Source organism: Haliotis asinina, chromosome 8, assembly GCF_037392515.1.
Source record: "Haliotis asinina isolate JCU_RB_2024 chromosome 8, JCU_Hal_asi_v2, whole genome shotgun sequence".
In the NCBI taxonomy this organism is placed as follows: Eukaryota; Metazoa; Mollusca; class Gastropoda; order Lepetellida; family Haliotidae; genus Haliotis; species Haliotis asinina.
Window position 1 is genome coordinate 54868804 of NC_090287.1, and position 72089 is coordinate 54940892.

Consider the following 72089-nt stretch of genomic DNA (forward strand, 5'->3'; position numbering starts at 1 on the left):
CGATTCTCTTTCCTTGTCAATCCATGATCTGAAGTCTTTGATTTACCCAATGTCTTTCTTGTGGAAATGTTGCTACTATACTACTGGTGCATACCATTTTGTTGATTCCAGTTATTTGCCTGACATACTTGTGTAGATATGACATGTATGTATATACTATCACTATAATCATCCTACTTGTGGTGTTGTAGAATAGGTGTAACAGCTTTGTATGGACTAGACTTACACTAGTCCGTAGCATTCCGTACAGCCTTGGAACAAGGCTAGGTGTAGACCTGTATAGAAGTACTTCTTTGAAAGGTGTGTATAAGTTTGAGCTGTAAGAAAGGATACCAATATATGGATGAACAACTTCTATATTGCAATGAGAGTGACATTTCAGTATAAGCTCTAACAGTAGAGAGTGACATTTCAGTATTAGCTCTAACAGTAGAGAGTGACATTTCAGTATAAGCTCTAACAGTAGAGAGTGACATTTCAGTAGGTTCTAACAGTAGAGAGTGACATTTCGATAGGTTCTACCACTTATCAAGCAAGTGTTCAACAGCATGAGGACAGAGAAGCATATATACAAGTTAAAGATGTTTGTACAGTATGATAGAGGATTAGAAAGCCAGTAACAACACCTAGCTTCACCTGCACTGAAACTCGCTCTCACTATGGTAAAGGAGTTGTTCATCCATATATTATTATTCATCTCCACAGAAGTACTGTTCATATTGTAGGAAATATTTGTTAAGAAAACAAGCATATTTAATCCAGCTTTCTATGACTGCAATGACAGCGTTGGCCTTCAAACATACTGATGTGTATTTTTCAGAACATCAAAAGGGCTGTGCTCTCCTATGTGCTGCCTATGCCCAGTCTAGATCTAGATATAGCAAATATGTAAATGCATTTTATGTACATCTTTGACAATAGAAATGAGTCATAGAAATTGTATGAGGTCAAAGCCTGTTTTCAAGGGCTGGTAAAAGGCAATATTGGTCTCCTTATGGGTCAGTATTGTCTCTTTACAGGATATTTGAGCTTAACAGGTTTTGGCCTGATATTAAGTAGTAAAGATACAAAATCAGATTTGATATGTCAAACAATGTCACCAAAATTAATGGTAGTTTATAACAAAAGTAGATATTTGTTTTAGTTAGATTTGGTAAGATATGAGGCTCTATCTAAACAATGAAATTCTCCTGGAATGGAATTGATCATCACTCAGGAACATGCAGTGTGTTTCCTCTTCTGGGTAATTCCCAATTCTATTTTTAGTAACAAGTAAATGCTGTAAATTATCAGACATAACTTAACATCACAGTATAATCTATTGAGTGGAATACGATCACATTTAGACCATTGAATTTTTGGTGAATCTGCTTTTTAACGTAACGCTGTGGAATGAATTTAAGCATTGTCTAGAGAATAATACAGTCTGCCGCCATACAGGTGGAATATTGCTGAGTGCGAGATAATACTAAACTCCCTCACACTAGGGACTAGCACAAGCATATATTGTATTGGCAGATGCGTCAAGGATTTTAAGATATAGTTGCTTAATTTTCATGTAATGTAATGTCTGTAGATCGCAGAAGATAAGAAACAACAACATCAATTGTTCACATGAGCCATATTTCCTTAAAGTTTCCAAATGCTTCTTTATGACATACAGTGATCAAATTGAAGTACGGTTCAAAGAGGTGTTAAAACAAACTTACTCAATCAATCATCGTTCTGTGATTGGAAAAGGTGTAGGTGATTCTAGATGCTAGATTATTAGATTTGCTAATATGGACATGAATATTTGTGCTGAAACACACATTCCATCATACACGTAATGGCACTAAGCATGGTATGAATTTCGTTGTCATTATCACAGAGTGTATTTTTAAGAAACTCGTACTGATTATATTTTAAAGACAACATTGATAATGGGTGCCTTTTCAGAGAGCTAACTGGATCCAAATGTGTTCATGAACTGACCATGAGCTATTACATCCAATCACAGGTACAGTTGTTAAATTCAGATGGTGCCAGAGACACGTGATATCATTTATGTGGCATGATGGTCCTTATGTTATTGTCACCATTTTTCTGTTAATAGTTATGGTTGAAGTTAGATTTGTGATATTGATTGCAGCCAAAAGTCATCCTAATTTGTTGTTGTCCTGTTGAAGAATCTTGTTAATTGTCCATGTCTGTCATGATGTCCTTTGATACTTGCCCTTCTTTACAACTCATGACACGTAGCACAAGTATGATTTGAGTGTTGTCATGATTCAAATCTACAATTAGCAGGCGTACTGGTCCAATAGCTTATGTGTGTAAAGATAACACTTTGTTCTGAAATATCATGAGGCTGTTTAAATCTTCTGCCTGCACCTCGTCAGGGAGAGCTCTGTCTGGATTCCAAATGGATGGACGAGCCGTGTATAGTGATAGTTGTGCATGCCAATCTTTGTTATTTGAATCAAGTTTGCCCTGATTATGTGTCTATGTTGTTAAGCACTATGTCTTTGGTTTTCATCAAAGTGGTGATCATTTGGCTGATTACATATAGCGTTCCTCTTGCATTTACCCAACAATGCAGTACATCACTCGCTCACTCACTCACTCCGAAAACAGCATATATTGTCATGTCTTAATTTTCCCTCTTAAAGGACTGAATTACAAGGAAGCATTACCAAGTAGAAAATGCAAGGATTCTAAATCATAGTCACTTCATTATGTGATGAATAAGTAATGCATCTTTTCATTCCTTGAATACCAACACTGATGTATCCTTGTATTTAGTTGATACCACTTTGCTTACATAAATTATATGGGACTTGCATGCCTGTTGATAGCAGGCAAGCACCGCTATGTAATTTGCCATGTACAGGTAAGACCAAATCTTGTTTGTTTATAGTACTGACAACAAATACCCAGCCAGATATCCTGACAAAACCTTGTGCTTGGGAGATGCTGATTGGGCAACAACCCTACTCTGCTACACCACTGATTGGCTAAGTCTGCATGGTGTAATTCTATGGTCATTTCCATTCACTGGATGGAGAGAGTTTTATTGTAATCATCCCAGATGAAATACTGATGGTTTGACTATGTTATGTTTCTGTAGACCACTACAAAGCCAAATGATTTTTATGCACGTTGTTAAATGTTAAGTACCCATTCAGCTGAAAAATGACAATCAGACATTTTGCTGTCTAGATGTTGTTCTTCTGGTGTATATGTTTATGATGTACAGGTAGTAATCATAAATAAATCTATATTTTCAGAACCAATGGAGTATTATTAATTGTTACCATGGTTACGTCATGTTGATGTACTTGTTCCTCATACTGCTCAGGACAAGGAGTGGCATTGTGTGTTGTCTGATGCCAGTTTCATTGTACACTCATGGCTTTAACGGGATCAGCCATTGCCTGGTTTATCAATGTATCTCTGTAGGATAAAGATTGTAGAAACTTCTTGTCTTTTTGAAGTGTATATTACAAATTCCTGTTCTATTTTACTGTAAATGACTTTCATATGACTGGGAAATTGTTTTTCATTGATAGGTCTCCAAATACTGTTGTGTTTCATTGATACCAAGCATTTGGAATCAACTTCAGTCAGGTTTGTTGTTACATTTCAAGAGGAAAATTTTAGAAAAGTTATCTCAATCAAATGTTTCCCTGTTTAGTTTGTTTTGATTCCAGCTTATTTCTGTAAAACATGGAATGTAGTTGATGTGATCTAATCATAAAAATGATAAAGGTGTCATTTGGCTAATGTCCACAAACACAGAATCAAATAATGGTATTTTAAATTTTCATGGAATGTGTCAACAATAATAGTATAGGACAACTAGAATGTAGACCATGTTTTCTTAAAGAATGCATGACCATAGATGCTCACAAGCTTAGGGATAAATATTCTAGTGATTTGTCACTTTCCATATAATAAGCCTGAAAGTATATTTCAACGTTTCATTTTCTGCTGACCCCTACAATGATAATGGTAAAAGTGGCATAAAACTAAACACGCTCTTGCACCCTGTTTGAAGGCAACTAGCACACTGCACTGTTGCATCAGAGCCACGTACAAGGGCTCAGAATATGTTGTACCAGAAGGCCTTGGCACTGTTATTACACCATTTTTATCGTTTCTTTTTCTGGCCAGCAGGGTTGATAGCAGGTCAACTGTATTTTCAAATTTTGTTAGTCTTGATATATATTGTCCATGTTGTTATATTGGAGGTATATCCATTTAGGGATTGGAGCTTCCTACTATGGGAGATATATCAGTATATGTTGGTTGGCGCTTTGTGATACTAGTTACTGTGGCTGTCGTTCATTGTGATGTATTATCTGTGAACAACTGCTCACCAAACTGCCTGTCTCATTGGAACAATACTAGTCACTGTTTTGTTGTCTAAATATATTTATTATTTACATGCAGTTATGAATTATAAGCAGACGCAGACATTGGATGTAAAGTCTAGAGGCATAATGGTTAGTTTATTTGCTAACACCCTGCTTTGAGTGCAGTGGGATTTCTGACTGTGAATGTTGTCTATATATATTTATTACTTACATGCAGTTATGAATTATAAGCAGACGCAGACATTGGATGTAAAGTCTAGAGGCATAATGGTTTGTTTATTTGCTAACACCCTGCTTTGAGTGCAGTGGGATTTCTGACTGTGAATGTTGTCTAAATATATTTATTACTTACATGCAGTTATGAATTATAAACAGACGCAGACAATGGATGTAAAGTCTAGAGCCATAATGGTCAGTTTATTTGCTAACACCCTGCTTTGAGTGCAGTGGGATTTCTGACTGTGAATGTTGTCTATATATATTTATTACTTACATGCAGTTATGAATTATAAGCAGACGCAGACATTGGATGTAAAGTCTAGAGGCATAATGGTTTGTTTATTTGCTAACACCCTGCTTTGAGTGCAGTGGGATTTCTGACTGTGAATGTTGTCTAAATATATTTATTACTTACATGCAGTTATGAATTATAAACAGACGCAGACAATGGATGTAAAGTCTAGAGCCATAATGGTCAGTTTATTTGCTAACACCCTGTTTTGAGTACAGTTGGATTTCTGACTGTGACACACCTAAGGGACCAACCACTTAAGAGTTCATGGGGATCAGGCATATGTATGGATGCTTGATATTTTCTCAAGCATGTCTCTAAACCAGATATTTTTTTAAATGAAAATTACAAGCCTATTTCTTCTTTTCAGAAACAATTTTCAACTATGTCATTTTTATGTATGACGCAGTCAGAACGTTTTCTTGAAGAATTTACAGATTTTTTTTCATAAGGTCCCAGACCTCCTCCCTGAATATGAAATGGTTACTCCCTAACGTGACCTAAACAACTAAAGCAAATCATTAAATTTTGTCAATATGGCCAACCAGACTAGCAACTATTCCTTGCTTTTACCATACTGACAAGATTACTTATATTTCCATCAGATGTCATTCTTTAACAAATATTTGTGAGGTTAGCTACCGCAAAATATGTTTTCCTGTAATTTAGGAAAGGTTATTCAAGTTACTATTAACATATTCTTTTGACTATGAGAGAATGGCAATTGGTACTTTTGTTTTAAACCATTATTTACCCACTTCCCACCCCTTCCCCAAATGTATCCTTAATAAAGTGCAAACTTAATCTGTACTTACAAGTTCTTTTGAATTATTTTGCATATTTCCATTGGACTTTGGACTAGATTTTACAGGAAGTGTACATATTGTTTACTAATTTTGTTTGGTGACTGTTGTTATGTGTCATAATATGTATTATAATACATAATTTCATTTTGTTACTGTTGATGATTTGTTTGTAAAATGTTTTATGGTCGAATTGATCTCTTGAAGTTTTGTTATTTACCGAGTTGTTAACACAACTTCTCAATCAAAACCGTTTGCTTGTGCAAACAGGTGCAAACACTTTGTTCATGTTAACAGTTAACAAGCAGATGGAAATGTTGAATAAGTTGAAATACTTGCCCTCATCCCATTTCCATAAAGGCATGTAAATACTGCAAACATGAGGTTCCATCACAGTGCAAAGATTTCTTTGAGGAATAATCCCTGGTTGTAATGTTTTTCATTGCTTATTGTTAACCAGTATTAAAATTTACTTACCAGTTTGTCAGGTGTCTTTCTAGTATTATTGTTGTGGCTTATTGTTTCAGAAATTGTGTTCCTTCATCTCTGAGTACACTATTGACACATATTGGACCACAACTTATGTTAATCCATTATACATGACCGTACATTTTGATATTTATTATTGGACTTGTCTGTTCATGCTGATTGATCCCATGCTTATGAATGACCAGATTTACTATACATACTTTAACTTTTTCCTTTGTTACTACAGAATATATATGAGGTGTGTATATTTTCACAAATGTTACGACTCCCTTTCTATGATATTCTAATCCGTCAGTAATTGTTGGTATCAACATGTGACTTTGCCTCAAGATCTATGCTATGACAAATTGGAGGTTAGGTTAGGCTAACAAGATCGATAATTGGAAATATTGCAAGGAAGAATAATTAATGAATATCGATATGAACATGGTGTTATATTGTACATTGTCTTTTCTGATAGAAAAAAAAAAATTTTCTCACACAATATTCAAATTTATGACAATATTTATGGTCTGATGTAAATTTATTCATTTATTTATTTTGTTAATAATCCATGCATGTCACAACTCACTGGTGATGTGGAATATATTCACTTATTTCAGACTTGGCAGTCTGTTGACAATTATCGCTCCTTATGATCTCTATCAGCCCTACGAGAGGTAAATAAAAATAAGATGACACAAACCTGCCAGAGGGATGAAGTCGTTAAAGGCAGGTGTGCAAGGAAGTGCATATATTTCACTTGTTAGATTATGACACTTAAGCTTTACTGAAGCATATAAATTTCAAAGTTTGGATTAATTATCTGTTTGGAAAACCTTTTGACAGCCAGCTGCCCAAAGTCAAAATGATTTGTAAAGATCAGCTACCAACAGTATAGGATCGGTTGTGAATTCTGACCTCAGTGATATAGTTCAAGTTCTTCAAATATTATAGCATGTTATACCTTTGCATTTGTTGGTTATTCATTGTTTCAAATGTTTTTCCTGTTTAAACAGGCCATTAAAAATGTCATGCCCACTGTTGCCATGTTCGGATTCTTTAGCTTTGAGCACTAGCATTCAGTTATAACCAGGACATTTAGAACTGAAAACTTACAAATACATTTGGTATAATGACAAGACAGATTGCCTTGGGAGGAAGGTTTAAGAGGACACCATCAGGTAACACATTTCCATTAATTCCTGCATTTAAATTACATCAAATTAACATGTTTATAAATCTTGTTATGCGTTGTTTCAAGGTTTTAGTGCATGTCCTATTTTGTGTTACAGGAAACATGCAAAATTACTTAAATTACTCAGTAATCAGTTGATTTAAACTGCTATGTAAATTATGGTTCATTGTTTAAGTAACCCCTGTTAACAAAACATATTCTTAGTGATGAAAAATATTTGATTTAGTTGTCTCTTTGAAATTAATCTAATTAGCCTTTGATACTTACATCACCTGTAATATTTATTATCATTTAACTTGTATATAATTTTTTTTCTTGACATAAAACATTTGATTTACACCTTTTCTATTTATTTACGAATAAATGTAATGCATGATCAATATATAAGATTTCATTCCGTGTAACACATTATTTATTACGCGTGTGCAAAGTATGATCAAAGCTTGCAGATATAGCCAGATTGTTTAGCGATCCCAGGTAATGACTGTTACGTTTTCATATGTATTGATGCCTGAGGTAAACATCTGTCGAGTGTATTGTAAGCTCTGTTCAATTTTTGTTCCCATCACGGACAGCCAGTGCCTCGTCCTACAAAACAAACTTTGCGTTAAGGTAATATCAACTCCCGTACTGTAACAAAGGCTTACGTCATTATTGCGCTGAGATGGTTTTGCACAACGGGGTTTGGAACCCTTGAACTAAAGTGGAATATTTGTTATTTGCGTTCCCGAATGCCAAGTTATTTTATGTCTGCTTTACTCACAGGCATCATGTCATTGTTGAGACTACTAAGCGCCTTGGAAGTTTTGTCATGACAGAGGTTGGGTATATTTTCAGGAATAAAGTATTTCTGATATAATATTTCCGTTTATGTTGTCCATGAAGGTGTATGATCTATGTTGTGGACGTCCACGACTCCGGAGTGAGTTTAGTTTTACGCCGCACTCAACAGTATTCTAGCTAAATGCGGCGGTCTGTAAATAATGGAGTCTAGACCAGTCTAGAGACTCCTTTGGATTTGGGAGAAGTAATTATAATGACTTCACTGATACATGACTACGCATCTAGCATGTTTGTATTATTAATCATTATTGTCTGGTCTGGCCTCGATCATTACTGAACTCATAAGTATAATCGGTTAGATGATTTAAAAAGTGGAGGTGAGTTGTGATTGGTAGCGCAAACACCTGATTAGTTGAAAAGCCAACCAAGGAGGTAATAAACTTATCTAATAATTCATCAGAACGTATGCGCACACTCATATATAGATACACATACATATAAAGATGGATTTCTTCTTTCTTTATATGTATTATGGATATTATTTTCAGCAATACAAGCCCCTGTGCTTAGAAGAACCTACCTGAATTATAGTAATCTAACACTTGTCTGACTGCTTCAGGTAGCGACAGATTACCGCATATGAATTGATTGCGGATATAATGTATAACATTCACTCTTGCGTTTTACAGGTACATACCTAAGTTCTTTCATTAATGCGTGCATGTTGTAGCAGTTTTGAATATGTTCATTGACATTCCGTTCATCCTCGTTAAAGAAAGACGGTGGGGTATAGCCTTGTTCAAGCGATCGCTCGTCACACCAAAGACCCGGTTTCGACTCCAATGGGTATAGCGTGTGAAGCCCATTTCTGGTGTTCCCCGCTGTGATATTGCTGGAATATTGCTAAAAGTGGCATAAAACGAGCTGCTCACTCACTCGTTGAAGCCGCGCTGTGGTGTAGTGGATGGGATGTCTGCCTGGAAGGAGTTAGGTCGGTGATTCGATCCCGTTAGCGTACCATAACACGCTTCTTTTTGTTTACTTGCCAGGCGCTCAACATTGGGGGAATAGTAGACAGTAGCTAGTTGTTTATATGTGTGTGGGCAAGCACTATCTCACTGGCATCAGTACAGACAAGCAGTACACGGAGTAGCATACCAACACACGCATGTACGTCTCGAGACAAGTGCAAAACTCAAACTCAACGTTAAACCCACTTCAGCCTTCCTCTCTCTTTCCTTATGGCATGTCTGATAATGATTGGAGGGAAAATCAATTTTCTGAGAAAACACCTTTGTCTTATTTCGGTGTTTCTTGTGCAACCACCAGAGGGACAGTCAACCACTGGGTGGGTTTGTGCGGTTTCTACGTAACAAGTCCCCAAGTCCAAATTCCCAGAATCCCATGCTTGCCGAGAGCCTACGATGTCCAGATCTGGTGGTCAGTCTTGGGACTTGGCCGTTTCATGGGCCGTATTCTAATTTGGTGGATCAATGCTTAGTCACTGGATTGTCTGGCCCAGACGTGTAGCTTAGATATTGCGGAGTATGGCGTTGAACACAATACACCGAAAAGGACAACAGTGGAAATATATTATTACGGTCTGACACATTATGATTCATCACGTTCATTTTGTGTCTGTGTCTGTGTCTGCTTAGTGAGTGAGATCAGTTTTACGTCACTTAAACATTACTTCAACATCGTGGCTGGTGACACCACATTGTGCCCAAGTGGGGAATGGAGCCTCAGTCTACAGCGTGACGAGAGAACGCTTTCACCACTAGGCTATCCCCCGGCCAGTCAGCTAAAAGAGGGAAGTGAGAGACTGAATGAGTTACGTTTTACGCCACAATCAGCAGTGATCAACAGCATGAGCATCGACAAGACGACAAGACAATAAAATCCATCTTTAATTACTGTGGTTATGGATGTGAAAGATGGGCACACCAGTTTGAGGATAGCAAACCCATTTAGACAGTCGTCGATAAGAAAATAATTACTCTAAAACACAACAAGGGACCAAATGGGAGTTCCATTAAAACAAAATGTAGACTGCATCTCACGAGCGATGCAGATACCAACTGGAAAAATACACGTGATTCCAGAAATAAAGCAACGGATTTGCGAGTCACCTTAAAGGAGGATTGCGCGCCGCGAAACTGACACCTACCCAAAGTCATTCATCTTTATGGAGACAATTTCTCAGTCTAATGACTCAAAAATTACGTCAACAGTTAATAGTTATAACACGTACACAATGCCTTGTTTCGCAAGTGGCACTAGTTACATCTAGACCTAGACTGGAAATGGTCACGTGACAGTGAAACTCTCTCTTTAAATCGGTCTGTTTTATGATCGTTTTGCTTTTATTTTGATTTTGTGTTTTGAAACTGTTCAATATTCAAACATGCATTTTCTTCGTCACTGACTTTTCTGTGGAAATGTTGCATGGCTTAAAGCGATCCAACGCGGCTGCAGAATAAGATCAACTGAATAAGTTCGCGAGAATTCCTTTCTCCACATGAAAGTGACCCTAAGTAAATACAGTCAGGAACCAGTCAATATAAAACGGGATCACTGATACGGGACATCTTTTTAAGAGGAACGAAACATTTATGTTTATGTATATACATATAATTGGCGCGTCATTGAATGGATGTAACATTGAATTAACACATTCTGGGGCAATAGAAGCGTCTAAAAAGTAAAAATGTCGACGGGATAAGTATTTGAAAGAAAAGTAATAACCGTGCTACTGTCCCGACCCTGGACGAAAGATGACACTTCTGACCTGTACACACAGGAACTCATAAATAAGGTTACTGATTCTTGTGCATAGGGTGAACTGGTGACTGTGGTCTTACTGAGGTATATATACAAATGCTCACAGGACCTAGCCTAGCGCGTGTGGTTTCACAGATGCCTGACCAAGAAGTGACCATTCTAACTCGGGTACTGTGTACTGTTTAGGACTACGGTTATACCGAATTCCAAAGAGCCACTAATTTCTGTTCATATAAACACAGCTCGTTATTTCGACTAATGTTTAAAGCAAGTTGTCACGACCAGAAAAACAGTTCGATACATCCGTCGGTTCGTGAAATCCGTATTCATATGAAACGTAGTTTCAGAATCATGTCATTTTGCCTGACTAGTTTGATAATATCATCACACGCTGCTTCCAAATCTTGCAGTTGAGTTCACGGCGTACGTATCGAGCTAATTCTAAATTCAGTTATACATTTGATAGAATATGGTCACTTCTGCTTCTGCACTGCTATCAACTGATATCTGAAGGTTTCCCCAATAGCAGGGTGCAAATACCACTCGTATGCATGCATATACAGCGAATCTAGAGTATCACGTGACTAGAAAGTACACACATCGACCGTCACAGCACGTCACAACGCTACGGTGAAAGATTCAGCAATGTTCATAATAAATGTTCTTCTCACAAAACTGAATGCATTTACCACAATATAGAAAGTTTTACGCAGTATGTACATTCGACATTAATCTAAACAAAGGAAGATTTCGTGTCGCGTACACTGGACAATAATGTACCCTATGCTATATCATAAATTACATTTTCTCAGTACAGTACCGATTCTGTACTTTGGGGTTCGCTTCCATTCGGGATTAAAACCCACATTCTCATAATAAGGCACCAAATCACACCACACGCAGTCAGTGAGAGAATCTCCACTTCACTGAGAAAGCGAATCCCGAACATAACATACGTTACAATTGACCAGGCATTGTGTTTCCACAATAATGTACCCGTATTAGGGTAGATATATACTCATAATCTACCCGGATCTAATGAATATATAAACTCATTTTCTATTTAAAGATTCTAATATTCATTAATTATACAGGTGTATTCAATCGCCATCGAGTCAAATGTCAAACACGATGGAAATGCTAGCACGTCTCCATCTTTACGCAGTGTAAACTCCAGAAGTAAGAAATCGTATCTGACCTTGAATTATAAATCGATATATCGGAAACAATAACATTAGCTCCTAGTGTAATGCTATATAACGGTTCCTCATAGTTGATTGTTCGTTATATAAGTTCTCGTTACATTTCATGTTACTTGGAAAGCATTGTTTTACTGTTTGCCTGATCCGATTCTAAAGACACAAAATGGACAAATCACAAATCATGGCACTTTCTGTAGACATAATGTTACACCTGGGTCTATTCGGAGTCGAATGAAACCATTTGAGTTTGCAAATACTGTTAACGCCATTTTAAACTACCGAGGAAAGAACGCATACACGTGTATTTCACGATGGCTGAAAAATACAACAAACAAGAATTTTTTTCGATGGTGATGAACGTGACAAGAGTGTTTTGAACACCGAGTTCTGTTGATATCGAGTTGCGTTTTGATCACTTTTGTAATGTTCGGTCAAATCCAATTTTCAGGTGTATACTTTCTTTAGCCCCAGAGTATATTTGGCTGGATTGAATTAACCTTAAAACACAATATATCAACCTACATCATAAACAAGACAACGGCGTTTGCACATTTTGCTGCCACGGTAGATGATGCAATAGAATATCTGGCAAGAGAAGCCTGTGTCCATTGCTGCAGTATGATGAAGTGTTATCAAAAGTACGGCAGAATTAAACCAACGCCGTAACACACATTTCATTTGAATGGGTCACAGCAACAATAACAGGTGAGGTACAGCAAGATCTGTGATCAGGACAAACACGTCACTTCAAAGAACCACAGGCACACGGTAACACACTCGTCAAAGTCAAATGTTTATTTTTTAAATAAACTTCAGAGTCGGTAGTAGAATGTTACGTGGATGCACCATGCGTTGATATGCGGCTGATCGTTGAGCGGCAGGACGTATCCTCAGGTTATGATAATGCTGTTAGTAGGTCACAAAGTCCTGGACTCCGATTGGTCACATAGAAAGTGCATCAGAAAGGTGCATTGTTATTGGTTGTTAAAGAACATTTATGTTTATTGGTCAATGACCATAAGGAATGGGTAGACAAAGGTGATCAATCTAGTTGGTCGGTTTTTCATCATGATATTAAACTGTGATCAGCAGTGAATCGAAGGTCAATGTTGCACGAAGCTTAGAAAAGATGAAGACAAGTCACCAATGAAGCGCGTGATCAAATCCGCAAGATTGGGTTTAAACTATCCAGTTAGCTATTCAATGGTGTTGCAAGGATGTGCGTATCTCATAGCGACGCATTTACAGGACCATTTACCACCTCCGTAAACTGATACATCACTGCTACATCGTTGAGGTTGCCGAAGGAGATGTCGACTCCACCCATTGTGCACCACTGATTATCTGTTGCATCATCGAGGTATTTACTCCAGTATGTACAGCCATGTTAATGTCCGTCGTACACTGCTGGAGGCGTTACACCTCGCCGCCATCACGTGTTGCCATTTTCCTTGTCACAATCTTCGTCGTTGGAATCGTCAAGGTCGTCATCTGACTCCAACGTTGTCTGTGATGCTGCCTGGCTTGCAAGCATGATGCTGATAACGTCCACGTCGGTGGGGTCAACGAGGTCGAGGGGACGCTCACCCTCAGCAGTCAGGATGTGTCGATCTGCGCCTTTTTTCAGAAGAAACCTGTGGAGAAAATATGATAACAGTATTAACGATGATAATGATGATTACCATGATGCATTCTTATTATCACTGTCAGTGGATCAAGGGGGTCTGGTCAGTGGACGACTTTTGCTCTCGGCTTCCCGAGGAGTATCCGGCCGAAGGTTCCATTTGAAGATGAAATAATCACATACAACCAACGTACCTTCAATGCTTAGCGAACAAGGACGGCCTATAATGGCTGCAAAATTGCATGATCCCCGGGGAGTTGAGATTGACACAACGAAGTGCCATTGAGATTGGCATCCTATGAACGAGGTAAAACAAAGCACCTTTGAGCAGCCTAGCTAGAACTTATAATAAATAGTAAAATAAATATTTGGAACAAAGTCATTTTCCAAAGGACCGTATGTGTGGTATGTCTTCAATGTGCTATATGTGCTTCAGTGTGCTACATGTGCTTCAGTGTGGGCCACCACCAAAACCAGAGACACGATCATGAATCACAGTCACCCACCCAACTCCTCTCCGCCACATTGTAGGAAATGCCAGGGATACAAACTAATTCTTCCGCGAAACTTTAGGTTTACATTCTACATATTGCGTAAATATGTAAGACTATTCACATTACATACTTCAGCATTTCTAATCATCAACCTTATCCTACGTGCGAATTTTATATGCTCAGTCTGTAAAAACAAAAGCCATGTACATTTAGTGTCCGCCATTCTGTTTACCAGTAGGTGTTATTGTAACGCAACACACTGCGCCATTGTTGTATATTTTGTTTCAGCCTATTAGAAAGGCACTTATACTCGCAGAATATCCCTTAGACAGGTTCCACATTTGATATTGCTACTTTCACCGTGCAACTCGTGTAAGAAATATTGTTCTCGTGCCAAACATAACATCATTAATTAGAAACACATACACTAATGTCCTTCGAAGACATTCAGTTCCCGTTTAGCTATTCTCACGACGCATATGACATATCACATTTAGCAAATCGCCAGGATTTATACTAACTGGGTTAATTACGCCAGTAGGTGGTGGGTAGGGGTGGGGTGGGGACATTATTCCCATATCGACGGTGACGCAGGCGTTGCTACTGAGACGTCGAGAGAAGAAAAACACTGACTGAATGCTTAGTGAGCAGTCTCTGTCCAAACGTTCTTCAGGAAACTGACGGATGTTTTTGTTATTTGTTGTGAAACGCCACACTCAATCATGTTGCCACTTTATAGCGGGGGTCTGTAAACATACCGAGTCTGGATCACATAATCTAGTGATTAACTTCTTGGGCACTGATCCACTCAATTGGGAGTGAGTTAACTAGTGGGTTTAGTTTTAGTTACAGCATCATTAGTAATACAGTTGAAGTTGTCTAAACCGGCACTCATTGGAACTGAAGAAATAATCCGGTTTATACAATGTTTCGGGTTGTGGAACTGATAATAACCGGCACCACACACGGTAATACGGTATCCATGTGGGGAATCGAACCCGGTAACCACTAAGCTACTCTGTCGTCAGTCGGAAACGATGTCATCAATCAAGAGTTGAAGACTGACAACCCTGTCAACTTAGTCGCCATTTACGATAAGGAACCGTTTTGTTCTTTGACATCTCATGGGTTCCGTCTAACATATTTATACGTGCGAGTTCTTATGTGAAAGTGTGAGACGTTACATTTGACAGCGTGTTAGACACCTCAACTGAATGTTTTCATGGGTGTCTTGTCTTCCAGTTTAGGTTTAAAAACGGCGTCGGAATATCTTCATGGTTTAAATAGTGTCTACATTTTGCATTAAGAATTGCAAAATTCGATCTTTATGTGATGGAAATCAATGATCAATGACATGGTTTCGGAGACCTACCGAACAATATCAGCATGGCCTTCTGCGCATGCCGCATGAAGCGGTGTCCAATGATCTCCATCCAGCATATTGACGTCAGCACCATGATTAACCAATAGGCGAACCGCATCAAGGTTACCGTCAAGCACCGCCTGGTGAAGAGGAGTTAAGCCTGAAAGACAAGACCGAAATGATTAACTCTATAATACCCGAGCACCAGACAATCCAATGACTGACATCATGAGTATCGATCCCCAACTGTGTCAGCGAGCCTGACAAGATTATCTTACTCGCTTCAGCTTTTCTTGTTGAAGTCCACTTCCATCTCAGATCAGCATTAGACTTTTTCCTTGAGATCAAGATCAAACGCACAAACGTCAAAAGAGTCTAGACAACATTCAGTGGTTTTGTATATGTGAAAAAGTCATATGTTTTAAGGTAATTCTAAAAGCAAAACGTTGTTCGTCATAAGCTAATCATGGGATGACATTCAGAAATGAAACAAACACACATCACACTCATACTGAATCCCAAAGTTAACATTCCATATTCATTAAATGCACATTCCACAAATGGCATTATCACAAGACACATAAACTGATGACTGGAATGTTTATTTAGGCACTTTCGAAGCAATCCGATACACGGTTAATTCAACAAATCCTGTTAGATTGACGTATTGTATGTTGTTGCAAGAAGTTAGCAATGAAACGGTCGAGTCGGTGCAATTACATCGCTGATTCAGCAAAACGACTTAGCGCCCACAACGTCAGTGCTATGTGGGACACCTGTGGTGGCGGATATTAAACTCACGCAACCACGAATCGTCTTCAGGAAGGAGAACCGCAGGGCACTAATTGAATCTGAGACATTCAGTCACCTACTCCGCATTTTACAGCCTAACTTTTTAGCCCTTTCAAGTTACAGTGTCCTTTTACAGGCTGATAAGCATTTATTTGAAATTTCGTACTGAGAGATATATATATGAAATTTCTTATCCAAGATTTGCATAATATATGAAATGTCCAAACCATGTTTAACAACGCATCACAACCAAATAAGTGCTCAGATGGTATATTTGATACTACACTGTCTTAGTACAGTACAGATTCTAGAACCTTTGTTGGGTCCCATCCGGGATTCGAACTCGCACTTTCCGATTCAGGCACCTTATCGTCAGCCCACCGATTCACCCATCTAACCCTCTCAGCCACCTAGTTATCCCAGATACTCTCAAACATAATAATTGGTTTATAAGTGTAACCAGACATTCCTTTCTCTAAGGTTCGTATATATTCAGGAAATGGCGACATCTAATCTGCTTTTGGGTAGGGTCGCCGTCTCGCTTTGATGGCATCTTAATCCCCAAATTAATATACGAAGGTCTTAGCATGCTACCTTGGCTGACAGCACCTTGGATTTCATTGGATGTTGAGGTCTCCAACATCACAGAAGAATGTATCTTTTCATATCAGTGGGACATAACCTACTTCAATTCCAAAGCCAGTAAGTCAGTGGTGTATAACACTATATATCATCTACGGAACACAACACTGTCACGGCCTGATTGCGGCGAGACCTCTACCACACTTCACCTTAACACGATATAGGAACGTCTTGATGTTTTGCCCTTGAGATGTATAGAAAAAAAAGGTTGGTTCACCTACTGTACCAGCACAAAGGTAGTGAGTGAGTATGGCTTTACGCCGCTTTTAACAGCACTCCCGCAATATCATAGCGGGGGACACCAGAATGATCTATACAGAGTGTAACCACGTGGGGAATGGAACGCGGATATTCGGCGTGACAAGCGAATGCATTAACCACTCGGCTACCCGCCGCCCAACGTAAAGCAAGTGAAGTGGAGCGCTTTGTGTCAGTTGTCTAATACCACATTAGATAAACGTGTAATAATATCACACCGGACATTAAACATAAGTCAGTCTATACTTATGAATACATGATACGGTTTATGGGTGACAATTTTATAGTATATAGGGGTATAAGGCGTTTCAGAGCTAATTTTCATTAACTGGCGGTAATGATGAACACTTCGCCTGATGAAGATGCTACAATTAGCTCTATAATGTCGTATGAAGAATGAAAAGAACATGTTATCCATAAGACGTGACATGTGTTTACGTTTATCTTCTAAATGCCTTTCAAGAACTTTAGTTATAAATCTGTTTATTTTACCAAGGCAATGGATATTAGGCACGTGTCCAGTTAATGCTGATATTTACCTTTAACTTTATGAAGTTGCAATATTTCAGAATATGTATCTGAGATCGATAGATTACAAAGTGTGTTCAGAACAATTCATAATTCCAGTGCTGAGACAACTAGAGTTGCCAAAAATCATTCTGGACTAAAAAAATCCCTTTTTAACGTACAGTGGAAGCGGTCTACATTGACACTCATTGCGACTGAATCCGGTTTAAACAATGTGCCGGACTATAGAGCTGATGATAAATGTACAAGCCACGGATGGGACTGAGACTTTATGCTTGTGTGGATAACTTGCCGGATTGGACAGATGCCGGTGTATCGGACAGCTTCCACTTCCACTGTATTGTCTGCGATCTGTGATGCATCCTCCATGGTGCCAGACAGTGTAATTTACAACCACTATAGACAGTAAACATGCGTTTATTAACGTGTCAGGCTGTTTAATTTACCACCATAATATATAGTAAACAGGTGTCAGGTTATGTAATTCATAAATAAAGTATGGAAGGGTAGTATGGTCGATGTTGTTGTCATTATGCGTCTTCCTGTTGTTGTTCTTATCCATGGCAAATTAAATCCAGACCTGGAATTGTCGATGCACTATTCCGAAGACATAAATACCATGTCAGTGCCATGTTTCTTCCTGTCTACCCAGGAAGCCCTAATTGAGTGGGTCAAGACTAACGCTTAATCTCCAGATGTTAATATAAAAGTGTGATCAAAACAAATAATTTAATTTGAAGAAAAGACTCACTGAGATGGAAGATTCAGAGCCTGGAGAAACCCAACCTTGCTTCCTCTAGGATTTTCATCATTGTCGAAATTGCTGGAAAATAATGCAACTCAGGGACTGTAAGAAATCTAAATGGAACACAACCAAGTCTTCAGAACAAAGTGATTCTCCGTATGTGTGTGCATGTCAGTGATATAACGGTGTCTGTGCCAGTAACGTCTCCGAGAATAACGCGGAGAAGCATACCATTACCATCTCCGATCTACGTGTGGAGGTACTTAATGATGAGCCTCATGAATACCTCAGCTGCAGATGGCGGGACGGAATGCAGATAAATACCGTCACCTTGTCCCTAGCTGGATCTTCTGACATGAACCAACATCACTGTCGTCCCGACCGACATAACAGCAATGATAGCACAGAATATAATGGTTGGCATACGGCGCTGCACGATGTCTATTACGAGCAGCTTTCTGGCTAAACTTGCTGGAATCATATCATAGCCGTGGAAATAATTCGCCTCAACTGAATGAGAATATGGTTAGAAATGGATGACACATTCTTATTGTTGGATCGGTTATTTAATTAATATCGTATATTACCGTACTAACGCATTCGACGCATGTTTTGCATGCTTGTCCTTTTCGCGTACACATTGTGCCATTGAATTTCGTTGACCCATGCATAAATTGTTCAACGCTATTTGGTCTAATGAATCTGTATATGGATAATTGAGGGTTCAGAATGAGGCATTTATAGTTCAGGAAGATATCGATCTGTTTACTGCACTCCATTCGCCATCAGTTGGTAAATTGTGCTCTGATTCAACTGTGATCACGCAGCTGAGTTTAAATGACCATCGTTTGATATCATAGAGTCACAACGGAGTTATAACGGAAGCAATAAAGAGAAAACATCGCCAACATTATCCTCGTCCTTGAATGACTTCGCCTGTCGAGATCGATAAATATACAACTCATCTGACGTCAGAACTCAAATGTCGGAATCTCATCAACCCATTCAGAAGTTGTTTATACCTACAGGTCGGGCTCCGTTTCCTGTTTAGTATTCTATACGTACATTTCCAGATATTCACTCCTATTAGCAGTTTCATTCTGTAGTCCAGTACCGATCACGTCTTTCCTTCAATAGTCATATATCAGTTATATGGGCCTCTTATTACGTGACGTCTGCTGCTGTATCTGCTCTTTTACGACGAATGCTCCTTAGAAATAGAATAAGCTGACTGCGTGACTGTCCAGTATTATGTGGGTCAACAATGACTAGAATCTAATTATTAAACCCTAATCTCTGAAATGAACATATTTTACAGAAAAAACGGTTTCCGAATCATGTTCATAAATATAAAAAATAGATGACCAGAGACTACAAACTGTGGTAATAAATACTAAGTCACCTTTTCTAGATATGAAAATGCATACGAACTTCGATTTTTATTTATATTTTATACATCTACTGGGTAAAATAATGATTTGAAAAAAACCCAACAAGACTGCATAGGTAAGAAAACTGTCCACCCATATATAAAAAATTAAGAACAGCTGTCCTTTTAAATGACTGGTTTCCTTGACATGTTCCCTTGTATGGATTTTCGTATTGTTAGGGTAGAGATATTAATTCACGTCAGTTAGTCAGTACAAATTCAGAATAGGGCTGGTATGACATGGCCGGATTCGAAACCCGATCTGCTAACCACGGAGGTCCATGTTCCTTTGGACTATTATACTTGATCATGGACAGCGCGTCTATCGGAAGCTGAATGGGGCCCGTCATTTCATGGCTGGTATATTGCCGACGTGACGCAAAGCCCAACTCATTTCAACTCAAGTCAACTCAGCTGAACTGGGCCCTTGTACACTAAGCGTAGACGATAGTTGTGCTCCTGACTTTCATAAACGTGCCACAGCACTTACATGTGGAAGGATTAATTATTCACGACAGGTCCTATTTGCAAGAACAGGGCCTCTTACTTTAAACTAACAGCCACTTCGATCGATTAATTCATCCTATTATTTCCAAATCGGGTTAAAGGCAATTCAGTGCAAAGTGATCGTAAACAAGTGCTGCATATGTGAAGCATCTAAAATAACCCGGCTTATTAACGCCATATAGAAAACAATAACAGCAATTAAGTGTTAGTCTTCTGAATGTGGGATTAAGTTTGAACACATTTATACCATCAACGGGTCCTCAATAGTAACGCGAGAATGCTCTGGCCTATATTCGCTGTTTCATGTTAAACATACGAGCCACTGAGCTTATACGTCTTCAGCCGTTACCCTGGCAACAGGAGCAACAGCCACCTGTTTTACGACTGGTATGTCGAGTGTTCCATTCTCTTAGTCTGAGTGTTTGGTTTTAAGCGATTTTGCTTACACTGGAATTTTCAATACTGACATACTGAACTAGTATGGCATTCGCTGTTTATGAAAAGTAGGGAAATAAAAGCATCGCTGGTTGTAAAATGTCTCTTTGATGAAACGCATTTGGAAGAAACGTTCTATGTAGTTGATCTGAACACAATTATCATTGGTTCTTGTTTCTTGTGCAGAAGTCCTGTTTCTTCTCCCCGAGTTCAGTGTCTGTGTGAGTGAGTTTAGTTTCACGCCGCACTATTCGAGCCATATGGCGGCGGTCTGTAAATAATCGAGTCTAGACCAGAGAATCCAGTGACCATCAACATGAGCATCGATCTGCGCAATTGGGAACCGATGACATGTGTCACCCAAGTCAGCGAGCCTGACCTCCCGATCCCGTTAGTCGCCTCTTACGACAAACATAGTCTCCTTTTATGGCAAGCATATCTGCTGGAGGTCTACTCTACCCCGGCACCTTCACGGGCCCAGTGTCTACTGGTGGTAGAATTTGTTAAATCTGTTCATGGTGTCCCTAATTTCACTGAAAAGTTGATTTGCCTTGGCATGTGTTTGTATTAGGTGTTGTGTTCACCTTTTCGAGAATAGAATAGTTCTGACAGCAGCTCAAACCCCACCTCAGTAACTCTTCTGCAGTCAGGTCTGCATTTCTAGGTCTGTTTCGTTGTTTCTGCCCAGAACAGACAAGGAGTTCTTTAACAATATCCAAAAATATATTACTCATTAGTGCGAAAGTGGTGTTGGAAACTCTGGCAAACGTTCCTAACATTGTTCTTGAATCCTACAGACGGTGACATTTAAATGTATAGATTCTGTAAAGTGCGTCGTTCGTTTCAGCTCTAAAATATATGTCAGCTTAACAAACCTAAACAATCCCAGATACATGGAACTGTTCCCGTGAAACGGCACGGATTCAATAACCAGGTAATGGAACGTCTTTGAAAGCTGGCTACGTGACCGTTAAGTCAAGGCAAATTGATGTAGACATATCTGACTTCAACAGCAGCTGTATCTGCCCTTCTAAGCTGTCTTTGTCTGGAATATTTCACTTCGTGAAGCCTCCATATCATGCACAAGAGATCGGTCAGGCGATATTAACAATCCTCTCCGGCACGGCTGACATTTACGTCAAGGCTTCCAACTGAAAGTAGACCACATGCTGCACCGACAAACCATGCTGTCACGTGATCTTTATGAAATGTATAGCATATCCTTGTGCCGTGAAGCTGCAGCTCTGAGGAGAATGTTTGTTATTTGATTGTGATTCCTAGCACCATCATAGAGTGAGTGAGTGGATGAGTGAGTAAGTGGGCGAGGGATTGACGTTTATTACCGAAAGCCCGAATTGACGCGTGTCTCAAAAGTTAACCACTTTGATTACGATGCTAAAACAAACTTAAATGTGAAATCGGGGCCAACCTTGTCCTCGAACCACAGTGAGACCGTACTGTTATGACAGTCTGTATTCAAGTATGTTAAGGTTACGATCGTGTTAGGGTTACGATCGCTTTGAGAAACGGATTTGAACTAACGACCATAGGCTCCTAGCGCCTCCAAAGGACATAACTCTGTTCGACGAATTGCGACGCCTTAGACGATCGTGCACAGGTGTCATCAATTAAAAGGTGTACAGTGGTGCCATGTCACTAACATTCACAGTCGCACTGGTAACGGCTGATCCAGCATGCTGACTTGGTTCACGTCATCGTTTCCTAAGTGTGTATACCAATGTACATGCTCTTGATCACTCGATTGTCTGATCCTAACGTATTCATAACGATTAGTGCCAGTGGCCACACGGATTTCGAGTCATAATATGCCTTCTAACATAAAACCGTCATGAAATAGTCCAAATCAATTGCTATCAATACCAATCCTTGAACTGGAATATTTAACCTTATTACACCACCCGGGGAGTGCACAGTCGAGCTTCGCATGTGTTGGTAACTGATCTGAAAGTTGTCAAAATGGTAATGGCGTTAGTATTGACAAAGGCCTTATGGCACACTCAGAAGCTGCATGCCGTGTCTCACTGCCGCAGTACAAGTGGCTATTGACCTGAGCCTGCATTATTATGGTCGTCTTAATATTCACTTAGTCAAAGGAAAGTGTGGTTAAGGGATCACATCTTGGACCACCAGACGCGGGGGAGAGGTGGGCGCGGCTTATATTGATTAAACGTAGAGGGACACGTTGTATATGAGGCACTTAAGTGACGGTAAACAGAGTGATCGATGGTGACCGCTTCTCAAACATGACAGCACAGCATTTGCTCGTTTTCTAGAGGACAACCTCAATTGGTCAGCCTCAAGAGATGGCAGTATTGGTATTGCGAATGGTACAAAAACTAGTTCCGGCGTAGTGGAGCTGCGTTTTACTCAGTGAATTTTGCTTAACGCCATCATGTTTCAGTCACATCACAGTTACCATTCATAACAAACAACATACTATATGCATACATCTTCACATAGACAAATACACACACTGAGCTGGGGTGGTCCTGTGCATAGAGTGCAGATGACAAACCAGCTGAAGTCGAGAGCAGAGAGTCTGTGGATGGGTGACCGTATTTGGCATTTTGACGCCTGATACATGTGGTCTCATCAAAATCTCCTCTGCCCACTCAGCAGAAATATGGGTTTGTTGTTTTGTTGTTGTTGCTGTTTTGTTTTTGTTTTTGTTTTGTTTTATTTCGTTTATATATTTTTTTGCTTGTTTGGTTTTTTTTGGGTTTTTTTGTTTTTGGTTTTTGTTTGTTTTTTTTCGGCAGGGGGTAGTTTGTTATCTATCGTACATGTAACAAACTGTATATAGTATGTATGTTTTAATATATTCTAGGATGGTGGACAAAGTGCTATAATTACTTCCAATGGCCCTAACAAATGTAGGTCAATAGTTCATGCAAAGAACGCATTTCCACTTGCCTGATACCAGCTCGGATGTGCTGCCATCTGTGAATCCTCTTTACATCATCCCTCTGACTCCCTTCATCCTCCAACTTTCGCCCCATAACTGACGCCAGATGAAGCCACTTCATATCTACACTTTTAATTATTGCACAGAAGGGAGCTATCAAGATACACCCCTTAGCAGTTAAAGATGTGCTGAACCATATTTATCTGATTTCAATCTGCGTCTAGTAATAGAACATATGGAGAAGTTTCACAACCACATATTCGTCCTTCGCAGGACAAAGTTCTTTTTTTTAACATCCAGTAGGTTTAATATACATTACTCTTTTAATGACACAATATTGAATGGTATTGGACAAATATCGCTTCATTTAAACTTGCAGCATTGCGACTATCTGTGTTGGTAAAGGATAAGTTAATTTTAATAATGGCACTTACGACTATCTTAGCGCTAAGAGAGCTTCTTAAATCTAGGCCTAGAATTGCTCGGGTTGACCGTATTATAGTTCCTTTTTCCAGATGCCCATTTCCATTGAAGACTCCCTAAAAAGGTGTTAAACGTAACTGACATCACAAATGAGTAGTTTGAAATCCAGTTTATTCAGGAACTGTTGCCCGTGAAATGGACTAACGGATCATTATATGGACATTTTTCAGCGTAATGAAGCACAGAACCAAAGGCGATGCTTGAGTAAACTTATTTCATCTTTCGAAAGCCTAGTCTGTCATATATACCGTAAAATAAATACATTCAAGAAAGCCCACGCAAATCTAGAAAATGAGACAAGTCGCCTCATTTCCACTGCTTTGGAAAATGAAGAATGTCTCGGGTCTCCTTTTCATTGTATTTTATTTTTTTAACGTGATCTTTTTTCTATAAATATGGTCATTTCAGAGACAAGCTGTTATTCTAGCAAAACCTATGATCACGGTTTTGTCGGTAATCTATCATAATATCTGCGATGCGAACAAAGTGCTAAGGAGGATCTGCAGAGCAGAGCGCCGTAGCTGTTGGACTACCGGGGCCCTCCACAAATTGCATCGTCTTTAAGCGTCGTGGGCAATGGGACTCACATTATAAAGTTGAAATAATACTACAGTGAGTGAGCAAGTAAGGTCTTTCGACGGTCTTTCCTATATTCCAGCAATATCATGACAGGAGGGCTGAGATGGGTTTCACAAATTGTACCCGTGTGCAGAATTGAACCTGGGTCTTCGATATGGCAAGCGAGAGCTTTAATCACAAGACTAACCCACCCAACCATGTTAATACAGTGTTAAACAGGCATGTCTCGAGGTCAGGCTATTCAACAAGTTTCTGTTACCAACTGCCCACTCGTAGATCAAAGTAAACAATTGCTCCTTTGTGCGGAAGCAGAATTGTAGAACTAACGGGAATGTCATCTACACACCCACTACATCGATTACGTTGGCTCCGACTTTAACCTTTTAGTATACATATCTCAGAGCGTATTTATCTACTCTGTACGAGTACACTGTACATTGTACGATTTGCATACGCGCTCCCTGCAATAAGATGGATTAAACACGATACCATCGTCATTCATGTCGTATCGGCAAGATCTGCCGCGCAGTCATCACGACGAGGTAAAAAGACGCCCACGGGAAGGAGATAGCGTTATGTAATAGCCTGAGAACGGCTTAACATTGAAATGTTATATGCTTGTTTACCAATACATCATGTAAACTGTTTATCATTTAACCTCAGGGTCTGCATCTGTTAGAGAGAGTCGTTTCTTCCACGCGTATGCGTCTTTGGCAGCGCTACAACGTCGTCCGCCGAGTCAGAAGGATGTTGCGTCTACTGAGGACCGGGTTGTTTAAAATATTTTAGCGGGGTGAGTTTTGAGTTTTGAGGGTGGTTTGGTGGATTCTTTGCGTTACAAATTTTGGTTTGTTTATTTAACTTTTATCGTAATAGATGAGTTTGAAAACATGTTAAGTTTATTTGAACGAATATCTGAAATTACTTTTCTAAGTACACATTTTTATCACACGAAAATTGTAAAGTTTAATATGTTTTGGGATGGTGGGGTGAGCACGTGTTTTTGTTTTCTTTTTAATCGGGCTGTTTTTGTTTTATATTTTTAATGGTTTCAGCAAATGCGCGATAGGGACATCAGAAAACGGCTTAACATATAATTGTATCGATCGAATTCGAACCAAGACTTAAGGCGTGGTTATCGAACACCTGAACCACTAGGCTACCCGACCGTCCCACTTAGGAGGGGCAAGCACCGTGAGTCTGAAAGCGTTTTTCAGTCATTTCACGGTTAGAGTTGCCAAAACAAGTGCGAGACTCGAACCTCCGTTCAACAGACTAATCTTATTACGAAGACTTACATCTGTTCTGAATAAATTACGCAGTGAATATATGACTACAGTACCCAAGAATAGACATGGCGTCTTCCCAAGGTTAATGTGTGCATCGGTGGAGTTGTCATTACATGTGCGTTTTCTAAAAAACATACATTTCCCATTCCCTGGAGGCGTTAAAATGATTGTTTTTCAAGGGTGCAATTATATTCGTCTCCCTTGGCACGTGTGACATATGCGGTATTCATTGATACTGCCTCCCAGATCAGATCTAGGGCTGCTTAACTCACTTCTGTTGTCAAGGATGATGTTCCCATCACTGATGCTCTGTGTACCAGCATCCAAAACGCCCGCTACTCCGTACATCATTACACACATGGCAAGACATCATGTTGCCAGTCTCACTGGTGGCTCGTCACGTGACAGAGTGACAGAACATGTTCTCGCTTTCGTTGTGAAGTTAGTCTTTCTCAGTAGATGAACCACATTATTTTTGCCTACTGCCTGGCCCTTCCTGCAATGCTAAAGCCTTAAATTAGCAAGTCTAGATTTCCTCACGTTCACTTTTACTGGGGCTCCTTTAATTTAAATGGGTCTATTTGTAACTGTCAAAATAATACATTCAGGGACTAAACGTTGGTCTATGATGGAGTCGACGATGTGTTCAACCCGAGTCAAGCCGGAACGAGCCGAGGCGATCTGAGTGAAATGTATACGAAGACCGCGCCTATATAGGCGCATTCCCTTCCTTGGGGGTCAGGAGTCGCTACCATAGGAGGCAGGGTACAACAAACACCAAATTTTTACGTTTTGTGGTATGGCGCGTCCTGGGCTCGAACCACCGACCTTTCACTTCCTGTAGTTTCAGGAGTTGTGATGAATGAATAAGTATGATTTTACGCCGCTTTCAGAGAATACCCATTAACATCGCGACAGTGAACTGTTTCACACACTGTACCCGGCGATAGAACACAAACTTAAGTCATAACCAGTCATGGGGGACATAGGTCAGAAAATAAACAGCCACATATCCAAACTGTCTGTCTAATCACAACTAAACTCCCATACGTCACTTCTTCATCCGAATTACGTACAGTACCCCAACTCTGACGTACGCGTTCTTGCCAAACAGATGTTTCCCTGTCACAACAAGTCCGTCTTTTCACCAGGTTCCTCACCCCGACACAAACAACGTCTGATAACGCCTTCTCAGGAAGGTCGTCTGCTCGTAATGAAAACACGATGCAGAGATCAGATACATCTGCTCGGTGACGCTTCACACCATCGCAATGCTCCCAACACAGTAGATGTATGCTGGTGATAGAGACAGCTTCCCAATGACAACGAATACAACAAGGCTGATAAGTTAACGAGTTCTTTAGATAACATGAAATGATATCTCTTGGGGAATGATATCTCTTGGGGGTGCAGGGAGCACTCTATCTCAAGTCTTTGATGTTAAACAAGGTCAAACCCATTACACACCATTACGGTTGAACTGCGTGTTGTGACCTCTACTGGATCCCCCAGCCGTGACCTCTTGCTTCTGATGTATTCCTACGCGTTAGAAACATTGTAAACAAGAATGGCTGCTTCTGGGACAGCTGTTTTCAAGAAAAAGTGTTCTGTGCATTTTTGGAGCATGTTCAGAGAATGTAAAACGGGTTCACCATCGAACATTTCACAAATCTATAACATAAACAACTGCAAACCATGCACAGTTCAATAAACAAGTTCCAAACTGTAATAAAAACTGTTCACAATGCTAACTGAACTTCAACCAATAGCTACTGCGATTAGTCTTTTTGTGCTCGTGTAAATAAGTAAGTTGAACTTTGGGGTTTTCACAGAAAGTTTTGGTTGGAAGGACAGTGAGGCAGCCTATGAAGGAACCGCTGGTCGTGAGCGAATGGTCATGCTGGCCACCAAACAGCAACATCCAGAATTGGTGCTCATAGTATCGATCACCGGATTACCTGGTACAGACATGATTATTTACAGCCGAGCTGTCCTGCTCGAATGTCGAACTGGTTTGTAAACAGTAGACTAGTCTCTGAAATGAACATATTTAACCGAACAAACTTCATAGTAAAAAACATAAACACATGAAATGGAGCCCTGAGACTTCCCTCATTTTCAGAAGCTATGGGAATCTAGACTAGTCTCATTTTCTAGACTTACATGGGCTTTCTTGGATATATTTGCTGCAGGGTCTGTATGACAGACTATGTAAACAGCTACCCCATCTCCCCTCCGTTCTTAATAGTCTGTCTACTACAGAGTATATTTCTGCCAGCGTAGAGAAACCAAATCTTACCAAATTCATACTAAATCAGATGCCGAAAGGGTTAATCTGTACTACAAAAAAGGTTACTTTCGTCGTGATTACTGTTTGAGACGGGAACCGATCGATTTCAAAACTAATATTACTGAAAGGAATATATTATTGATGGCGGTCTGACGATAACAATGCTGGACTTCTACAAAATTCAATATCTCTCTTCCGTGACAAGAGAGCACAGTCATACGTTATTCTGAGGATAACACTGCACTGTAAAGCTTCGCAGTGCCAAGTCTAACGAGTGTATGTACGTTACAGGGTGGAGGTTTCTGCTTCCCGAACATTTAAGCCATTCTCCGTCCATCTCGAACATATATCAACTATTCTGACCTCGACACATTAGGTGATATTCAGTATATCAAAAGCAGGGAATAATCCCTTATCTTGACTATCACCGATACAATTACAGACTATTCGTAGTGCCTGTTTGCCATTTAACGCCTTTCAGCTGTGTTCAGTCAGTCAGATAATCGTGTCTGGGGCAGACACCAAATAATATATTATATGTTTATCTGAATGTTGTTTAATCTCATCAAGATTCTAGCTACATGTCTGTATATAATCGAGTCTTGACCAAAGATCAACAGCATGAACATCGATGTGCCCAATAGGATACCATGACACGTGTCAGCCCAGTTAACAAGCCTGACTACCCGATCCCGTTAGTTTCCTCCTTGATTGATGACGACTAATCCTCAGCCAGATCCTCAAGGACATAAACCGATTACTATAAATCTGTGACGACACCTGGTGTTCACGAGGACATTGTCCTGCTGCACTGTCCTGCATAGGTGGTTAAATAAATCCCCAAGCCAAGCATCAGTGATGTGGCTCTGTGGATGAAGATTCTCTGTTCACACCGAAAGCCGGGGTTCGATTCCAAGATGGGCGCACTGGGCATATTTTAGACTAACGCTTAGTCTCTGTGTATATAATATTGATTGTAACAAACAAATCCTCTAAATCATCATTTAAATTCATCTAAAGGAACTCAGGGGAGACAAAAGATTTAGAGGAAACCTAGACTTGCTTCCTTTAGGGCTTTAGCATTGTAGAGATTCGAGGCAGTAGGGAAAATAACGTGGTTCAGCGACTATGAGACAGACAAGGCACATATTTGCAACCGCCGCAGTTCCTGACACATGGCTGAGTGCACTCCAAAATCATTCTAATTTATTTTCTACCTGAAAAGACCAGTCATCAAACCATTTACATTGTGTGCACGCTTTACTTTCAGGATAACCCTCCACCTCTACAAGTCCAAGATGAAGCCTAACAAAAACGACCTGTCCCCTACGCAAGCAGTAAGACGCCCATTAACAATCAAGTACAGATATATTTCGCAGCCCCACCCCAATCCCTGCCCTACAAACAAGTCCGTGTTTAATTCCAACAGTGTACCGTTATCCCGTGGCGTCCACACAGCTCTTTTATACGCTGGCCTACTTTTCCAATCTCGCCATGTACATTGATAATCAAATCATCTTTCGCACCCCATTTCCCAAAGAGACCCACCGACAGTCCAGTGGCTCTTTCATCACTGAATCTTCGATGAACACGTGTTCTGTGGGGCAGAGGGAAGCACCAGAACCCCCTTGGTCTTTGTGGATTTCTTGAAACGATTACATGTCACGCAACAGCACTGTACAGTGCAATTGACATCTTTAATCATAAACTATCAGTCGTTTTCTTAGTTCCAACTGCAGTTGTTCTTGTATTTCTAATTCTACTGCTTAGCGCGCGTTGTCATGGTTACAGACGATTAGTTTTGTACTATAGCGCGTTGTCATCAAGTCACGAGATGTGAAGTCATCTGACGTGTGGAACATCCACTGCGGCACAGGCATGTTTTTGTCAGTGTCGATGTTGAATATTATGGTACTGAGAAACAGTGTACCATAACATGTTAACACAAACAGAACAGCCCTCACAGCGTCCACCTGGTGAGTGCAGATGGATACTGTACATAAAAGAAGGCCTCCGTAAGACGAGGGTTTGAATCAGATTTTAGCACTGTTCCAAGAATATCACCGCGGGGGAAACGGGAAGAAAGCTTACCCATTTCGGAATCGAACCCGGACCTATCGGCATGACAGACGAACCACTTTATCACTGTATCACTACAGGTCGAGGCAGTGGTGATGTAGCATAGTAGTTAAAGTGTCTGCTCGCCACGCCGAAGACCCGTGTTCGATTCCCCATGTGGGTACAAATTCGTGAAGACCATTCCTGGTGTCCCCCGCCGTGACATTGCTGGAAAGCGACATATAATAGAACTTACTCACTGGTCGACAAATTAACATAGGAGCTTAAAGAAAATTGGAACATTTTATTAACTGTTGATCAATGTTACCTACATAGGCACAGTCTGTGAGGCACATTTCTGGTAACGACATATTGCCAAAAGCTCAGTCACTATGTTAATATTCTATTCAAAAGGCTTCAAAATAATCAACGTATCTTAACTGCAGTTCTGTTCTAATAACATCATATGAGAAAAATCGTGAGTTCTATGCACAGCTTTGACTACTATATTTTGTCGCTCTAGTTTACATGTAATACTTTTTCCACAATTGGATGAATCAGAAATTCTAATCCTCCCTCGAGATAGCACTGTTCCTGACACGTCAGGTATCATCTAACACCCGCTCATATAACTGCAGGTTGTCGGGCCATATCATGAGAACTACACGAGGAGCGTCATTCAATGTTACTTCAAGAGATATCTCAGTCCCAGGGGTCGGGACTAGGGAGGGGCTGGGGAATTATATCTGCGGGTAATTGATGGGCGTGCACGGGTATTGCGCTATCATCAGGACAGGTTCTGAATCAGTTCTATCACACAAATCCCTGGTCTGTCTCACAATCCCATAACCACTTGTTTCTCTACCTAGTCAACATTTCCACAGGTTCAGGAATCTCTCAAGTCAGCGGGGCTGCTTTTCAATTTAAATGGGCTTATTTGTCACTATACAATTATGTATATTCAGAGACTAAACGTTAGTCTATCAATCCCCGAACCTCGACGTTACCTCTGCCATCTTGTCTTGCCCCAAGGCTATACTAAATGCTAAACCCTTGGATGTATACATGTAGTCATTCTATCCTTCATATAGGCAAGTTTAGATAAGCGGACAGTCTGCGTATAATTGTAGGGAATTATCATTTTAACTATTAATTGTTGCCTTAGTGACTCGTGCAAGTCTATCTTCCGCCATGGTCTGTAATACTATAGACCAAAACAACGCCAGTTAATTATGCATTAACATAAGCGTTCGTCTAGTTAAAATGCGCATTGTTTGTTACTGGTGAAACGAGTTTGTTTTGTCCTTTATATAAGCTTTATATACATCGAACCTGGTCCTCAAAACAATGAAACGTATAATATGTGTGTGTTTCATTAATATAGTTGACAGTGTTGAAAACTCGAATCCGTCAATGGTACAGCCATGAGGTGGCTTGTTTGTTGCCTGTGTAAAAGAGGTTAAGAAGGTATAAGCGTGGTTTGATCTCAAACTATCAAACAACTTGCTAATCAAACAAAATGTTTGACTAGGAAAGAACCACGGAGAGGAAGATTAACTCCGACGTTGCCAAGTATTCGTTACGACATCGCCAACAAAACAAATATCTCAAACGTGACATCATCGGGTGGCCCGGAGGTACGTGTGTTCGGTCACAACACCTAGTACATGGGTTCTGTTCTACCGTTAAAGCACCCTGTTTAGGTGTAAGTCCACATGACTCCTAAATCGCGCGTAAACGTCATCGCCATCTGGTTCTACCGCTTCCACACTTTACTCATTACGATGTGGGGCATGAAGGTTGATCGTTAATATTCCAGAAACAACTGACCGACTTTACATCAGAAGCAATAATGTCAGACGCCACAACATTTGGAACTGCTGTCCACAGGAACTCAAGTGTATTAATGATCCTTTGATGCGGATGAATATAGGTCAACTAAGATGATAGCACACTACATGTACATCTTATCTGGCACATCTTTAATGGAAGAACCATATAATTGAGCTGGCGGCGGGCTGTTGTTGCAGGACTATAAAAGCTGTGAGCAGGCTGCCCAGAGGAACTAATGGTTAAATACATTACACGAAGTTGAATAAATCATCTGATTAGGAGTCGGGCGTTGTGGCAGTCAACAAAACAGATGAGAAATTAATTCGGGTCCTGATTTCATTCGTCTAATCTTATTGGATGTGACGTTGAGTCAAGAACATGTAGCTTTGTTCCAAGGCTGTGTGCTGAGCATTGATGACAAGTCGGAAACATGAAGCCTTGCTCCACTGAATACTTAGTCAATGATAATAAATTAATTCAATCCTTTAAACAGGCAGGTCTCGCAGGCTGTTATACTGACTCTGAAGCAAATATGTCGTAAAAAGCTCACGCAAGTTTAGAATATGTGGCAAGTCTAGATTTCCATAGTTTGAAGAAAGTCTTAGGGCTCTTTTTCATTATATTCGGTATTTGTAAACAATTGACTATGAATAATTTTAGTTATGATTTTTTTTATTTGTACAATATGTTCATTTACGAGACTAGTTGTCAGTCTAGCAGGTCTCGATAAGAGTCTAAGGACGCCAGTATGTTAGGTATATCTCTTTCAAAAATTCATTCAATCAAATAGTTATTTCCTTAGAGGACTGTGCAAGTCTAGGGAACAATGACATCAACATTGGCACCACAAAGATGGCAGCGAGAAGACCAAATCGAAAGAAACGCGAATCGGGGATCTACAATCCGTATGTATATACATATGTCGTATTTTTAGACAAACATTACATATGAATACAGTTAACGTTGATGATGATTTGAACCCAAATGTAATTAGAATGCATCCCCTAGGCTGGTCTTGTATGGTGGTAAATTTTAACTCAAGCATAATCTGTCGTGATGTTTATAGAGGACACTCAGGGAAAACATTGTCAAGCAGTCCTGAATTCCACTGGGTCTTTGCACAGCAATGCGTAGTTATAAAAAAGTGTTTTTTTCCGATGTATCCTTTGAGGCCGAAGAGCCTTCGACCTGTACTTGAATCAATATTTTTTAAAGCTCCGTTTTCCCGTGGTTTGCGGTGAGGGGTTAACTTTTTATATGGAAGTAGGTCACCTAAACAGGACTTTACCAAAAAACAAGGGCATCTGCGTTTTCTACAGACGTGATGCCACATATAGTCGGGCAAAGGTTTAAATTCACTGATTACAATTATCTGCCAGTATAAACCCATTTCACACAATTCATATTTAATGCTAAATGCGTTCCAGCTTTGTTAACTGTTCGGGAGATAAAGAAATAATTCATAATGTCTTAGAAACTATATTTTTTCAAAACAGTAATAAATATTACCTCAAAGCCATTTGCGTACGGTAAAAGGATTTGTGCTATCATTTTAAAAAATAGGGAGATGGGGAGGTGAGTATAATCTATCATATAGGCTGACAACTCGTCTCTGGAATGACAACATTTCATAATAAAAAGAAATGATTTTATGAAAAAGAGCCCTGACACTTTCTTCATCATCCGCCTGAAACTGAAAATCTAGACTTGCAACATAATCTAGAGTTGCATGGGCTACCACAATGTTAGAACAAGTCTTCACGCAGTAATCCATGCTTGTTGTAAGAGTCTAATGGATTATGGTCGGTGATTTGGCGAAACATGTCAAAATGCGTCGACCGATGCTCACGATGTCAATCTCTTGTCTTGTCCAGATTCGATTAGATATAGACCGACGTCATATAGCTGGAATATTGCTGAGTGCAGAGTTCAGCAATAAACAAAACAAAACGAACACGTGCAGATGTTACTGAGCACATAACAAACAGTATAGTAATAATCCACATGTTCTTCGGCGGCATCCCCATCATCCCTGATTACTCAGTGGACCTCATGGATCTACTGATTGTTTCCAACCCCTTGTCTATGTCTCCCAAAGGTCGGAGAGTGCTTACTCCTGGCTGTACATACACCTGTAGAGCCATTGTACCAAGTGCATCTGTGTTACATCACAACACATTCAAGGTTCCCAACGTAAACACTGTAAGGCTGTGCTGTGTCCGATTTCCAAATTACGCCATATTGCGTTACCACCTGTGCCAGCTGCAGGTTCTCCATAAACAGCTGCAGCTAGATTAGGTGCTTGTGGGAAAGAAAGGAACCTCGATTATCCGTTTATCAGGTCTTGATGCTGTTGTGATAAGTGCTATCTTCGTCTCAGTGTGACGTAACTGTCTTAGTCTGTCTACTTACTGTAAACAGAATTTCTTTTGCAACAGTTATTTAATGTGATAATTATGTTTAGCATAATTATTTTTAACAAGGATAATCAGATTAAAACGAATTATGGTAACGAATGGATCAAGGTCATTCATCCTGACAAAATGGAGATAAAACTGGATAACCGAGGATTATTTGTGAGCGGGATTCTTCTTCGTGTAATAGCGCCCCACTCTACAGAGTATGGCTCACCATATGTCTGCACTCATGTCGAGATTAGTGCACATGTCGGGAATCGAAAAAGGTTTTCTGTGTATCATGCGAATTTACCAATGTGCAATTCATCTTAATATCCAAATCCCATTACACGTTTGGGTTGATTTGGAGATGGATTTCATCTTTAATTCTGTAAATGCTATTGGGTGTTCGTTATCATAGGCATCGAATTCCACTTTCGAAATGCGATACACAGTCTACGGGCCTGACAACCCGATATTACAACATGCATTGTTTGCCATCTGTAACTCGGATCTTCACGGTGGTATCCCGATCACTACTTCGGAGGCGAATTTTCAAAACAGACCATGAAGATAGATGAACGCTTAGTTTCTTATCATATCATTTTCAATGAAAAATACTATTCTAAACAGGAGCCCAAATGAGGCGTGGGATTTGCCTCGGTTGGAGACTTTACATTACAGAAAAGGCTGGATAAAGAACTCTGGTTCTTCGGTTGTTGTTTATGCCGCACTCTGCAGTATTTCAACTACATGGTCTGGACCAGCCAGTCCAATGACCAGCAGGACTGACGAACTGTGAGACTGACTCGCTGTGATGGTTGCAACTCTCAGTTCCGGAATCCTAAACTAATTTTGAAACTGACGTTTTGAGCATACCCTATGGCCTACCTAGATATTACTAGATAGTGCAACGCACCATCTACCAGGAATATGATCTTCAAAGCAGGACTGACGATAACACCGCCCTACATCCTCCCATCATCTTATAACTCGCTGTAAAGATCATGTTCCCCCCTGCGCTTAAATCTGGGGCAGATCCTTAAGCCGTGAGCTGAACATCTGAAACTCTACTCTAGACATCGAAATTGTTCGTTACCGACTTTCTAAAAGACACCCCACACCAGGTATTATTATCAAATAACGTTAGCTGTTGTCTTTTCTTGACACGGGGTCGCATCTTCTTTAAACGCAGACTTAGACATTATGATGTATGCATATGTGACAACTATTACTGCAGGACCGACTATATGGAAGTCTGCCGATCCTCCAAATAGGCTGTTACTATCACCGAAGGGTGCTAGTGGCCTACTATCCAACAAAATACCAAAGTTCGGTTTCACTACGTTTTAGTTGACTGTTAAATGTATAAAATATCAATAGTTACGTGTTGCTGAGGTGTGTGGCGTGTGGGTGAGTGAGTATGATTCTACCCATCTTCCAGGAATACCACAGTCGAATTTCTAGTCTGTCTCACAGTCCCTGCATCACATAATATTCCCTACGGCCAACCCCACCTTGCAAAGCTAAGCCTTAAAGTCAGATTTCTCCGAATGTCTGGTCTACCTGGGGCGCCTTTTCAGTTTGTATGTGTTAGTTTGTTACAAGAAAAATCATACATTTATATAGCATTAGTCTATCGAATTCCTACCGTAGAGGTGACGAGAGATCGTTTTAACCGATAGACCCTTTTGATACTTGGCGATACCAAGCAGCTCACTTTTGGGAACCCATTGAGGAACATATTCAGGAAGTACCCAGGAATATAAAGAGGCAGGTGTCTCCTCAAGTACAGTATCATGATCAACCCCATCCTTTACATGTCTCGGAAGGGCAGATGACAATAACTGGACCATAAACCAATTTCCCCGCCCAATAATCTTCCCATTTCACAGTCCACTGGTCAAGTGTACATGGACATTACTCGAGCAGATTGAGCCATCATCTGACCCTCCCATTCCACGCCACCAACGTTGCTGGAGATTTCGCACATCCATCCGATCGATTCAGATTTCATTACAGAAGCACGATCTGGTTGACCGTGGAATTCCCCTGGATATGTAGATAAATGAAAGGAGTAATTGGTAGCCGAGAAGATCTGGACACGTACGTACGTGGAGAGTCTCGCCGGTCAAGGTGAGACTACTCAAACAAGCATGTGAATGTTTAGTCGGAGATGAAAGGGAACACCAGCAGATGGGGTAAAAGTTCATCCTTCATTGATCGAGTGCACTCCTGACGTAGCCGCGCAGTCGATATATAGTGTCCGTGGTTATATTTAAACCTTAATCATCTTCTGTTTGATGCTTGATTGGCAACTATGGGTGGTGTTTTCTTTGATGTAATGAGTTTAGTATGGATTTTAATTTAAGAGGGAAAACATTGCAAGCAAATAACGTTTAGATGGTAATGCACTGCGCATACGGTTCAAGAAGAACAAGACAAGGGCTATATATGCTGCTGGATAGTTGGAAGAACACCCATATTTTACATAGCAATAATCAGTGTGTCATGGGTGGTGGATATGGTAATTGACAGCCCTACAATTATGGATGATGGTTTGTTTGTGAATTATAACGTTTGCATGTAGGTACATATTAATGGTGAAAGTTTTCCTGATCTTATGAACATTAAGGCCTGCTACGTTAATAATATAAATCAATGTGAAGAGGCACGGACTTGACACGAACATATTGAACAGTAAACACACGGAGAAATTGTGTTTTGTGAACAATTACAACTTTAGCATAAGGTAGTCGTGCTCTCAGATAAACCCACTACCATCCATTCTTTGGATCTACTGCCACACATACTTTCCGATCTGCAGGCCTGTTACCGTTTATTTCGGAACAATGCCATGGAATATGTACTTGGTCTTAAACCATTGTCACTATACGTTTTTTTTTGCTGTCAGTTACATTTGTCATGTTATTGTTTGTAACTAATGTACACATAATTAAAAACAAATAAAAATGTTTTGCCGTGCAAAACAAAATAGAAACAACAGTTAAGTGCTTTGCCATTCATAGCTAAATGTTTTTTAATAGTGTAAATGTAATTTTCTTCTAAAATAAGACATGTTGCCCTCCAAAATTTCCATAGCTTCTGAATCAACACTTGGCAATGAGATGTACTTTTCATTGGCACCGTGTTCAAGGAATGCAGATGAAAATTACCAACTTTCATGCTTTGGGGATGTAATTTTGAAACAAAAACCCAAATTCAATACTGCTTACGGAATATGTTAAAGCAGAACATTGAGAACTCCCTGTTCAAACCAAATACCTTTGTACAACCCTGACTTCATCACAAAAGTACAACGTGAGAAATGATCTGTTGTATGAATGTTGTACTATCAGCTGTTCCGGCTCATCCTTCATCACACCCTGGTCACTTCCAACTGTGATAAAAATTACAAGAATGCTAGTCACGTGACAAACAATACTCCTCTCCGTGACAAATAATACTCCTCTCCGTTCTTCAAACCCACTGAAAGAAACAAGACGTGGATCCATGTGTGATTTTGAATGAAATTAATAGGAAAGCCTATTTAAAATGATCAGATGTTTCAAGAATGAATTTCTTGTGTTTGCTTTCCTGATCTAAAAAGATCTGTGAGGTTTGTTTAGCAAATAGTTCACGTTGTTTATATTGACAAGGATATGGGTGTATGGTAAGATAAATAGAATTTATGTAAATTGTAGGAGGTTGTTACAATAACCTAGCTTCAATGTTGTCTCTGAACAGAAACCTTCTCACAAAGACAGACAAAACAAACTGGTTTTGTTGACAACCATTGATGTCACTGGTCTCAATAGATCATCATCATGTACGTTCCCAACAAGTGACAAGTTCTAAATTCTGACTGACATTTTTTAACGTTTCCTTCAGCTGTTGCTAATCTGTTCGCTAAGTTATCTCCTTCAAGGATTACAGATCCGCTAACCTGTTGCTTGCTAATGTGTTCTGTAATATGAAGTTAAGATGAAGATAAATAGCCTAATGGCCTTTTTAAATACACTGTTTGCTTGGAGACAACACCGGTAGACCGCAACACGTGTTTTACAAGACAAAGGAAGGCCCCAAGTCAATTTCAGAGGCATGTCTCAGGTAACATAAAGGGTAGGACATTGCACTTTGTGTCCATAGAGGTATTAGTAGGTCTAAACTCGATTCTATTATTTATTCATGACGTCATGAGTATGGTATACTTACACATACGCAGCCGTTTTATGGGCTTCACATATAGTAAATGACTCTCTGTGGCTGAAGGGTTGTGTGAGATGTGCATAATTCATATTTCAAATGTCAATTTCGAAAAAGTTCTGTAACAGGCTGGCTTCCTTAGTACTATTTAGATTTGTCTCTTTAAATGATAGAATTGCTATACTTTCACGGACTTAACAGCCTTGGGGTAAGGCTATTTTGTTACCTGTCCCGGATAATTAAACAATTTGTCGGACATGCATGGGCCTCTGCAATAGTCGCAGTTTTCCGGATGCGGCGTAATACAATAATCACGAACCCCTTTGATGGTCATGACAAAAAGGTTGAGTTGAGTATCAGACGATGTGAGATTCTATGATCTCTGATCTCACTCAGTTACTGAAAAAGTTCATAGGTTGAAACAACAACTAGCAACTGATGTTCTTAATTGGACATTTACAGTATTTTGTGTATATATTTCCACTTCACAGTACGTGGAACCTAATACACGGCTTGTGTGAAAGTTACTCCAGATGTTGATAGGCAAGATACACGAGAACAATGTCGGAACTGTTATCTCAAAAACTTCTTGTCTTTAACTTCGTGGTCACGAGCGTGATACCTTTCTCCTGCTTTCGCCTGTCAGAAGATGTCGTCATCCCAACATCAAATACGTTCATGTTGTTTCCATTTGGTTTCTTTCTTCAGAAAGTATATAGTTGTAACTTTCACATTAAGTATTACTCAGTAACCGTTCCGTTTCGTTCCATATCATTCTTCAATTAGTATATATTCGTACCTATCTTTATCGTCTCTCATTTTCGACATAATGAAAGTGATGTCGTTCCCTTTCTTTCACCCATCAGTATATAGTCGTAATCCTTACAAGATATCTTACAGCTGTTTAGTTTCTTTCTTCACAACGCATATAGTTGTAAATATCATATCAGTTACTTCTAGTTTTCAAATGAAAACAGCTGTACTTTCGATTTTGAGTATGAAAATGTATTTACTGGTAACCTCGACAACACGGCATCGTTTACTTCACGCCAGTTAACGAGGTCGTCATTATCGACATTTTTAATACACGATGTAGACGCTGTCAACATAAATACATGCCAGACTAATTTGATGCAAAACACATGGTGTATTTTTCATGCCGATTCATAATTGTCTGTGGAAGTGGGTGGTTACTTTGTGACGTTATGAATACAGTAGCGTTTGTCTATTGTTATAATTAGGTCAGAAAACGTGTCTGTTGTTATAATTAGGTCAGAAAGTGTGTGTGTATTTTGCTACAGGATTTATTACGCCTGGCAGATTACAATACATGTGACAAGGTGCACTCGTGACGTTGTATTGTGACATCAGTAATTATACGGTTCACTCACAGTAGTTAATAACTTGAGTCAGAAAACATACAAAGTACATCACAAATGATCTTCCCGATATTACCTAATGATGATCGTAATAGAGATATTGATGAAGATGATGACAATAATGTTTATGATAATGACAAAATGAGACAAAATGAATTGATATTGACATTATTAAATCGCAGTTTATGTATTGTAACACTACAGATGATGGTATGAACTCTTCAGTAACCTGAAAATAATTATGTTAATAATTATAATATATAAGACGCTGACTAGTTATAATGAGGATAAAGAAATGAAGGTATATATTATGGTGATATACAATGATATATACAAGTATTGATATTCATGGTACCAGATGGGGCATTCCAACTTGATGACCATCATGATGATGATAATGATGATGATGATGATGATGATGATGATGATGATGATGACAACAAAGAGGTTATTACATGCATTACAATAACGATTGTTATTATAATACCGTGAATACCGGATGTCCATGTGAGCTGGTGATATATGTCCAGGGGATATAAAGAAAGATTCGATCAATACATCCATTCCCATTGTAAGATGTAGTTTAAAAACGCTGAAAATGTAGAATATTACGAGTGAAGACGTCGACGAGAAAGTGTACTTACCAACATCGTTGATTTCGTTGATGTTGACCTTGAGCGATGCTCGCCGCAACATCGTACTAACAGCATTCAGATCATTCTCCTTTATGTTATCCAGAAACACCAATTCATCCGGGAATCGAACTTTGGGTTTACACTTATTCTGTTTAGCTAACAAACTAGCCCTTCGACTCATTGTCCCTCAGAGACAATAAACGGACAATGGCTATTTGGTCAGGCTAAACGCCTGTATTCTCCTCCTCAAGTCGATAGCACTGCACGCTGGTGTATTTCCACCGATATTCACCACACCGTAACACAATACTCGATTCCTGCAAGGAGCGACATTGGCAGCACTGTTCTTTGTTTCGTCTCCACAAAGCGATCAGCTGATTCCTGCTACAGAACCAAATCGAAAGCCGTGATGGAATATCAGCAAGCGAGTTGCTTAATTAGCTAGTCTCTCTCCACAGCGCTTAGACTCCCGACTGCACTCGATCGCTAAAGCTTCTGCAATATCCAACGAGTACACTCACTCGATATAAACACTCCGCGCACAATGCGCGTATATCTTCAATTATGGATCTTTGTAAACACCACTCTCTCCAGCCACGAGGTTACGATGCGCTGGACCCTCCTGTACAGCTGTCAGACCCTCAGTGTGAAAGTAAGATAGCTGTCCCGCGCTATCAAGGCTACTCTCCGGTGTTCCTATACGGCAGATGCCACCAAATACACAAACACTGCTGTCTCTATACTCTCCCTGTAGCACCGCAAAGCTGTTCTGTTACGCGGAGAACGGAAAACGATCAGCGCTCAGTGTTCAACTTACTCAAAGTTAGCGAGCTCTTCTCGAGACGTGTGTCAACACTGACATCCTATGTAGCGCGGGAATGCCGCTCTCGCTGCTTCTCTGTGCTGCAAGAAATCCAATACTTGGTTGTAAAACAAATCAGCCATGACGCTACTTACAAGGATGACTATTGGCTAGGGTGCTTGTAATAATGAATTTGATTGGTCGCTTCAAGACTGTCTGATGGCTTCTGACACTATGAGTACCATATGAGCCCACAGACTGCTAAAAGCTTTGACGGGTTAATTATAGAAACAGTGGCACAATGCATAATTCATTGCAAACACAAGCATCAGTTATTACGTATTACATAAATAAACATTATCTGGTAGCAAAACTGACAGGAATAGCAGTAAACGTACAAAATCTAAAAACACAGTAAAACATGGTTTAATTTTTTTTTGTGATTTCTTAAAGTTTAATGGCATTATAATGGCAGAATCTTCCACTATCCTTTTAAATTTAGTTTCACCATAGGTATTAGTCCACTGATTTTCACACCGTTGATAACACTCTTCCAGCATGTGAACGACAATATATAATCATGATTGTATTTCCACTCTGAAAATATATGGGCAAATATATCAGGCTCTCAAATTTGGTAAACCAACTCTTTCACCCCTCGGTTACACAGCCATGTCACTGACACATAACCAATGTTTATGGTATGTACAAATATACAAAAATGTAACAGTATACCAATAGCATGAAAAAGAAAGAAAATACATTTCTTCGTTACATCTGAAGGATAAAGCATTATCTTCCCCCGAACATATGTGTGTCATATCATATGTAAGTATGACAAGTCTCTTCAAACAATCTGGTGGATAAAACATGTATCTGCCTCTGAACATATGTTTGCGATATGTAAGTATGACAAATCTCTTCATAGCATCTAAATGATAAAGCATGTACCTACCTCTGAGCATGTGCGTGTGATATGTAAATATGACAAGTCTCCTCGTTACATTTGAAGAATAAAGCATGTATCTACCTGTGCACATCTCTGTTTTTTTATGTTTGTATGACAAGTCTCTTGGTGACGGATAGGGTGCTATCTACCTTTGCATATCTGTGTCTCAATGTAAGTATGACAAACCTCGTCATTATATCTGATGAGATACAAAAGAGCATAACAAAAACATACAAGAAAAGTATGTAAGTCTCTTCATAAGATCTGAAGAATAAAACATGTATATACCTCTGCACATCTCTGCATCCTGTGTAAGTATGGCAACCCCCATGTCATCACATCTGAAGGCGTCTGAATGTTAACTACCTCCACACGTGTTCTGTATCAATAATTGGCTGTATTATAGCACGGATATAGGCGACTTCCTGTCATTATGACGCCTATACCAGTCACAAGGGTCGTACTGAGTACGAAATCGTCACTGACATATAACCAACCATATGGCAATATATGTGAGGGAATATGGCTTTGTGTATAACACCCTTGATAGGTAATATGTCCACATACTTTGTTACAATAGATGGAACCAAGTAAATATATCTGATACTGTTTTTAACACAGATTTGCTTCGTTAGCGAAATTAGACTGATGCTTGACACAAGCTATTCGGTTCATGAACGGTGTGCCGTTCCCACCTACTGTCCCTTTTAGTGTACCGTTCATACTAGTGCCCGTTTTAGTGTACCGCTCAACCTACTGCCAGTTTTAGTGTACCGTTCACACCTAGTGCCCGTTTTAGTGTACCGCTCAACCCACTGCCAGTTCTAGTGTACCGTTCATACCTAGTGCCCGTTTTAATGTACCGTTCATACCTAGTGCCCGTTGTAGTGTACCGTTCATACCTAGAACCCGTTTTAGTGTACCGTTTAATCTACTGCCCGTTTTAATGTACTTTGTGCTTCTTTAGTGAGTTACCAATAGGTAACGAAAGACGCATATAGCCTTAAACAAATGTATATAAGTATATCGGATCATACCACACAATTAGCAGACAAAACTAGGAGATTTGCAATTTTCAACAGGATGCGTGAATTCTGTTTTGAAACTAGACGTCAGTTATTTCTAGTATTCTTTTACATGTTTATATTTGACCCAGAATCCTTTCTTTTCGTGAGTGACATTTGTCACTAAAAACTAATACTAAAAAGAGAAGACGGTTTAATAATTTTATTCGTTCTTTGTGTATATGAACAAACAGGTCTCTATTACTTTGTTCAATATATCTAAACTGTTTCCTTCATGAGTGAAATGTACACATGCCAATAGCAATCATATAACAAGTACTACAATTTATAACGATCTCATATACCGCTAAATCGCTAAATTAATACCGCTAAAGAAGTACATGTCAAAAGTTTAGTTTACCTACATTACCTTTATGTAAGTTTCACAGAGGACACAACGCACAGTTCATAAGTATGTAAAGCAAAGAAAAATGTGTTCATAACACCTTAATCAATCTCAATTTCCGCTAGTGATATGCATGACAAAGTGGAAACGAACTGACGTTTCCTCGTCAACGTCATTCATCACCATCATTTTACGACCACTGACACGTTGTTCTCATGCACGTTACGCATGAAAACCTACCCAAGAGTTACAGTGATCGATTCTTGGACAGTCAAGATTTATTCAAGGCATACAGCATTAATTATCCCATATGCTGACATTATATTTTTAAATAGCTTCAAAGACTTATTGTTCTAAAATCATTTGTTGAGCAAGCATGACGCAAAGGATTGAAACACGGAAAAATATAGGTATGACAATCCATAGGTGGTTTGTGATATACGACACGTGACCAAGACGACTGTTAACGCAGTCACTTTGTTCTCAAATGCACCTCATCAGCTCCACATTTAAACTTACCAATATTACAAAAGAAGCAAATAACAGGCACATTTTATCTGAAACAGGAATGGCTTCGCGTCGTAAGTGTTAATATTTTCCTCAAGGTATCGCCCCCTTTTATTCGCCACGTCAACCGTTGCATGCCTGAAGTAATGTGGGTGATAATTCAAGTATATGGCTTACTCCAAGAGAAGTGTTCAAACTGTTCAACCGAGCACAATGACTTCTCACACGACAAGCAACTCGGGAAGGTTAGTACAAACACCATGTATGGTGTGCTCGGGAACACTTCAGATCTCTTCACACGTTCACTGCAAATGAATGGCCATACAGTGCATACAATATGCCCATGATGGAACAGTGTACATGTTTTACTAACAATTTCCACGTCAGCTTCAAAGACCGGGGTTAGCGAGCACTGAATCTGATCCTTCATTTAGGTTGTTTGTTTAGGTCGTACAATAGAAGCACCTAAACTGGCTACACACCTTTATAGAGTCCTTGATGTTTTGTTGATTTTCACTGCTGTGGTGGAATGTTAAGGAGATTTAACACTGGACCATTTACAGTCGTTGCGTACCAAGCAGTGGGAATACAATGTGGGTTCACTGATTGGATAGTCAGTGCTGTTTGTTATGGACTTTGAACGTGACACACCGCTTCTTAAAGAACTTTAAAAAAATTCATATATTGTTATCCATCTTAACGTCGAACCTCCTGCTGACATCGTCTAACCTTTTGGTTGGTAATATAATGTAAATACTTTACAAAAGATAGATAGATAGATAGATAGATAGATAGATAGATAGATAGATAGATAGATAGATGTACTTTCTGTTTCGAATTCAATTGATTTCAATCTTAAGTATTCGTTTGTCTCTTTTACAACATATTGACATTTAACATGTCTTTCATGGTGAAATCAGACACTTCGGTTCCTCGGCATTTTTCAGAATTTGCTGTAATTTAGCATTCACCTACCTTTCTAGATACACTGGTTTCATATTGTTGTAGGTATCACGATGAAGTGTGTGATCTGAGTTAGTCTGGCAGTTCGGCAGCTGGTGCAACGAGATCAAACTAACATTTAGTATCTCAAAAAGTATTATCTCCTTCAAAATACATGATCCTTCCAAATTAAAGATAGAGAATAGACCCAAGGCCTAAGGCAATCTTGCCAATGTATCTTAAACATGAGTTTAGTATGTTTTCGTTTGTTTGTAGGATCTGGGGGAGAGACAACACTTAGACAGCACGTATTAAGTAATGTATCATCGAAACATACTTTCCAAGTCAAACTATTTCCCTCACAACTATTATCTACAGCCAAACACAAGACATACTCTAATCGGACGGTATGTGCCTAACTGTGGATGACCTTTGTGGTTGAGGTAATTCACGCATGTGCCTGCCAACCTTGGTATATGTCCTGGAAGCTAGAGATTGTTCCAGGCTGTTCCTGTTTACCAATGTTCCAAATATACATCACAAGTAATATCTACCTGTCAGCTGATTATCACAGCTTGGCTAAGTGCCCTTGAAATGGTTCCGCCGTGACACCGCTTAGGTTACGATGTATTACGTCAGTGGTCAATGGTGGACAAATGAGGGACAGGCGCTTTGATGGTCAGTTGATGAATGTGGTTATATCAGATGACTAGTGGTCAGGGTAACCGTTTCATCTGGGATTAACGTCCTTATCCCATTACTGCACATATGTCGTAAAAGCCACCTTGATCATCTTGGATTACTCTGATTGATGATCTGGGATGGTGGAACTTGAAATGTTCAAATAAAAGTTGAGTAATACATGTAGCTCCGATCCCAAGGTTCGGAAAGTCATGGTGTAATGTTTGGTGTTCTCGTATACTGGCGACTTGCGATAAACTGCGACTTGTATCCTCGTGTCTTTGAGTGAGTGTGTAGCGACTATTTGTTTTCAAAATAGTTCCATGTCCTTACGAAACCATAGTTTCATTTACATGAAGACATCCCTGTTATATAATTAAATAGTAAAATGTGAGAGAGTGAACAGGGACATTTGCGAGAAAAGAGTCAGTGAAACATACAAAATATTTTGGTGGCAGGTATGTACAGATAAGTCCTCATGATATTCCTTACATAATATTTTTTCACACATTATGCGACTGATGAATGGTGTTACCATGGTTATTCTTTTTCTATTTTTCACGATCGCTTCATTTTACCTATCTGTTATGCTTATTTTGTGTTTTTTTTTAATTATTGATTTGAAAGAGATTAATTCTTAGAATGACAAGAATGACGTAGACAAACAGACATTCATACTTACATACACACACCCATCCATGCTAAATGTTGATCTTAGTGGCAAGCGCTGTAACAAGTCATTAGTCTGGAATAAGTAGGAGCATAGCTCATACGCAAAAGCGCTCACAGACACAAAAACGCACTTACACGCTTTTGCATAGCTGCGCACACACGAACAAATGTACACACCATGTAAGTACTCTATGAGGGGACCACCTTCTGCCAATGTGAAGACTAAGGGTGGTTGTAAATTAAAGCTAGCGTATATGAAGAGAAAGCGTTACAAAATAAACCCAATTTATCTGTCAAATATAATTATATATATTTGGACAAAAACAGTTTCACTGGCACAGTGATTACGCATATTCATCTGAACTGTAAATGAACACATGTGTAACCCATCTACAGTTCAATTGAACAATGGTGTCACTAAAGTCATCAGATAGAGCGCCTTAAGGTATTAGTACCGAAACATTATACAGTCTTGCAATAGTGTACATCTTAGGTCATATAAGCTGTGTCAAGTATAAACTCCTGAGGTTAAATTGCGAAATATGGATCCTTGGTGTTAATTACAAGATGCATCATGTTACTGTGCACATGGTTGACGGATTCTGAATGGCTGAGTTCAGTCGATCACGTTCATAATAACTTGTTAATACGTAAGGTGTGTAACTTACATCCCAGCGGGAATTGCCGATCTCTGTAATTACATTTGGAACTTACCAATCGCCATTTGGTTATCTCGCGTAAATGGAGCAAGGCGATATTCTCCGAATATTTACGATATTTTCCGAATGAAATAGGGACATTCAAGAGGAATAACTGTAAGTTACTTAAAAAAAAACTTTTTTGTTTGGATCCTTTTGTAATCTACAAATTGTAACATATATGACATTTCCTTCATCCCCACAACAGAACCCCACCACCGTTATAATGTCATACCACGGGATGTCACCCACCATAGCTGATGTAACACTCAATCTCAAACATGTCATGGCGAAACAGAACATGAGTTGCCTGCATTTGATGCAGGTCAAAGGTTTTTGAGTTTGATATTAGCCGTATCAAATTCTTGATCGTTTTTCATACGAGCACTAAGCACGGATTAGGGAATGTGCTGTGATTATTTAGAAATATGGAATTGAATTGCAAACAATTTCATTATTCTTATTGGTCATTCCGTATTCCAAAGATATTGATCACAACCAATTAACCTCATTTAAATAACAGATCACAGGTTTTATACAGCATGCTAGTTGTATTGACGTACCCACTTAATAGTGAGTGAGGGAATGGGTGAGGATGGTTTTACACCGTGTTTAGCAATATTCCAGCAATATCACTGCTTAATAAGGTACGATACATACACATATAAAAAGCCAGTATAAACGTATACAAATTCCGTTTTGTGTTGGATCACTGGTGATGACACCAGGTGTTCGCGAAGAGGTTAACCATGTCCTGTCGTACAGGTGGCTCCCGCCATTCACATATTTGTATTGAAATTGGAAATATATTTTCTGTCCTGGCGCCGCAAGACGGAATTACGACCGTCTGTAAACTAGACAATCAAGTGATCGGTGGTCCAGACAATCCAGTCAGATAATTTTTACTTACGGCCACACTACTGACTTCAGTCTACCAGCAAGAAAGATCGATCCATTTGAATTGAGTGAGTTTAGTCTTACGCCGCACTCAGCAATGTTCCAGCTATATGGCCTGTAAATAGCTGGGAACTGATGACATGAGTCAAGCAAGTCAGAGAGCCTGACCACCCAACCCCGTTAGTGGCCTCGATAAGCATGTTCACCATTTGAAATGAATTTAGAACACCAGTGTAAAAGAATACCCAGTCTTGACTATCCTCAAACTGTCAGTCCGAAGTGACTTAGGACTCAGAATGGTGTGCACAAACCTTGAAACATAATAAGGCGAACTTGGATTCGAACCCACAAATTTATTTTTCCCGGCGGGCCCATGGGATAAAACTCTCCACAGTAAACTGCTGCGCCTCAGAACCCCAGAGAGGATAAATCCATCAATCACACTCCAAGGAGAAGGCTTTCAATGGTATAAAAAGGGCGTGATAAATTGTTCCCGCAAGAACAATTAGAAAACATATAAAAGCAATTCAGAAGATCCGTCTATATAGCAGAGTGTCTAGCCCAAAGGAGAGATCGGCTCACTGAGATTGATTAAAATGGGTTTCGAGACAAGGTCCGGTGTTGCAGATGTGTAACAACTTCGTGCACAGACCATTTAACCCTGCAGATCTCGTACAGTAATCGAAAACGTGAGTCACCAATATCTAAACAGAACAATGCCATTCAATTTGAGAGCTTTAGGAATGTAAATAAAAATGCAAGGACAACATCATAAATAACGTAATACGTAAAGCTTCATGACGTATCTGGTTACCTTAAATCTAAGTAGCTAGAACACCCATGAAAAGAGCATACCTAAAGACGTAAATGGAAAGTATACTGGACAAAAATAGTTAGGGATATTTGTTAAATTTGAAATTATAAATAATGATGTATTTATCCAGTGACATACTGATAAAAAATCTATCATAAAAATACAAACATCCTTAACTTATTTTGTCCAGTATATATAACAAGATTTTATGCAAAAAATGTATATGCCAAGGGTATCTCAATCTTGAATAACGACAGAGTAAACTGGTGTAATACTAATAACACTCGTAAAACCCGATGGACTGTGTTGTCCGAGTGAGTTTAGTTTTACACCGTATTTAGAAATATTCCAGCAATATCACGTCGGGAGCACAGAAACAGGCTTCACATATTGTACCCATGTGGGGAATTGAACTCGTCTTCTTCGGTGTGACAATCGAAAGCTGGAATCACTGGGCTACCCCACAGTCCCTTTGTTGTACGCATTACAGACATTTCAATCAGCAGTTACATCCGGATGTCCTTCATCGTTAAATATAATTATGATTCTTATCTTTTACGTGAAAAGGAAAATTCCGATACATGGAAACTCTGTTATGGCGATATATCGTATTGACATTTATATGTTGCATATGAGCCTTCTTGTTTTCTTCTCTTGGTCTTTGGCGCAATTAAGTATGTTTTTTCATGGATTTCAGACAGTGTCAAGGATTTCAAACAATGCTACATGACTATTGCTCTTTCTTACTTCTTTGATGAAAGAAGTAAGCTGGCCACATTACAACATTCAAGGCATCCGTGAAGTGTTCAGAGAAAACCAAGTTATAGACTTCCAACGTCACTTCCAAATTTGGCGGCAAAGGGGATGTCCAATACAGTTTCCCATTTAGATAAGTGTCTAGCGTTTCCTTATTTTATTAACGTGAGCAATTGCTTTGTCTTTGCGTGTGTTTGGTTTAGTTTTCACATGTAGTCACAGTACACTCATCCATGTAATAGTTTCCTGACGTCTTCACTATTTAACAATGCTTGACAACGGCATATAAATCTTTACCGAAGCGTTGCATCATACATAATAAAGAAGTTGTTATACTTAAAATATCGTACTTTCTTCTTATTCATCGTCTTCTAAAATGCCAACCAAATCGATTATTTGACAGTGATTCATAAGCATATGATACGATATAGTCGAAATAGTGAAGTGCATTTTGCTTTCAACAGGGATACGTTTATGAAAATGGAAAGGGTGTTAATATCAACGCTGGCGGGCTTCAAAGTACCTTCCTCTCATTGCTTTTTGGTGTGACGGTATCAGTTAGGACACTACACACCATGTCCTCACTTGTTCAATATAATATGTTTTCAAAGCTTGACAACAACGTAAATTGCCTTAAAACGTCACGGTTGGGGATCAAACAAAACCTCAAGAGAGATGTACTTAAAACCCATCACACATGACGTACACGTTACAGTGCCTACTCAGGTGAAATCACCTCTTACGACGAAAGGTTTTCTGGTGCCTTTTCAGAGTATTCTAGTTCTTTATTCTGAAGCGTTACAAGACACAGCAGCAAATATATCACTTCTGGAAAACTTGCTTCGACGATTCTCAGTCGAAATAGCCATTAAATTAGTATTGCTAAGGAAACAACGAAACAAACTATTGAAACTTACTACTTGAAATGTTAAAGTACACGTTTGATGTTGAATGCATTGTGGTGATGGCGTCGTTGGTGTCATTTAAACTATCCATTGTTATGCACCATTTCAGCACCATTTACCACTAACATTTTACCGGGGTACGGGGACCAAGTGTACAAGCACAACAGAGCTTTTAGCGTTTGTTAGGATGCGTTCACTGCGGGTTTGAATGTTACTGTGGGATTAAATACGACCATTGTTCTGTTTTTCAGTTCCATCGATTATACATCGAGATGAGCTTCTCCCTCCCACATTAAGCAGATACGCTGTTCGATCAGTCAACAAAATCATAACGTATATTAACGAAAAGGCGATAAAATAATCACAGGTAATACAGGTACATTAATTATCAAACATCACCAAAGTCACATACATTTTCACTAGATTGACTGTTATATATCAAACCATTCCGCTCCATATGAGATTCGCCTAATAAAAAGAACGGAACTGAACGACACAACTAATTTGCCTCGTAGCGTCTCAGCAATACCCACACCTGATCCTACCGTACTTACATTCAATAAGATTACGTCATACTTACGTTGTTTTGAACGACCTCGACCGCGCAGGTGGAAGGGCTGTACGCGCTCGATAATCAATAGAAACAGTTGTGACAGGAGAGCAAGGTGTGTCCCAGGTAGCGTTCCCCTTGTACTCCTCTCCTACTGCAAGGAAACGAGGACGAGGCTGATATTATCTATTGCCCCAAGGAAGGGAAAATGATGTTATCATATTTTACTGTAACATTTATAATGTCGGAGCAACAAACAAAGCACACTGATAGATGTGTTTCAAGAATTCAAAGATGACAGGCATTTTTTGTTTAACGTGATTCCTATTTTTTACGAGACCACCACTGGCATTCCGTTCCGGTCGGTTTCATTTGCATCGTGTAATAAAAAGACTTTAACGTTTCACTGTCGGTGGTTTAAGATGTGAACAAGCCTCTTATTATGGCTCTGAATGTATGAATGTATCACGTATGCTGTAAGTCATGAAAAGATTTAACATCAAGTCAAAGGGTAGTATTGTCACCGTCTCTTACACATTTCATGCGTTAGAGGTGTTGTTTTGTGGTAAGTAAGTGAGTGAGTGAATTTGATTTAACGCCTCTTTTAGCAATATTCCAGCGATATCACGGCGGGGGACACCAGAAAATGGGCCTCACACATTGTACCCATGTGGGGAATCGAACCCGGGTCTTCGGCGTGACGAGCGAAAGCTTTTACCACTAGGCTACCCCACCGCCCCTTTGTGATAAGACGTTAATACCTTTCATAGAGTGCCCATCAAAGATGCGCGTGCTATTTTGTTGTACACGTATAACAGGATTCAGAGAATTTACTTTGAATATCCAACACGTGTTACCTCGCTTGGAAGCGTAAACTATTTCAACCGTTGTTTTACAGTTTAAGTCTTTGTCATTCAAAGCCTTTCTCCTTTCGAATGGCAATAGAAGGCTCTTTAACTTCGATTTCATGTTATGTGCCAGAAGTACCCATTAGTGACAATAAAAGCCAATTTATTACTTAAATGGCTGATTCAGTGGTTGGCATCTGAAGACAAGGTTCTTGACGTCAAGCCCGAGGCGCCATCAGGGCGACTGCTTCACCTGCGCTGCAGATGATGCCGGATGTTGCGCTGCATGTTGACGCTGATCGGAAATGATTGACTGATTCTGTAGACATCTGTCCTGTGAATCTGTCCCCGTACGAATGCGATCATCACAGAAGAAAACCTGGCACAGGCTATGGCTTCATAACGTTATGGCTACGATGAAAAGCATTACAGTCACATATTTTGAAAACTTGTTAATTTCTTTATTTTTAATTTGACTCTTGTGTGATAACGGTAGCCCACTACCTGTTGCTGATTCAATATCTGTTACAAGCAAACACTTTGACTTCATGAAGCGAGGCCATGATAGATGTCACTAAAGTTTTTTCAATTTTTTTTGAACTTTAACACCATTTGTTTCTTCAGCAGGTATATTTGTCTATATCGCAGGCAACAGTTACAGCAAGATCATTTCCTTCAGTTCTATTTATAGTGTAACGTAATTCTATACATGAATACCCATTTGACAAAATAATGAATTCTCTCAGTTTCGAATTACTGGTTGTACATCAATGCCAAAAAACTCGATCAGTGTCTTTCTTGTTAAAGTATATAGTGAGTTGCATATCTTTATATGCCTATGATATATAATACCTCGGAGTAACATAATCGTATTGCTGGTAACAACATCACCGGAGTAGTATCCATCAACAGCTATACTTGGTCCAATGAAAAAATAGATACATCCTCAAATAATGATAATAAGAATTGTAATACAAATGATAATGATAGCAGCAAGATAATGATGATGACGACGATGATGATAATGATGATAATAAGAACGGTAATGATAATTTCAATAATAGATTGCAATGATAATAAGCAAACGAATGCTGCTGCTGCTGGTGATTCTGATGCCAACGATGACGACGACGACGAAGATGATGCTTATGGTGATGATGGTGATGATGGTGATGATGATGGTGATGATGATGATGAATACCGTGACATTCCTGATAATAATCTTGCGCAGTATATAGCAACACAGGAATGACCTTGTCAACATATTACGGGATATCTGGTGTTCTGTAAACACATTCTACATTAGAAATACTACTCACAGACGTATAACAATCGGCTCTTGATGTCAAAGTGTGAACCAGCACATTACTCCCCCCCCCCCCTTTATATACAAAACCCAACCAAACATCCTGTTTGTGTTGACGTCCAACTAGAACAATGATGCAGCTATACCCCCCGCACAGTACTGAGATCCGGCATCAGCCATTGGGACTCGTATAGAGTAAACATTCCCTCAAGTGGTTGTGTTGGTGCTTCGCACACTGCCCGTTGGTGCAAATTGGTTAAGCTTATTTATTTTACCCAAGGATGTGTTAAACCTTTCGTGTCTTTTATTATCAGTAAGCTTCACAACAACCCATACGGAAAACATAAATGGAATATAAATTTATATACTATCGGACAAACAACGCATACACTTGTTATCAAAACCATTGTTATCTCTTTAGTCGGAATGGAAACGTGAGGATCCTGATTAAACCCATGCTTGTCGTAAGAGACAACTAATCGGATGGTCAGACGTACTGACTTGGTTGACATGTCATCGGTTCCCAGTGTAGATCGATGCTCATACTGTCGATCACTGGCTTGCCCGTTCCATACTCCATTATTTACGGACCGCCACCATATAGCTGGAATATTGCTATTCGGTGTTAAACAACCAAGCAATCAACCAGCTTTTATGGTGAATTGTGTATAATCTGTCTGGACAGTCAGATCGATCAATCAATCTGTCAGCTAAACTGATTGATTACTCACTCAAGCGTGCAAAACCCACTCTGACAGAATCTCATTTCACTAATTCCATGTTCACCTCTATCAACAGTAGAGGTAGTCTTAGAATTCCTTTGAAGTTTTTAATTAGAGGACTGAAGATAACAACCACCACATACCATTCACAGATAAACTAGCAGATAGGCATTAAAGTTAATCCTCAACGTTTTACACCTCAAAGACATACATTAATGGTTCAGGGAATGACCTGTGTAGTGACCTTTCTTTATAAGTGCTGTCTGGACAAAGTAAACAAGAATATTCTCAATCAAATCCCCATCCGGCTATCAGCCGCTATTTCCAGAAATCCAGTATACACCAAGCATCATCCCTAATATCCCTATCCGAAACCGGCCCCTCCCCCAATTCCCCTCAAGACAATGAGCACCGTACAGACACTCTCTGTTTATTTCTCTTCTCCCTTAGTAATGTGGGGGTCACTCGCAAACTGACGGCCAGCCTCGGGGTAGAGAACGTGTCAACACAGGTGATCAGCAGCACTTAACAGCCTGTCAGGCGATAACAATTACACTCAAGGTCTCATAAACGACTGATAAGTAATTACAATTAAGCGTGACCTGGCTGTCATTAAGGCGGCCGTGGACACTGCTGGGGAGCTGCTCACATTATGCCCATGTGGGAAATCGAACCCGGGTCTTCAGAGGGAGGAACAACGCTTTCACCACTCGGCTATCCCACCCACTGAATAGTAGCAGCAGTAGTAGTACGTAGTAGTGGCAGTAGCAGCAGTGGCAGCAATAGTAGTAGTAGTAGTTGTACGTAGTAGTGGCAGTAGCAGCAGTGGCAGCAATAGTAGTAGTAGTAGTTGTACGTAGTAGTGGCAGTAGCAGCAGTGGCAGCAATAGTAGTAGTAGTAGTTGTACGTAGTAGTGGCAGTAGCAGCAGTGGCAGCAATAGTAGTAGTAGTAGTTGTACGTAGTAGTGGCAGTAGCAGCAGTGGCAGCAATAGTAGTAGTAGTAGTTGTACGTAGTAGTGGCAGTAGCAGCAGTGGCAGCAATAGTAGTAGTAGTAGTTGTACGTAGTAGTGGCAGTAGCAGCAGTGGCAGCAATAGTAGTAGTAGTAGTTGTACGTAGTAGTGGCAGTAGCAGCAGTGGCAGCAATAGTAGTAGTAGTAGTTGTACGTAGTAGTGGCAGTAGCAGCAGTGGCAGCAATAGTAGTAGTAGTAGTAGTACGTAGTAGTGGCAGTAGCAGCAGTGGCAGCAATAGTAGTAGTAGTAGTTGTACGTAGTAGTGGCAGTAGCAGCAGTGGCAGCAATAGTATTAGTAGTAGTTGTACGTAGTAGTGGCAGTAGCAGCAGTGGCAGCAATAGTAGTAGTAGTAGTTGTACGTAGTAGTGGCAGTAGCAGCAGTGGCAGCAATAGTAGCAGCAGTAGTTGTACGTAGTAGTGGCAGTAGCAGCAGTGGCAGCAATAGTATTAGTAGCAGTTGTACGTAGTAGTGGCAGTAGCAGCAGTGGCAGCAATAGTAGTAGTAGTAGTTGTACGTAGTAGTGGCAGTAGCAGCAGTGGCAGCAATAGTAGTAGTAGTAGTTGTACGTAGTAGTGGCAGTAGCAGCAGTGGCAGCAATAGTAGTAGTAGTAGTTGTACGTAGTAGTGGCAGTAGCAGCAGTGGCAGCAATAGTAGTAGTAGTAGTTGTACGTAGTAGTGGCAGTAGCAGCAGTGGCAGCAATAGTAGTAGTAGTAGTTGTACGTAGTAGTGGCAGTAGCAGCAGTGGCAGCAATAGTAGTAGTAGTAGTTGTACGTAGTAGTGGCAGTAGCAGCAGTGGCAGCAATAGTAGTAGTAGTAGTTGTACGTAGTAGTGGCAGTAGCAGCAGTGGCAGCAATAGTAGTAGTAGTAGTAGTACGTAGTAGTGGCAGTAGCAGCAGTGGCAGCAATAGTAGTAGTAGTAGTTGTACGTAGTAGTGGTAGTAGCAGCAGTGGCAGCAATAGTAGTAGTAGTAGTTGTACGTAGTAGTGGCAGTAGCAGCAGTGGCAGCAATAGTAGTAGTAGTAGTAGTACGTAGTAGTGGCAGTAGCAGCAGTGGCAGCAATAGTAGTAGTAGTAGTTGTCCGTAGTAGTGGCAGTAGCAGCAGTGACAGCAATAGTAGTAGTAGTAGTTGTACGTAGTAGTGGCAGTAGCAGCAGTGGCAGCAATAGTAGTAGTAGTAGTTGTACGTAGTAGTGGTAGTAGCAGCAGTGGCAGCAATAGTAGTAGTAGTAGTTGTACGTAGTAGTGGCAGTAGCAGCAGTGGCAGCAATAGTAGCAGCAGTAGTTGTACGTAGTAGTGGCAGTAGTGGCAGTGGCAGCAATAGTAGCAGCAGTAGTTGTACGTAGTAGTGGCAGTAGCAGCAGTGGCAGCAATAGTAGCAGCAGTAGTAGTTGTACGTAGTAGTGGCAGTAGCAGCAGTGGCAGCAATAGTAGTAGTAGTAGTTGTACGTAGTAGTGGCAGTAGCAGCAGTGGCAGCAATAGTAGTAGTAGTAGTTGTACGTAGTAGTGGCAGTAGCAGCAGTGGCAGCAATAGTTGTAGTAGTAGTAGTACGTAGTAGTGGCAGTAGCAGCAGTGGCAGCAATAGTAGTAGTAGTAGTTGTACGTAGTAGTGGCAGTAGCAGCAGTGGCAGCAATAGTAGTAGTAGTAGTTGTACGTAGTAGTGGCAGTAGCAGCAGTGGCAGCAATAGTAGTAGTAGTAGTTGTACGTAGTAGTGGTAGTAGCAGCAGTGGCAGCAATAGTAGTAGTAGTAGTTGTACGTAGTAGTGGCAGTAGCAGCAGTGGCAGCAATAGTAGTAGTAGTAGTTGTACGTAGTTTTCAGGTCAAACATCCACTAGCTTGAGTATCTGCATGTGGTCATATTGATCGTTCCGAAACACAAAGTTCTTCGTCTCGGCAACACAAGACATCCAATACATTATTGTAATGTATGAGTAATGACACATTACCACAGGAAACCAGTTACCACGGTTTCGGAACGAGAAATTGGACGCGTATTAATGAGCAGCAGATTCCAGGAAATGATAAGATCTACAAATGTATAAAACATGAGATTCCTCCAGTAATTAAACGTCTGCAGCAGACAATAACAAGGCCCAGTGACTTGCCAAAACAGATTCAGGTGGGCATAAAAATGAGGAGATTACTGAAAATCAGGGATGGCACCAGGTGTTCAGTGAGTGTAGTTTTACGCCGCACCTAGCAATGTTCCTGCTGTGTGGTGCCGGTCTGTATATAATCGAGTCTGCACCAGGGGCTCCCTACACGAAGCATCCTTTACCAACGTTAACCTTAACTTCCATGCTTTAACACTCCACTACGTTTACTGTGGAGTCTTACAATCACCATAGTGCTTTGTGAAAGGAGCCCAGATCAACATCATGAGTTGCCACATGTCATCGGTTCCCAATAGCGCAGATAGATGTTCATGTTGTTGATCACTGGATTGTCTGGTTCAGACTCGATTATTTACAGACCGCCGCCATATAGCTTGAATATTGCTGGGTGCGGCGTAAAACTAAACTCACTCACTCACTCTTCATCATAAGCATCGATCTGAAGCAAATTGTCAACCACGTCAACGAGCCTGACCATCCGATCACAAGCATGGACTACTGAAGATCAGTTCTAACCGGATCTTCACGATTCCGGTATTAAGTAAAGGACATGTCTTTGTCTATCAGTACCACTCGCCACTCAAACGAGAAACATTAAAAGTAAGCGTACGTTTGTCTCCCGACGCCCAGCAATTACTCTTCTTTAGTGTCGTTCACCGACAACAGACATGTTACGATGTTATTAAGTAATTAGTAATATTTAAAAATGTTAGGTCTCAAGTAATCTGCCAGTAGCTTGACTGAGCGCCAGGGGACTTCAAAGAAGTAACTGAGTTTATTAATCATATTCTAACACAATAACTGACAGAGTGGTGGTGTGACAAGTAACTTCGTCGTGTTCACTTAATGTGATCAGAGGAACACACAGACAGCATATACTGCTTAGAATGGCAGGTGTGGCACTCATCCATACAGTAATTACATTGTAGTGACTCTTTCTTTGAGCTCAAGAGTCTATATATGGAATATATCTGTCTCTGTCTATCCGTCTCTCTGTCTGTTTATCTACCTCCAGCTCACTATCTGCCTTTTCCCCATCACGTCCATTTGTGTGTCTCTCGTTTTCTCTGTTTCTCTCGCACCATGATCATATGACCGATTCTCTCCTTCTCTTCATGTCTGTCTGTCATTCTGTTCTACCTATCCATCTTTGTCTCTCTCCCTTGCCTTTCTGGCTCTCTCCCTCCCTCATTCCAGTCTATCCCCTTCTGTATCAATCCATTTATCGCCATCCCTTCTGCCTATCTTTGTTTCGGTCTCTTTCTCTCTGTCGTTCTCTCTCCATATGTCCATCTTCCCATATGTCCATCTCAGTGTGTCTTCACCTCAGTGTGCCATTGTGTCACCAAGAGACCTATAAACTGTACATTACATACGTACAAGGCATATACTATGTAGGTCATCCCATTAATCTCACATCTGATTTTATTACTACATGTGGTTGTGTTCCGACGTATCCTAGGAGGGATTTACACATGACCTAGTTGTACATTGTGTACATCCACGGAAGCCTCGATAAAAGAATATTGTCGTGAATATTGTCAGAGATGTTAAAAATGTTCTTTTGTATGAACACACGCGTCGCTTGTAATGCTGTCATTAAAAGTCAAATTACAGACAGGCTCAGTCTACCCATGAATGCGAACTATGTTATTAAGGGAATGTTCTTTCATAGAACTATAAGCACTTCAACATAGGACATCTAGTGTAACATACCTGAATCTAAACTAACGCATAGTCTTTTTATTTGTATAATGTTCAATATCAAAACACCGAGCTACCTTGAGAATGAAAGACAAACGATAAGAATTTAAGGTTTAGATGTGAAAAATCAACGGCTGCTTCATTGGAGCTAGCATCGTACAGGATGTATGGGTTGAATGAAGGTTGTGTATAAATGTTTAAAAAACAACGTATTGTAACCAATTACTCGAATTAAACGTGAAATACTTAATAGAATCCGGTTAAACAAGACTAACAAATTCCGGGCTGTGAATTCTGTACTAAATCAACGTGTATTTACGGGACTCGAAACGAACCCGGGCATTCGGCATTAATCTTTTAATCACTTTGCAACTCGATCGACTCAACAGAACTCAGTTCCAATCCAAATAGCTTACTGTATACGGGCATAATTACATAAAACAAGTAAACATGGAGCTGTGAGCATGCATACTATTTAGTTTCCCCATAGAAACCATAGTCAAACCTTACTCGTCAGTATGGTGGCGGTCTCTAAATAATTGAGTCTGGACCAGACAATCCGGTGATCAACAACATGACCATCGATCGATCAACAGGGATATAACGACATGTGTCAACCAAGTCAACGAGCCTAACCACCCGTTCCCGATAGTCGCCTCTTACGACAAGCATGGGTTACTGAAGATCATTTCTGACCCGGATCTTCAAGAATATGTGTTATTGCATCACTCTTATGATAGATACACGGATTTCTCACTCACCTGCTGACGACTTCAGGGGTAACGCTAACGACGTACTCACGAACTTGAACATCAACGTGCGAGTAAAACCCATGCAGGTGTCACTGTTGTGATGTATGGAAGCCGGGAAGGGCAATAATGCGTGATTTATGTTCTGTACCTGTTCGTGCATATCAAGATCGTTGTTCAGGTGTTGTACTGCAAGGTATGGAAGGTGAGTATGGCTAGCTTGAATTTTGAATGCATTGTTTTATTTAGCTTATACATGAATGCTATCAGTGCATTGTATGTAAATCATGAATGTAAATCACCAAAATCAGCAGCATAAGCTACATTTTTCAATATGCTGAGCGTGATGAAATGATTGACTTTTAAACTTAGATTTTTTAAAATCATTGAATACAAAATAAAGTATACATCGTCATATGATTTCAGAGAGAATGCAACATTTTGTTAGTTTTGTTATTCTTTGGCTTATGACGTTAACGTGTTTGGGGACTTGTCCATAATATAGAGGAGCATCATCATACTAACATATAATCTCTGAAGCGAGCATATATTACAGAAAATCAGTTCCAAAGTAATATGAATTAAATGTAATAAAAAGACGACCTTTTGGATTCCTGAAACTATTTCAGGTAATTCTAGTTTTGCACACATTCTGGACTAACATGGGCTAAACTATGGGTTTAACTCGTATGTTTGTTTCGGGTTCTTTTGGGGAGACTACACTATATCTTCAAACATACTTTCCTATGTAATAGTCTTGTCTTCAGTCGCCTATTTGTTTCATGATGGGGGATCGGTGGGGTTGTCACGTAGTTGAAGCGTTCGCTCGTCATTCTGAAGACCCGGATCCTGAATGTTTATAAGCGGCGTAAAACTAAATTCACTCACTCATTCAATCATTCAATGTTTTATGACATTCTATGTTGAAACTGACCATATATGTAACACGCACTGACGTGACTCAGCTAAACGAGCATTTTACTACCAAGAGATAAATACGAATTATTTGAAATACATACAAAGCAGTATCTAGAGCAGCGACCTGATACCAATCGCTATGAAATCATTAAACCATTCCCAAACATAAAAAAGACACAAATAGAATTATTATCACCACAAACGGGCCATATGAGAATAGCCTAAACGGCTGGAGAATTGATCTGACCATTGCGAGACCACTTTTGACGTGTTTGCCTAGAGACTACAGTTCAGTAGCGTACAAATGGCGTACAAACAGCGGCCGTACAGGAAGATCATTGGAGCAGAAGGGAGTCGTTAACCGGGTGCCCCGATTGCTGGGCAAAACAGAGGGGTAGAGAGTCACGTTGTGTTGAATGAATGAGAACGAAGAACAGTGACTTCACACCTCCGGCAAATGCAGACACATATCCCGCTACTTTGATGTCATCAGCGTGAGATAAAATCAAACATAACCATATATCTATATAGGTAAATTGTAGCCAGTAAGTCCGGTGGCAACAGGAGCTGTGTACAGCGATAAGATCGAATGGGAGAGTTGTGTTGGGTGAAAACAAGCGTGAATCTTTTCTGCTCTTGTGAATTGACCACGTCCTGGGGAATTGTGATATGAATGCGGGTTTGTTGGGTTGAAGTTATGAAAGAAAATTATATGAGTGTGGGAAATGTAAATCATGGGAGTGTGGAAAGGCTGAGGTAATGTAAAGAGTTAGAAATGACATACGATAAGGAAGGATAACAACCGAGGGCTGATCAACTTTTTAGAACAGCGAGAGTGAAGTTTCCGTGTTGATTCTAACACTGTTATCAAGCGTGTTCACCCACATATTGTTATCATTCTTTACTTTAGAAAATACAAGGTAGGGTAACTACAGAAGGCTGAACAACTTTTTTTCGTACAGTGAGAGTGAAATTTTTGTGTTGGTTCTAACACTGTTATCAAGTGTGTTCATCCACATATTGTTATCCTTCTTTACTATAGAAAAGACACATGATAAGGAATTGTAACAGCAGAGAGCTGAACATCTTTTTTAGTACAGCGAGAGTGAAATTTTTGTGTTGGTTCTATCACTGTTATCAAGTGTGTTCATCCATACATTGTTGTCCTTCTTTACTGCTCCAACCTGTAAATGCCACAGAAAGTTACGACATGAGAAGAAGATGAGGGTGGGACAGAACGAATGCTGAAAAGAACAAAGGAGCGTAGATTAATGATTAGAGGATGGGGAAGGAGAGATGGAGTGAGTGAGTTTAGTGTGACATCACTTTCAATATTTCAGCAACATCACTGCGGGAAACATGAGAAATGGGCTTCACACATTGTGTCCATGTGGGGAATCGAACCCGAGAAGAAGAGCGAAAACGGGAGAAGAAAATGTTGAAATGGGAGGAGGAAAGGAAGAGTAGAGCTATACGGAAAGACGTGCGTCATGACATATTGTGAAGAAAGAAAGTTTGTTTGTTGTTTAACGCCGCACTCAGCAATATTCTAGTCAGTAAATAATCGATCAGACAATCAAGTGATCAAGAGCAGGAGCATCGATCTACATAACTGGGATACGATTATACACGTCACCGTCACTCACCTGTTTCGACAAGCATTGAGTGAAGACCGTTTCTAACCACGGACCTCACAGGCAGAAAGAAAGAAGAGAGCAAGGACAGCAAAAGGTCAGATGAAAAGGAAAAAATGAAGGACGTCTTTGATTCATATCAAGCCAGTGTAGTGTTCATTCAGGTTTCTATTTAAAGCATTTGCAGTTAAACTGATTTTTGAACATATAAAAAGAATTGAATAAAAAAGTTAGTTTTTAATCAGCTAAATGCACGGTAGTGTACACAAAGATATGAAGCAATTTGTCCCGTAAGAGGAAAAGGGCTTTATAACAGAGGTTATCGTATTACAAACTGCTCGTATAGTAAATATCCTATCTCCAAGATACCGGAAATGACGAATTCCCATTGGCGTCGAATTCGTTATCCGTCTGTATTCCGTTAAAACACTGAAACAACCCTAAACGCCATACTGACATACGTGAGGATTGCATGCATCTGCAGAAGGTCGTAGAGGTTGTCTGCCATCCCTGAACATCATCCCCTGTGGTATGGTGAGTGTTTGCTGTGTCGGGGTAAAGGAAGACCCTCCCATGCCTCGCCATCATTGGCCACACACACACAAGATCTGCACACAACCCTCTCAAACTCCAAACACAAAGTATCTCTTTAATTTCACGAAATGTCGAGGGTGTCCGTGCAATGTCAGGCACTGGTGACGGGGGTCCAGTCAGGACAGACAGATGCAAGACACAAATATGTCACGCAGGTGGCAAATCGCAGCCTATTTTGACACATTGCAAGGATTTCTGTTGGTTCGCCTGTTTACAAGCACGGTTTATTCGACATCAGTTTTTCTGAAGAAGCGCTACACGCTGTTTTTTTCCTATTTTGAGGGGGAACAAAAGATGGCCATTTCACACAGGTTGAGTGTGACCCAGCCGGTGTTTCTTTACCAAATGGATCTATAGACACCGTTTTAAAAAAAGACCTTTCGTCGGTCTAATTTTATTTCGATTTATGTCGTGAAGTCAACTTTACTACTTGCCGTCTCACTGAATACATATTCTCAGTAGGACATCTTTAATATTGTGTCTGTGCTGACTTCCCCTGTCTCAATGCTTTCAGTGAGCACTGATGTTTTTATACAATGGCGATATTTATCAACCAAATAACAGTAAACATGACTTTTGAACTCAAATTTGGATAAGGATGACCTCCATATTGTGGTTAATACAGCAATGTTTGATAAAATACAGCTCAAGTTGGACATAGAAAATCACAACGCTAGGAGACAAAACAACTATAACGCAAATGCGTGTATCATTTCATTGTGCATAGTATTACATATCGCTATTACATATTCATACGTACTTAATGTCTCGGGTAACATTTGATCATATAAACCTATGCATTTCTTATTGGTGGTAATATGTTTGAGTATCCACGAAGAGCAAAGACTAATTCCTTACACAAAACAAATGAAGATTTGAGTATATCAATCCTTGCATGGAATCCCAAACCAAGAAGCCATATTGACTGTCGTAGCATGTTGAATCTAATGATGACTTATGTTCAGATTATTTTGTGATGAATAGACTCCCCAAACCAAAGATCACAGCTGTAGATTCTAACCCCAGTCCCTGTATAATTACACGGTTCATTACACGTATGAAAGACTCAATATAATGTCATTCACCATCCTGGTATAACATAATGGATAGCATCTGGAACTATTAAATCTAAAGTTGTTTTCAACAACGCATTGCTGTATATTCCATTATAATGAACTCATCTGATGCCCTATTATCTTGTCTCTAAAATGAACATATTTTACAGGGAAAAGCACAGATTGTTCACGTATATTAATAAAATATAAACAAACGAGTCATATGTATCTCACGATCGCCAACACTGCGTGCTAAAACGTTTACAGTTCCAATGAAACAATGAATTTACACTGTTTCATATTAGGATAGCCAAGTGGGTTACGCGTTCGCCCGTAACACCGAGACCTGGGTTCGATTCCCCACATTGGTACCGTGTGTGATGCCCATTTCTGGTGTCCCCAACCATGATATTGTACATTGCTTAAAGCGACATAAAGCTAAACCCGCTCATAGTTTCATCTTCTTTGCACTCTTCTAACCCTCCCCACAATCTGGATGCAATCGTCTCCGTACCAACCTCCCCTTTTCCCCTACCCTCATCCCTCTCCCCCTCTATCCCCATCCCTCCTCAACAGCTGGATTCGTATGTCCGAGCATGACGTAAAGATAGCGGTATTTCATAACATCTAACATATAAACATGCTAATATTGAAAACACATAGTCTCCATGTAACAAGAGTTCAGACCGGGCCGGGATCGGAATGCTGTGAATTTCAACACGATACGTAGACAAAGACATTTGAAAGAAGGCTGTTACTCAGTGCTGGGTCACTGTTGAAAGATACATAGTTACAAGGGTTGCACTGCGTATGTGCACACCCCGTGTATGGTTCGTATTCGATTGCCGAATTAGACTTGGATCTGAAACATCTCAGGCGCTATTGGAGAAAAGAAACTAAAATACTTGAACATTTATTTATACCGCAATTTATCATTTGAATTAATCGCCAAAGCTTATGTTGGCTTACTAGTAACGTTACACACATGACACCGAGTGATATTCGCACACGGCGTGGCTAGATCTCTGCTGATACCCAGAAACAACGACACTGATATGCTTCTGGAATAACGTTCTTCTTGTCGCCGTGGTTGACGATTAAGAGGGTAGCAGTCAGAGACTCTTGTGTTGGTCGCTCACATTTTCAAGAAGGACCTTGTAAATCACACCTATACATATATAACATATACGTGGATAACAAGTTATTTTTTATACGACGTTTCTTGCTTCTTCATCAGGTGTATGAAACGTCGTATAAAGAATACAAAATAGTTGTTATCCATATAAAATGTGTTGTGTATTCATATTCGTCCAGCTTCTAAATGCCTCTCAAGAACTTCCTAACGACATGTGATTGATGCATTCATAATCACACAATGATTCACGACGACTGACTCTTTCAGTAGAGATTTCATTTAACTGTGAAAAAAGTTTGAATTCACTTAATGCATGCATTCACATTTTAATGCATTACACCATCCCAACAAGCTGCATTTACATTAAAATATTCAAATATGTTTACTATTAGTTTAGGCAACATGTTTTAGATTGCCATAGTTTAATGTATGTGCACAACATTCAGAAGTCAAGGTCATCATACATTTTTACCTTGTTCACTCAAAGCGTTAAACCGGCAACCTAATTTGCCACATGGGGTTATAACGCATTTATTCCACATATCAATCTAAAATGCACGACATATATGGAATTTGCAATGATTGCACTAACACACAAATGGGTGTACCACATGCAAATACGCTCGGTAAGTAAAACCAAATGCTATGAGACACTACCATGCGCTTATATATACACCACTTACCACACATTTCATTCCGCACACTATACAAAGATGACAGCTGCACTCCACACATCATTGAACAGCACTCGAGGACGGCAAAAAAAAAAAAAACCGCCGATCGAACATACACACCACTTACTAATGGATCACACACCTACAAAACACACACTTGGTACCACTTACCGCACCCTACACAATACACACTACAAGACACCACAAACCGATATTCCACATATTACATACTCCACACAGTAACTACACCATGTACGATATATTTACACACTGCGGTCCAAACATCAACACTACACACATCAACAAGCTACACACCACACAATACATACCTACACGCCACACGCCACGCAACACATACCACAGATCAGACACACCTAAACACCTAAACATCACACATTAAGCACTACGAAAAAACACAGACACACTAAACACCACATTCCATACAAACACACACACAACAAACCAGACACGACACACTAAACACCACATTCCATACAAACACACACACAACAAACCAGACACGACACACTAACACCACATTCTATACAAACACACACAACAAACCAGACACGACACACTACACACCTACACTTCACACGACACACATCTACACACCACACACCATACAAACACACACAACAAACCTGACACGACACACTACACACCTACACATCACACGACACTCATGATCAGCTACACACCACACACCACACACCACACACCACACACCATACAAACCAGACACCACACACATCTGCACGAAACACCACACATTATACACTACACACCAGCGCACATATCTGCACACCAAAAACCACACGCTACACACCGGGGCACACCCACGGCTTATAGCAGAAATAAGTCACTGCGTAATTCCAACTTGACCGAGAGGAGGATTGTAAAAAAACAACCTACATCAATCACCTGTCACCAACGTACATGTACCATTAAGAAACAAGGTCCATGTTCACTGCTGTCCTACTACGACAAAGGTTGTCGCAATTCTTTTATGAAACTGTCCCGGTGTTCCAGGTATCACAGACATTTAGGGATTTACTCACAGGCAATTATCTGTGTTTGTCCACTTTTTATCAAAGTGATGGGATAATGAAAGCCCCAAGCGTCTTATCTGACACCTGATGTCCCCAATCTGTCCGTCGTGTTAAGTCACAATGGGATTTATAAACCGTTGTGACTGGGGCGAGATCAGGTGACGTAATGTCACTTTGCCCTGGGAAAGAGTTACTGAGACGATGCCTCGGAGACCTAACTGGTAAAACACTTCGTAAGATGAACAATACAAGTCTGCTGAGGCTGGGTAAGGTTGTCGGCATTTGGAACCTTGTTCAGATGTTGTTCCCAAGTGGGGTTTAACCTTTCAGGATGGAATAGTCCCCCGGCTCGTGCCTGGGTAAACTATAGAGAGCTTTTGACATCATGGCAGTTATTGCAAGAAGTGTCACTTGATGTGGAAGGAAAGCTTCAAGTCGTGTCCATTAACAAGACCTTTTGGGTTACACAATGGCTAAGTGAGAGTGAACCCATAAAACTTGTCTTACACAATACCCAGTCCAGCCTATCTATTTCATCGAAAGGTGGTGGGATTTTAATTTACGTATACGATTCCAATACTCTTTGGTATCTCACTTGTATCATGTGTAATTCGCTGTTTCTCATTATCGTTATATGTGTTATTTTAAGTTCATGGGTTAGCTACAAATTCATAAACGTCTGTGTTTAGGTTTTTATACTTTACTTTTCATTTAATGATGATGCGTTTATTACATATATTGATGTACAGAGTGTGACGTTCATAAAAGACTGGGATTTGTTTTGGTTGATTGGGTGGTGGGTGGTGGGTGGCTGGTTGGCTGACGTACTGTTGAAACAGGGATATTTGGAGGACAGGCCAAGAATTTAAATCAGAATCAATTCGCGGTCATTTGTTTCTCGTACCTCCATTGATACGACAACGAATCACAGATCACCAAGGCCTGCGTCAGGTTGTAGAAATGCTGGCTGACATAGTAACCAACGTCTGGATCAACTAAATGGATCCTATTTTTTAATCTCCAGTATCCCAGCATGCACTCACGGCAGCCTTGCTTGCTGCTACTCTGTGAAACAGGGCCAGGTGGAAACAACATGTGACCTGCCTCAGTATGGGTCACCGTGACCTCAATGTCTAGATCACACGGATCATACTTCCAGAAACATGTTTGATTATTTTTGTCATCTGAACTGTTTATCAAACTATATGTTATTAACAGATGCAGTTTCACATTTCCCAGCATATCAACTGGATCTAACGTCAACTTCATGAATATGTTATGTAGGTCGTTGGAAGTTGATGACGGTAAAATGTCACAGCAATACCAGAATGCTTGAGCTGATCAATTAGCATTCAAATACGGGTGTTGGGAATGAATGACTTATGTAATACCAGCGAAAACAATATATGAATGAGCATTGTTTTCTCACCCTTACGAGAAACGCCAGCAACAGCACATGGTTGACACCAGGAAAGAACATCACCGTCTCCATGTAAAGAATTGAACCCCGGAACTTCTGGGTGGCACTTGGACACTTTAACCTCAAAATTACCCTAGTAGAATGTTTGTATGGCTGAAATATTTCTGACTTTACAATCCCACTAAGAAGAAAAGTCAGTTTTGCAAATCAAATCAGTGCGGAAAGCATAAGCTGAAAATGAACCTTGTTTTTGCCCCAGTATCTAAAGGTGAATAGTAACGTATTCAGCTTATGACATATGGAAGAAGGCACCCTAAAAGTCACTTTTCGTTATTAAAATTTGACAAAATGTTTGTAAAATCGCGGTAAAACGTGAAAAACGCCCTCGAAAATCTGCCTATTACGGAAACACCCGACAGTTAATGAATTTGGTCTTTACAATATGGCGAACTTTGACACATTTGACGTCACGAGCGGAAAGTCACGTAGGTTCCATCGAAATATGCATAACTGCCTAAGCTCAGATTAAGAGAAACTGTTTTCGCTATTAAAGCATTACTATATATATATTTTTAAGGTGAACATTTTGGAATATGTTTCTGATGACTATATCTTTCATCCACCAAATTACTGCACTTCTCTCGTATCCTCGTTTAAACTGTAAATTACCAGACCAGTCACACCAGTGACAAATAAACACAGATGAGTATGGTCATGGAGATTGGTCCCTTAAGGACAATTATTGCTGTGACCTTATCTTACTAGAGATCCCCTATAGTCGACTAGTCTGGAAATAGTTTTGTGTAATCGGCATCACATCACCATTAAATCCCCATTAAATCAGTTCCTTCTACATTAACTTGTCCTTAGTTTGAATCCTGTGTGGTCCACAAATAAACACAGTCTGGGTATCGTTGATCATATATTAATACTGCAGTATTAATGGACAGTGCTGACGCTGATTCGTATTGTTTGTAGATCAGATCTCAGATGATCTGCAGTCGGATGTCCAACCGGCTTCAGACAAAGAAGTATAAGACTGCATGTTTTCTATCACCCGTCGACAGCAGATATTCTCTGTACAAGTATTCGATCAGCAATCATACTGAAGGTGTTCGATCATCTATCAGTCTATAACCGATAGGTTATCAGACTTCAGGTATCATGTAAGCTACACTGACTATACATATTCGATCAGCAATCAAACTGCGGGTATTCCATCGGTTATCATTCTGCACGTATGCGAACTGTTGTCAGCGTATAGGTATCAGCTGGATTATGTTGGCTACAAATATTCGATCCGCAATCAGACTCTAGGTATTCGATCAGCTTTAAGATTACAGATAATCAACAATCTATCTGACAGCAGAAATTCCGTCAGTCATTGGACTGCGAGTATTCGATAAGATATCAGAAAACAGGTATTTGATCAAATATCCAAGTATTTTATCAGATGTTAAAAAAATACATGTGCATGATCACATATTAGCTAGACAGCAGGCATTCGAGTAGCTATCACAAAAGGAGTATTTGATCAGCTATCAGAAAACAAGTATTTGATCAGATATCATACAACAGGTTTTTGATCATATATCAGACAACCAATGTCCGATCAGCTATCAGACAACAGGTTTTCGACCAGCTATCAGAAAACAAGTATTTGATCACATATCAGACTACAAGTATTTGATCAGGTAGCATACAACAGGTATTCGATCGCCAACCAGAAAACATGTGTTCGATCAGTTATCAGAAAACAGGTATTTGATCATATATCAGAAAGCAGGTATTCGATCAACTCGAAGTCGTCACCTGTACAGATGACTGTGTTGTAATTGCTGGGCAGTCAACCCCACCAGGTGACCTCAGGAACGTCGTGTACTTCCCACGAGACTAGGCCAACTTATTTTCAGGAGCCTTATAATCCGACTGCAACAACTACATGTCATACATCGCGACCCTGTGTGACAGACGTTGTATTGAGAGTCGCTGTGACCTATTCAGTCACGTGAAGGCTGCCTCATTTCATTAGTGACATTTGTGCAAGATCTGAGGCCGTAGATCTAAACCCTTACATTATTAAGATTTTGACATTCGTTTGAAAGGAAACGTCAGCACTATTCAAGCTTAGTGACTCTGGTCCGGACCAGACAAACCGGACCAGAATAAATTAGGGAGTACGTCAGTCAGTTGGGCTTGACGTCGCTTTTAGCAATATTCCTGCAATATCAAAAGATATTGGCTAAACACATTTTACACAGGTGGAAAATCGAACCAAGACCTTCAGCTTAACCTCAAGCGAGTGAACGCTTTAGCCATTGGGTTAGCCCACGGCCCGGTAAAGGCATGACCACTCGGGAAAATTAAAATTACCACTGGCCTATGACTCAGACGTTTTCACGATAGATTCACAGTAAATATGTACAAAAAAACCTTATTATTTGATGTGTATACTCAGTACTGGTCCGACTGGCAGCGTCCACCTGCTTTTTACTTCACTAAATGCCCTTGTGATTTCTTCTCATCCCAGGACACTAAAGTTATCAGAGGCTAGAATCTCAAACAATATCGTCAAAAATAACAAGTGAGAGCGTGGGAAGATACTTTCATCATGCACAAAACTTGTTTGCTTGGTCCAGAATTAACAGTTCACAGGTTTGACTGATAAGTGGGATATTGCGGTTGCAAACAATACTCACTCACTCGAGGTAACCGTGTCATATTTGTTGTTACCTTGCCTGACACTTGTCATTAAGGGGATAAAAACGATCGGCCCTGAGTCAGAACGGACACGCACGCACACGCGCACGCGCACGCGCACGCGCACGCGCACAAACCGAAACATTAGTCTCATTAACCAATCCAGACAATGACCTATGTTTCAGTCGATCAGTTTTCTCGTGTGAAAGTGAAAGATACATTACAACCAACTATCGTTACACTTAATTCGAATTCCTTGCTTCATAAGAAAATGGCATTTACAAATTGATCTTAAATTCAGAGTTTAATAATACCGTATTTTGTATCAAGAACGTAAGAAACCGCCACACGTTTCTAGAGGCCGAGCCTCGCTTTGATATTTCCACGATTTCCAGAGCACGCTGAGCACCAGAGCCCTCTGAACCAAGTGTTTGCAAGGACTAGTGGGAGCGTAGTGTTGCAATATGAAAGTGATTAGATGTATCAGATATTACTGATTGATATCTATATACCCATCTGAATGAGTCGCAAAATTCTTGACTGGTTATTGTGCTGAATTGCGCATTAGGACGAAAACGAGCCCGATGTGAAATCAATGTTTGGACTTGTTCGCTATAAGCCCGTCATGATTAGCTCCAATCCAAACCACCCTGCATGTATTCATGATTCAGTAATGCTATGGAGAATTGTTAATTTTTCAGCGTGATTGCCTTGTGCATAAAACGATGTTCTACTATACGTATTAATCACTTTATCACAGTCAATGCCAAACTAATCACTTTTCAAAATGCGGTTACTATGCCATGCGTTATTTAAGGAGTACATGCCGCCGTGATCTATAATTGCAATTAGTGTA

The 72089-nt window shown here is 39.9% G+C and overlaps 1 protein-coding gene across 1 annotated transcript; it reads right to left on the bottom strand.

The window, feature by feature from the left end:
• Nucleotides 1–10013: 10013 nt before the first annotated feature.
• On the bottom strand, nt 10014–41903 carry LOC137294958 (protein phosphatase 1 regulatory subunit 27-like). The gene is made up of 3 exons (XM_067826189.1): nt 41008–41903; nt 15598–15748; nt 10014–13741 (listed from the first exon to the last, which is right to left on the bottom strand). Exons 1-3 carry the CDS (start codon nt 41177–41179, stop codon nt 13540–13542), a joined length of 525 nt encoding a protein of 174 aa, XP_067682290.1. The 5' UTR covers nt 41180–41903; the 3' UTR covers nt 10014–13539.
• Nucleotides 41904–72089: the final 30186 nt, after the last annotated feature.

Excerpts from the sequence above, each read along its gene's own strand:
- LOC137294958 (XM_067826189.1), bottom strand. The coding sequence starts at position 41,179 with ATGAGTCGAAGGGCTAGTTTGTTAGCTAAACAGAATAAGTGTAAACCC. Across the intron at positions 15,749-41,007 it reads CAACGAAATCAACGATGTTG|GCTTAACTCCTCTTCACCAG; the intron begins GTAAGTACACTT and ends CTTGTCTTTCAG. Across the intron at positions 13,742-15,597 it reads GGCCATGCTGATATTGTTCG|GTTTCTTCTGAAAAAAGGCG; the intron begins GTAGGTCTCCGA and ends TTTTCTCCACAG.